We start from the raw sequence: 71,566 nt of genomic DNA on the forward strand, positions 1-71,566 counted from the left end.
TTGGAAGGGGTTTGTTGCCTTTATTTTATTTAGATTGACTGAGCACCAGGTTTTTTTGTTTCTATTTCTCAGTCTGTTGCAGGAGGCTGTTAGGATTCAGCTCACAGAGGCTTCTAACAGGAAAGCTGTCAGCTGTGCTTGATCTCAGAAGGAAAGGATCAAAAAAGTCAGGGCAATACTGAGGGAGAGGGTCTGCTGAGAGAAGGAAAGTGATATATGAATTATAACTGGATTTCAGGACTATAAAAATGGGTGAGACATGGCCCTGTCCTTCCTCACAGCTCCAGCAAGTTCACCTGAGGCCATCAGATAAAGGTCCTGAGGCTACCAGACCCTGTACCCCAAGGGCTCAGATCATATTTTCAAGGCAGAAGAAAAATAATTACTTGTCAATCTGATACACAATTACTGGACTGACTAGAGTGGTGAAGGAGACCTTTATTGGTCTCAGGGAAAGGAAACAAATGTAGTGTATTAGCAGATCTGTCATGCCAAAGCATCAGCTGAAGGCAAGCAACTGGCTGACAGGATTAGCACCCTTCCTTGGTGAGGAGAGAAGTCCTTACACAATGTGGAATGAGGCAAATGAAGTTTTCAGTGCAGGAGAAGAATGGGAAACACTGCTGACAGCCAGCTCAACAGACTGATGAAACAGCAGCCCCAGGGAGACTGTTCAAAGGCTCTTTTGGTTATTTAATGAAGTGTGGTTGAGTTTTGACCCCTCAGATTCAGCGCTGGAGGTTTTCTGTGAGTCTTCAAGGTCTTGCTCCTATCCCTGGGCTCATTGGCTACTCACAGAATTTTTTAAGTCATATTCCCTGTAATGGTTTTCTTTCCTGCTGTGTGGAAGGCCTCTCAACTGACAGAACAAATTCCTCATATGGTGAAGCAGAGATAGGGAGCAAGCCCAGGAGCCCACTGCAACCTCAGGGAACAGGAGGGGACCTCAGCCAGCTTGGGCAAACCACATCTCCAGTCATCGCCTGGTGAACTTACAGCATTTACCAGTTCCTATGGAACTTTTCACAACAGCAGGTTAAAGAAATCAATTTTATTTAGAGAGAAAGGGCTTGTCTTGAAACTGTTGAGCAGGTTCTTTTAGACCACAGTGGATAACTGCAGTGGCAGGGGCTCCCATTACCCTCATTAGCAAAGTTTTAGCCTTTGCAAAATGCGGGCCTGCTCCCCTTTCCCAGGGGTTACTGCCAGCAGGATGGCTCTCCCTGCTCCCTCCCTCCCAGGCCCCAGCTGGGGCCCTGCCCTCCTGCTCCCGACCCCAGCAGCAGCCCTACTGCAAACACAGCCACGCCAGAGAAACGCATTTTCAGCTCCACTTTGTAATTTAAATTCAGGAGAAACAGCCGGGCAGGAAGGCCCCAGCCACTGCTCTGTGCATGGCTGCAGGTCCCTGGCCCAGGTCACCAGCAGTGGCACTGCTGCAGTCCTCCATGCAGGCATGGCACTGACACTCAGTGGCACCCTGCCAGCCTGTGCCACGGTAACAATATCCTGAGGCCGCAGTGAGTTCCTTTCAGTGGGCCAGCACCAGCAGTGCTTCGGCCTGTGGGTTAGAGCACGTAGAAGTCGTTGTTGTTTGACAGGTCACTGTAATGGCAGAGGGCGAGAGCGGGGCCCTGTGCCGGCGGGGGCTCGGCTCGGCCCCTGCCCTGAGGGCCCTGTGCCGGGGCCCTGCCCGAGCCCGGGTTGCAGAGCTGACTGTCCCACCTGGGCTCAGCCACGGCCTGCTGCTTGTGTCTGCTGCTGCCATTGCAGGAGGTCCCGCAGCAGCGGCACGTCAGGAAGTGCTTGGCTCGCTGCTTGGCCTTGGACTCGGAGGCCGAGGCCGTCCCTCCGCGGGTCAGAGTCACAGGAGTGGCACCCCGGGGCTCGGGCTGCCCTTTCAACCGGCTCCGTCTCCTCTGCACGGGGTCCAGGCTGATGTCGGACTGGGAGGAGCAGCTCTCGTTCCAGCCGGCGCTGGCGCTCAGGCTGCGCAGCGGCAGGGCCAGCCGCAGCGCCTTCCAGAACTGCGAGCCCGAGCGCTTGGACTTCTCCCCCTTCCAGGTGACGAAGGAGACGGATTCCTTCAGCTGGAGGATGCTGGGGTGGGTGCACTGCAGCGGCCTGTACTCCACCACGATGAGCTTGGTGGCTATGGCGTTCTGGCACATGATGCCCAGCTTGAACTCCAGAAGACTGATGCTCTTCTCTGTCAGGTAGTCAGGGCTCAGGACCACGATCATCCTGCGGCTCCTCTGGATGAAGTCGAACACGGCTTCAGTGGTATCTAAGAGTACAAGGGCAGAGGAATTGGGGTGCACAAAAAGGAGAAGGGAGTGGGGAGAGAAAAGCTGAGGAAGCTGTTTGGTGGCATACCTGCACAGATCCCTCTTCCCACAGAGGGAAACCTGGCACAAGCTCTGTGACTTTCAACTTGCCCACCCTCCTGCTGGCAGCCTTTTTGCTGTGCAGTGGTTTTTTGAGAAGGCTGAGGCAGTAAATGAGAAGCCAGGATATGCCATGATTGTACTCTGACTTGTGCACAGCATCAGTCACGCCCAGAGAAGTGCAGGCATTTGATAAAGGGTGGGTCTTGTTTGGGAACCACCTGCCCACAGCTTGAGCAATTCTTTGCAATCGGGGTTTAAAGCAATCATGTCATCCTGCCCCAGCTCAAACTGCAGGGGCTGACCCACCTCGCCACTGTCATGCTCTTTAACCTTTAAGAAGAAACCTCCAAATTTAGAAAGCAAAAATGTCAGCCTTAAACCCCTCCACCAGTTCCCCTAAGCATGATGGGGGGTGGAAATACTGTCCTTCAAAGCATTTCTTGGGATTAATTGCAAGTTGTAAAGCTCTGGAAGAAGCTTAGCTGAAATGGTGCCAGGCAAGAGCAACATCTCTTTTATTACCAATTTTGAAAAGCAGCAAACCTGAAGGATGTCCTTGGACTTCTACCTGTGGCTTGGGACACAGAAAGTATATTGAAAGTGTAGTGGCTAAAGGGTGAGCAGTGGAAAGGATGGGAACTATATGGCTGTGGCGCTCAGCAATTTAACAAAAACTGAGTAATAAAACAGAAAAAAAATTTTAAAACCCATACACTTACTAAGTGCTGGTGCCTGAGATGAGAGGGGACCCAAGGACAAATTGGTGTTCAAGCAAGATAAGGATCATTAGAGTAAGAGCTCTTGCACATTCATAGAGAAAAATCTGCCTCTAGGAATGTCTTTCAAAGAGCTGTTCTGGGAAGAAGAGCTACCTCCTGCTTCCCTTCCATTTCACACTGCTAAAGCCTTCATTCCTCAGGCTGGAGACTCTCCGCTCTCCCTGACAGTGGAACACTGCTCCTTTATATGAATAAAAGTACTGTTCCTTCCCTGCAATGGCAATGCCTCTTGATTCTCCCAGCACTTGGCTGTCTCTTATCTCACAGCAGAAGGTGCACTGTGTTGCATCTGAATGCACCTTATTTTAATATGGTACAGAGCAGTACTTTTCAAAGAAGTATGATTAGCTGTAAAACTCCTTGTCACTAGATTATTTGGAGACCCAGATAGGAAAAATGATCATACAGTAAAATGCTAATGGAGAAAGTAGGGCATTGTTTGGTTAATAAAATACTAGAATTAAAATCAAATTATTTTGAGGGGGATTTTTTTCTTGTATAAAAAGGTTGGTGGGATTTTTACCCCCAACACACACAGGACAACACTGATTCATTGAAACCAAAAGTAGATTACAGTCAGTCCTGTCAGAATTGTCACTTACCACCATGACACATTTTTACCACCCTATTCAAAGGCATAAAGAATTGCCAGCAATCTCCTAAGTCCAGACCTCATTCAAACTTTTCTACAAGTGATTGAAATCTATTTTGAAAACTGCCAGGCTTCAACAGTTTGTGAAAGAGAAAGCTCTTTCGCTATTTGAAAGGTCTTTCTTTTTGAAACTGGAATCACAGAACCACAGCAAAATGTAAGCAGGAGCAGCCCCTAGAAGGTCTACCTGCTTGCTCAAAAAGCCCAGGTTCAATTAACATGAATGACTCTGATGCTGCTGAAAATAAATGTTTTGATTGAGGTGACAGTGCTGGTTTTCTTTTATCAATTTTGAATTTGCAATGCTTTTTGAGACTTTTGAGACTCATGTTTTTCAACAGACTTTTTTTTTCTGAGACTTTTTTTTTTTTGTAAGGAAGGTGTTCAAATTTCCAAAGATATTATTTGATTTTGAGAAAGGGATGCATTTAGACTTGGCTGACCAGGATACCATGGGATGTTCAGTTTGCAATGTTTACCCAGCTCAGGAAAAATCCTGAGCAGACACTTCACAGTGTGCAGGTAGGATCTTCCCCCTCAGTGAAACAGTACTGGATGGGACATGCAGCAATAACACTGCAGGGGATTGGGGACTCAATACTCTTGGTTATCTGCTCTTTACTAAAAAACCTTCCATCTTTACTAAATGTTTGCAAAAGGCACTGCGTAATTTCATTCATTTACTTGTGTCTCCCCAGTGCACCCCAGAGATGTAACAGATTATAAGGATTATGGTCACAGATCCCATATCCATAAACCTCAAATCCATAGGTGGTCACAGGTACTCATTTTGCTAGTGGTCTGCACATGCTGGGCTGTCTCTCAACTTACCTGCAGGCAGGCAAACATGGAAAATGGGCAAGAAAGTGACTTGGATGAGAAAATATGAATCTCACTGAACCTAGAAACTGATGGGCAAAGTAGCCTGAGAGTGAGTTTGATTTCTGTGGTTTTGGCAAACTTCTAAAATTCTGATTTGATATTTAAAGCACAGATTATGTTGCCTTCCCATCTTTCTGTCTTGTGATTGCCAAGTGAGCACTCTTCAGATCAGAGACTTTCTGTGTCCACTACCGTGGACTTCAGATCAGAGTGTATGTGTCCACTACTGTGAGACATCTGAATGCTGTGTGTCACTGTGTTTCTGCTTGGATGGACCTGGGAGCTCAGGTACCTCTGCAGGCACAGCATGAAACAGCCAGGAAAATGTCCCATTCCAAGGCGGAGCCCCAAATGATCTTGATGCTTGGACTACACACAATCATCTTTCTTTAACAGCATTTTGCAGACGTAATGGGAAGATGGTACTTATGAGAAATGCACAAGGACTGAAATGCAAAAATGAAAATGTTTTATTGAAAAGCAAAATAAAATAATACTGACACTTCACAAACCAAATCACACAAAGGCAAAAACATACAGAAAAGGGAAAACTCTGGAACAGCTGTACAACATCAAACAGTAAGGGAACAGAAGATATTTTTTCCAATTTGTGCCACGCTGTTTCCCAATGAAAAAACAATGAGGAACTTTGCATGAGCTGCATATTGATAAATGTTAGGTTAGAGCACAGAAACTCAAATGAATCAACTGATTCAGATGGATGCTGTGACAGAATCCCACAATGGAAGCCGCACGTGGCATAGAATGAAATGACAGGCGTATCTGAGGCACTTGCACATCTACTTTACAGTTGGGACTGGGCTTTACCCTTGGCCTGAAATACCCCAGCAAAGCCAGTGGTAAAGCTCCAGGTGAGTTGAACCTTCTTCTGGACTGTTCCTTCCACACTGCTCCTCTGACCTCTCAGGCCCCTTCCAAACCATCGCACCTTTCGCCTTGTGGCTGCTCTGCTGATGTCTCTCAGTAACCCTGTTCTGGGGTTGCAATGACACCAAAGGCCACTGCAGTGTATGCCTGAGAAAGTCCAGGCCTATTAGTTATTTGGACAACTCTTCCAATAAAATCAGCAAAATACATGAGGTGGATTTTACTTCCTAAAATAATCAGACTTACTAAAACATCAGCGTAAAACCTCTTGGTAACTTCGGTAAAAGTGAGATGTGATGTAGTGAGGTCTGGGATGTCAATTCAATTCAATTTACAAGTATTTGGGAGTCAATCTTTTAAAAATCATATGGGAACCTAACACAGCTCTGCTTTGGCTTCAGGGCCTTCCCTCTGCCTGCAGATTTGGCAGCTGATTACAGAGATGCTTAAAACACAAACAAAAAGGTGAAGCTGGGCACAGTGACAGGGTTGCAATGGGTTCACAAAGCTGAGCACAGGTTTGGGTGCTATCTCTTATAAATGAAGTTTTCTGGAGTGTAGGAAGCAGCTCTGTCCCTCCACAGACAGCTACAGTAGAAAAGCTCATAACAAAACTTTTAAGCACCTCTGAGCAGATGAGGAGCTCCACTGCCTCCAGTGAAGCTGACTGCAATTTTACCTGCTTAAATCAAAGCTTACTTGTGGTGGGAAAGATGAAGAGGACAGTAAGAAAGAAGCCCTATTTGTTACACATCTGTACAGTGTCCTGGTTCCGGCCAGGACAGGGTTAGTTTTTGCAGTAGTCAGGAGGGGGCATGTCCAGGACACTGAAGTTATTCTACACCACCTTGCATTTGCAATGGGTGGAGGGAAAGGGGTCTCTTGGAGAGCAAGGGTCCCAGCACAGCGCAGCTGGGCCAGTGAAGGCAGCAGAAGGAATGGTTGGATATGGTAAATTATCAGGGGGTTTGTCCATGGGAATTATTCATTTCTTGTACCCTCTATCACCAATATTGTTGTTGTTAATGTTCATTCTCTTATCTCATTATTGTTTCCAGTAAATTTTTCTTATCTCACAGCAGGATCTTTACCTTTTGTGCCTCCAATTCTTCTCTCCCTCCCTCTGCAGAAGAAGGGAGAGGGGGAAAATGAGGGGCACATGGTTTCAGGGGGAGCCCTGAATTGTGGGGTACCATTCCTAAACATGACATACAGTACCTGACTAAGGGCATGGGGGGCTGTAGCTCCCTGCAGCCCTGGAATAACATTATTACTCATAAAATGCTAAGGGCAAAAGGCTTTCCTGACACCATTCAGTCCCACACCCTTAAGGCTGGGCTTTTTACTGGGATGCCCTCAAAGCTCCCAGCTCAGCTGGGTGAATAGTGCATAGACTCCTAATTGTAGTGCTTTTATAGTGCCATTATAAATGCTTATGCCTCACCCACTGGACATCAAGAGAATAAATGCATGAGTCAAAGGTGACTCAGGAGCAACCATCACCAATAAAAATAAGTATACACTTGGTGTGTGTAATACTGAACTCCACAATTAAGTGGGCAGGTCCTTGCACTAAGAGCTGCAGGAGTATGGAGACACCCCCAGAGCCTGAAGTTTTATTTGAAAACATTGTGAACCATAGCACCAGTCAATGCCAGGGCCCCACTGTGCTTTGGTTTGTCCTACAAGAGAGATTAAACTCCCCTCCTCAGCATGAACTGCATGATGGGGTTTAACTCACCAAGGACACCTACACAGCGGGTTTTTGTGCTTGTTTTGTGCAAATGTTGCAGAAGCTGAGATACACTCTCTGTTCTGCAGCTTTGGGCTGGAATCAAGATGGGGAGAGACTTGCTTTGTAAAGCCAAAGCTAGTTTAAACCTAAACCCTGAATTAGAAGTGGTGATGTTGTTCAAAACCAGGCATTGAAGAGAGTCTTTATAAAATCAAAGAATAATTTGGGTTGGGAAGAACCTTCAAAGGCCACCCTCCCTGCAATAAGCAGGGACATATTCAACTGGATCAGATTGCTCTCAACCTAGTCCAACCTGGCCTTGAATGGTTCCAGGGATGGGGTATCCACCTCCCTTGGCAACTTGTGCCAGTGTTCTACCACCCTCATTGTAAAAGATATCCTCCTTAAATGTAGTCTGAATCTACTCTCTTTTAGTTTAAAACCATTACCTCTTGTCCATAAAGGGGTAATTGCAAAAGGCCCTACTAAAAAGTCTGTCCCCACTTTTCTTATAAGCTCCTTTAAGCACTGACCACAAAAAGGTCTCCCAGGAGCCTTCTCCAGGGAGAACATCCCCAACTTTCTCATCCTGTCCTCACAGTCTTATCTACACAGACAGAACTAGTAGTTTTTAGGAAGTTCAAGTAAGTTTCTGGGGTGTCCTTCTGAGTTGGACTTATATCCATGTTATTCCAAAGACCTTGGAAGCACCTTGCATGATGCTTTCCCCCAGCTAGTGGCACAGAGAGTAGGCAGGTTCAGTAGTACATTGGGGTTCCTTGTAGTGCTTGTGAAGTCCCTGAGTTTAATCTACAAATAAACATCTCTCACATGCTCCACAGCCTGTACTCATGAGAGATTTCCCTGGATTACAAGCAGCTCTGAAGGATCTGGGGCACTTGTGAGACTGCAGAGTCCCAGAGATTGGGACACTTGTTCCTAGATGTGCTACAACACAAATAGCACCCAGTAGAGTTGTGGGGGTTTTTTTAATGCTTCTGTAACAGCTATTTCTCATTGCCAAACTACCTGGGTGCATCTGCTTCAAAGGAAATTTGGGGAACAGAGATGAGGAGCTTCAAAATTCCACGCTCCCCACAGTGCAGCAGGAGTATGTGATCCCATAAGTGATTGGGACTACAGACCTGGCACATGCAGGAAAGGCTCTGCACTGGAGCCACGTTGCAAATTGTTCCTCAGCCTCTGCAACAGGGACTGAGGACCAGAAAGGAGTGAAGTTACTTAGGACTGGAAAGAAGCTCTGTCCTAGATGCTAATGAAGGTCCCATAGCAACTGGATCTAGGAGTACTGGCCCTGCTATCACGAGGTGCTGGATGCATCCACCTAGATAGCAAATTTAAACCTTAAGCCCAGGGCTTGTGTGCTTGATAACAAGGACATACATTTGCAGAAAGCAGGTGTTTGCATCTTCATCTCTAATGACAGAGCAATATCAAAGCTGCAGGGAAAACATAACTATCCTCTGAAATGCTTGGGACATGGTCCTTCATGGAAAAAACCCTGAGCTCCTCCCCACTCCCTGGCCTAACTTGGGGATTTTTGAGATGTGTTTTTGTTTGTTTTCTGATTGTGCCAAACATTTTTCAGGGATATGCATCAACCCATCAAGGCTTAAACTCCTGCTAATTTTTTTCACTGGCATTTCCACCTGCAGCTGCTTCCAGAACCTGCCCTTTGGGAACTTGGATTTCTCTCCTTTCCATTTAATGACATTCAAGGCTGCCTTGGCCTGCTTCAGCTCCTTCACTTTGCTCTTCTTGATGGCTTTGTACTGCACTAGAATGACTTTGATGTTGCCCTTGGAGGCCATATTCTCTAGGCCAGCCTTGAGCTCCAGCAGGGCCTGTGTCCCCTGCAAGACGTAGTTGGGGCTCAGGACAACAAGCAGACGTCGACTTTTCTGGATGAAGCTCAGGGTTTCATCTGTGACAACTGGGAGAAAGAAACATTGAGGTGGTTAGTGATGCCCAAGAACATGCTGCTGAGCTGCTGCTGTGACAGCAGGTGACTCTTGAAGGGGACAATAAATCCCTTGGAGGCTCTCTCTTGACTACACTGGTGCTTCCCAACCCTGTTAGTGACTCCAGGTGGGACCTCCTACACCAGGGCTGGTTCCCAGTACCCCATACAGTGGCGTATTCTCCATCACTCCAGACTACCTATGGATGCCTGTCCTCCTCCCCATGCTACACAGAGATAACCAAGAGAGCTACACCTACAAGTCACTGCACTACACATCAGTGACACCACCCAGTGCTGTGAGGATGCCTTGTGGTCAAGAGAGCTGCTGATCTCAGGCTGAGATTTAGCTTCCTTCTAATGAGAGGGGGAAAAGAGGCTCTCTGGAGCAAAGCAGGAAAACTGCCAGTTGCATAACACATGAACTCAAGGGAAAGACTCACCCTGAAGAGGCTTCAGGAAGTCTGAATGTCTATGCTTACATCCTCATCTGGCAGATGTCCAGAATGACTCTGGATACTCCCCTCACTCCTCTTGCCTTAGTTTCCCCACACAAAGTAGGTATTCACACCGTCCCCAAGTGTCCTCATGGGATAATTTGCTTTGGTAGTGCTACCATCCTAACTCCCGTTACTCATCCATCTGTTCCTGCTGCCGTCATCTATGAAAGCAGATTAGAGCATTTTTAGAACTGACTCTGAGGACTTTCAGTGAAGTGTCCCAAAAATGACATCCTTTGAGCTAGAGAAATGTCATGGTAACTGTGGATCCTCTTTAATTTTCTAACATCTGCAGGTAGACTGTCCTTGGCCATCGTCTATAATTAATGTGAAAATCCCTTGTAAGTGTGAATCCGGGTGCTTGTACTCTCTGCTGCAGGATCTCCCACACTTCCTTGATAAGGGAACACTCTTGACTGGTCAGAAATTACAATGGAGAGTAAAATAATGCTGACAGACAGCTTCATTTAGCTGTCAAGCACATTTGATTAGTTCCTGTCAGCTAACTCACAGGATAATCCATCTCCCACTGTTTCTTCATCAAGGACAACATAACTCTCTACCCATGACACAGATGCACGCTCTGGAGGCGTGACACCAGCTGCCAAAAGCTATTTCCTGGCCCCTGTGCTTTCCTGAGAAGGAGATTAGTCAAATCCTGGCTAAGAAGCTCCGGGGAAGCCCCAGCAGCATTGCGGACGGCAGTGTGGTGACAAACCACTCCGGCAGCACTCTGCAGGGCTGGCACTGCCTTGGGGCTGGCAGGGACTGAGGGGGGCACAGATGGGAACCTTCGGGGGTAACGTGAGGGACACAGAGCCCAGGAGAGCAGTGCTGGGAGGAAAATGACACCCTCTAAAGTGAACAGGACAAGAGAAGCAGCAGAGGGAACAGGAGGGAGATGGACATCTGGTGAAAATGGCTCAGAGCAAACCTGTTCTGAGCCTGACACTGGCATCAAGGAAATTGAGCCTGGAGGGTGCCCTGCCTCATCATTCAGGCTGTCTTCAAGGAGGAACAGCACCAGGATTGCAGCTGTCTCACTGAGACACATATTTATTTACTCTCAAACTTTAAGGTACTCCTAGATCCTGGTAGCAATCTAGAAAGGAAAGATAACAGAACCCAGACTGATTCTGCTCCCTTTGTCAGGTAGGTGGGCTGAGAATCCAGCAGTCCCCCCATTCCTACTCAAAAGGGACACCCCAATGGACTTTCCCAGCACAGCTTTTGTCAGAAAAAAAAAAGGACTTTGGGGTCCTAAGCCAAAGCCCATGAATTCAAAGCAGGGTGGCTACACTGGCAGAAATTCAGACTTTGAACTTTTAATAGGCATCAGGATCATACAACCAACTCAGCCTCCAAAAAACTAAAAATGAAGAGTGTTGTCTAGATTTATGCCCTTGCTGTGGAACTTGAGTGAAAGTATGTGTATCTGGATAGCTTCACAAACTTCCATTCTTGGTGATTCCCTGCCTCCCTGAAGCAGACATTATGTCCAGAACCTTGCGTGGTTTATCTCAAAACAGTAAAAAAGGACTACATCTTACTGAAGAGATGACTCTCACTACCAGCAATGAAGTCCTTTTGATAATAGCAGCTAAATTGTATGCCATTTTAGACACAAACTCCCTAATTAACGAGGATGAATGGGATGCACATTATCTTCTCACTGGAAGCTTTGACACCTTCCACTCCTTCCTGAAGTAGACACTCCTGGTTTTTACAAGGACTCTCCATTATCCTCTGTGAGCTGATCCAGTATAACACTTTCCCTGCCTCTTCTAGCTTTGACTTTATCCAATTTTTTAAGGCAGCTCAGAAGGCTTGCATGAAGATCAGTTTTCTGGTTCCCCATGCTGACATTCCTGCACATCACTCCTGGAAAGAGCAACTGAAACAACCAACCACCATCCCCACAGCAGCCATTTTGGTGGCCTGGAGCATCTGCAACACTGTCATGTGAAGCAAAAGCATGAGAAGACACTAAAAAGAGTTCATTAGCAGTGACAGGGAAAAAACCAAAACATAATCTGGATAGGCTCATTGCAATCCACGATCAATACCTCAAAGAGCAATACGGAGGACGTGCATGGAGCACAGCCCCCTGTGAGATACTCACTTCCCCCAGGGAGGCTGTCTCTGTCGAAGATACACAGCTTGTACCCGAACTCGTTCTCCAGGACTCCACGCAGCGTCAGCAGCACGAACTCCTCCTCCTCAGCGTTGCGCGCGTAGGACACGTACACGTCGTACTCCTTCCCATCTGGGCGTGCGAGCACAGGGGGACACAGAGAGCACAAGGGACACCTGTGATACTGCCCATGCTGGACCTTGGACTTGCAACAGAAGCAGGCAGGAAGGCTCACTGGGAGCCCAGGCACTGCAGGTTAAGGCACGTAGTGTCACAGACATATTTTATGAAAAATCCTTTTGTTAGGATCTTTTCTCCTGACAAGCTTCAGCTTCTCCATGTTTTGCTGCTTTGGAATGTGATTTGGAGAACTGTTTACCCAGCCAGCATGTGAAATTATTTTTACTTGATGGCCAATGACAGCCACCTGTGTCGAGGCTGTGAGCAGTCACAAGATTTTATTATCATCCCATTCCTTTCTATTCCTTTCAAGCCTTCTGATGAAATCCTTTCTTCTATTATTTTAGTATAGTTTTAATGTATCATTTTCTTTTAATATAATATATATCATAAAATAATAAATCAGCCTTCTGAAACACGGAGTCAGGATTCTCATCTCTTCCCTTGTCCTGGGACCCCTGCGAACACCACCACAACATAGATTCCCACAGACCAACCCGTTCTGTCCAGGCTCCTTTTGCCTTTTGACACCTCTGACTCTGCTCCCCCTCGCTGCTGTCTATCCACACGAGCAGTCCCACCAGACAGAGACTTGCACCCTGCCTACACCCTCTGAGAGCTGCCGTGCCCTGTGGCAGCTTCACACCACAAGCTGCAAGGGCTCAAACACCCTCCTCCTCCTCCAGAGGAGGAAATCTCACCTCAGAGTCCCTAGCAATGAACTCCCAGTAACACAGGGAAGAACTGAGGACAGAACGGTGTATTTCCACATCCATCCTTTTGGATGCCTTCCCACATTTGAAAGCAGATCACTCTGGATCAGATCATGAATCCTTTACAGAGAGTCACCAGGGAAACAAGGAACTTATTGAAACCTGATGATGTATCTTGACAATCTACAGATTGGATGATGCAGCTGGATCAGCAGGGCAGGGCCCTGGGGAGCCTGGCATGTCCATGCTCCACCTCTGCAGAGAATACAGAGGACTTCTTTCTCCTTTTCCCTGAGCCAAAAGACTGACTCCTCTTGCTCTAATGAGCAATGACCCACACAACTGCATGCAGATAGAGAAATGGAAGGTCAAAACATTATTATGCTGTGAAGAGGTTTAAAAATAGCTTATAGGAAAACTCCTCTATGAAAATAAAGGGCCTGCAGCAGGATAAATAAAAGAAAGCATTTTAACTCCTTACCTAGAATAGTTTCATCCGTTCCAAAATGAGCCCGATAGAAGAGGACCATTTCAAGCCAATACACGTGATAGATGACTATGAGCACCACAACGAGCAGGATGGTGGCCCCCAGGCCACAGGCCAGCTCCACAGTGTACTTGGGTGCTACAACTGAGTACAAAAATAGACAGAGGGTCAGGGTCAAAGAACAGGTTGGACCTTCAGCTGGGCAGGAACAAGCTTGTGTCATGTGCAGCCAAACACCACAGAGGAACAGCCAGGAGCCAAGCTGCCCCTTCACAGTAAGGAAGGTGGCCAAGCCAAGGCTCTTCTGACAGAACACGTGATGGCTGGCCACCCTGGAGCCCCATTCTGGGTTACTAGGTCTGGTTATGCTGGCAGAGCAAGTCCATAGCACAGGCTGGAATTCTGTCTCTGAGTGAGGCCCTGGTGATAGAATCACCTGTTGGTGGAAGAAACCTGCACAGGCCAAAGCCAGAACATGAACATGACCTTCTCAGCACTATCAGCAAACTCTTGGGGGAACACAACTGCTCTAAGACTTCTAAGAGATCCAGATAAAGCATCTGCAGCAAAATAAAGGCAATGGTTACCATTCTCCCTCCCTATCAAACAGACACAGGTCTTGTGGCTTGTCCCAGACCGACACCCAGGATATAACTAGCCATGGCCTGACTCTTTTCTACCATGAAAGAAGAATCAGAGTTCCTTACAGAAAAGCTGAAATGCTTACAAACAAACAGGGTAACCTGTGGGCATCAAGCCAGAACATCACAGGCTCCCTCCAACTCATGCACTGTCACACCACTGCTGCCTCTTTGTACTAAGGACAGAAAATTTCTAACTGTATCCCTGGGCAACTCTGTTGGTGGCAGTTGATGTGCAAATTGGCAAACTGCACAATAACAGAACAACAGGGAGTGGAAACACCACCATATTCCAATATTTAATAAGCTGCTAATAAAACTGAATTACAAAATTGAAAATGGAAGGAATTTATCGACCCTCATTAGGTGATGAGCAGCAGAAGTACATGAGAAGGAGAGGGAAATCATCCAGAAAAAGCAAGAAATGCTTTTTCTTGAAATGCTTTTTCTTCTTACATTATATGACCTAATGTAATGGAAGAGTTGGAGCCAACATATAGAAAAAGCCAGGTGCTGAGGGGTTGGTTTAGCCTTGCTAAAAGCCAGGTGCTGAGGGGTTGGTTCTGGCATGCCTGATGCTCCTATGGGATGTGCAGTGGGATGGGCTGCACTGAGCTTAGCATAAGGCTGCTCTGCCAGCAGCAGCTAGAGATGGCTCTTGGACTTTGGTGTGGAATAGAGCAGGAAGAAGGAGTGGTGGGTAACCATGTCTGCTCAGAGCAAACCCAGTCAACTAACCAAGAACAGATGTGGGGAGGAAAAGGGAGGATAGTACAGGTCAGTCCACTAGAAAATAGTATATAGGCACTGATATTTAGAGAAAGAATCTGAATATTTCAGATTCACTTCTGCTACATGTACAAATATTATCACCCCAGAAGAATTATATATGGAGTATGAACTCACTGACAGATGGTTTCAGCCTTTCTCAGTTTTGTGTGTGGTCTATTGTTCCTCCCCAACAATCCAGAAAAGGTTTGTCTCAAAGGAATGAGACTAAAATAGAAGGAGGACAAGTATCAGGAAGAAAAGATCTTCCAGTAAAGACCTCCAAGAGCGTTTCCATGCTTATAATGCAGAGTGGAGGGAGGAAGGTGTCTGGTGTAAACTACACAAGCCATGGCAGCATTCCCTGTGGGAGAGGGGAGGTCTGGCTTAGAGTAAAAGCAAATGTTGAAGCTCTAGATGAGGCTGATAAGAAGGCAGAAAAATCCTCCTTAATCAGGAAGCCTCACATAGCTTTTATTACTGAGAGGTGGGTCTGGGAAACAAGAACAAAATCTTTGATGAAAAAAAGATGTTGGAAAAACCCACACAGAACAGAGCTGAATCAGTCTATATCATCCATGCTGAGGTGGCTGTGTCTAGACTGCAGCATCATGACAGCAAGGAGTAAAACCAGAGAGCTCTGTGGTGTGACTGTCTCTGAGCAATGCCAGCGAGTGCAGACTGTCTTCTGGAGGATGCCAGCTGCTAGCTGTTGTGTCATGCAAAACCCTCACACAACCAAATAACCTGAAATCATTTCAAGCAGCCTGTGCCCGCAGCTTCAGTTGTGGTATAGTGTCACTGTCGTATCTTCTGAAAAATCCCTTTGCCAGAATTTCTTCTCCTGGGGAGATGAGAAGCCTCAGAGAAAAAAACAATATTATCTCATTTGCTTCTCCCTGTTTTGCTGCTTGGGAATGTGGCTGGAGATCATTTACCAACAGGTGCATGTTGGATTGGTTTCATGTGAATGGTTTTTATTTAATGACCTGTCACCATCAGCTGTGTCAGACTCTGAGGAGTCAGTCACAAGTTTTTATTATTCATTCTTGTTAAACTTTCTGTCTGTATCCTTTCTTTAGTATTGTTTTAGTATAGCATTCTTTAATACATTATCATAAAATATTAAATCAGCCTTCTGAGAACATGGAGTCAGATTCTCATCTCTCACCTTGTCCTGGAGACCTCACAAACTCAACAGTGCAGGGATGGGATAAGGACAAGAGATCTGTCCTTTCTCTACCCACGAACTTGCCCATGGGGGAGTCCTTTGTTCCCTGCCTCTGAGAAGTGGCGCAGGATGCCAGCAGTGCCTACAGAACAGACTGTGTTAGGCAGAAAGGGCGGATGGAGCTCTTTGCTCCCTTACTGTTTTGCAGGGTGTCCTAGGGTGACGTTATGATGCTTGTATCCCCATTTGTGTGTGCTGTTTATGCTGGATATTATGTTCTGTGCCTTCAAGACTGGCTCTGAAGAGTGAATGTTTTGTTTTGGTTTCTTATCAGCTGCTCCCCCACGGCTGGCAGGACACACAGACAGGGCAGTACATGGGGCTGCTTTTGCTTTTTTGCTTTTGCTTTTCACTTTGCTCTTGCTTCTGCTTTGCTTCTGCTTGCTCTTGCTTCTGCTCATTAGCTAGTTTAGCTAAACAGTCCAAATTTCTTCCTGGACTGTTTCTCCTTTCCTTTTTTTGGACCTACTTGAACCTGCTCTGGACTGGGACCTGGGAACACCGAAAGTTTGCACCTTGTGGCTGCAGCAGCTGCCCCAGCACCGGAGGGACTGATAACAGTGCAACCACCCACAAGAGAGACTTTCTGAATTTGTCTTCTTTTTTCAGAGTGGTGAAAGAGTGGTGTCATCCAGTATTGTTCATTTTGTGTGCTGGGGGGTGCTGTGCCTGGTAAATAAACAGGTTCTTTCCACTTCTCTCCGAGGAATTCTTCCCAAACCAGTTGAGGGGAGGGGCCGAGTGGGTTTGCTTTCTGGATTCTCACCCAAATTTGCCCTAAACCAGGACACAGGGCAAGGCTGAAGGCAGCAGCAGAGCCCCCCAGCACCCCAGCCCTGCAGGCTCTGTACCTTTCACGCGCACCACGGCCTGGCTGCGCTCCTCGCCCTTGGCGTTCCTGGCGTGGCAAGTGTAATTCCGCTTCAGCTCCTCCGCCGTGGCTTTTGCCACTGTTAGAGTCCTCACCAGAGTTTTGTCTTCAAAATCTCTGATAATTTCACTGTAAGAGAAAAACTAGAGCATTACACACGTGAAAGTGCAGCAAGTTTTTAGTGACATATTCCTTTCCCTGATATAACTTCTTTCTTTAAAAAGGCCAAAACACATAACTTGGTATTTATAAATCAATATATTCTTCAGATTGCAATACAGCTGCAGCTATTCCTTTATCTGATTTTCCTTAATATTTATTTTACCGCTCATAATTTTCTCATTGCAGCTGTGCCACATTGCCTTTTAGAGGAAATGAAGTTCTCGCCTATAAACAAGAAGATCTCATGAACTCAAGATTCACAGCTCACGTCACATTCCCTATGCAGTCCTGGATGAGTCACTTTGTCTCTCTCTGCCTGAATTGACCGTCTGCAAAATGAGGATACAGTATTTCCTTTTGCCTTTCTTTTTTCTACATTGGTTTCTGCAAATCAGCTGGGGCAGTGACCACCTTCCACTTGTAACTCAGCATCCAGCAAATGGGACTTTGATCCTCATTAGGGTTCTTCATGTGATTGAATCTCTATTCTTCCTAATCAATACTATGTATAATATTACATTTTTGTTTTCAGCCTCTGTTTTTCTGAAACCCTTTCATACCCTATGCTATTTGGGAACACTCCTCTAAATAGAATTGTCAGCCCCTGTTTCATAAGTCCCACAACAACAGCAGCTGTTTGCATCACTACCAAGACCTGAACAAATGATGAGGTTAACAAAGCTCCCTCAAATCCATCTGTAAGATGTGACACTGTCCAGGTCTGGAGGCCTTCTCCTTGGACATCCTGATGCTCATCACAGCAGGGGCTTCTGATTAGCAAGGAGACTACACACTCCATTGGGACTGTCACATGCCTGTACCCACACAGGCCCCAGGGGATTAGAAATGAAGGTTCACATTAGATGTTACCTTTGTGTGACTTTTATCTTGGGGTCCGTGATGTCATCTGTGTTTCTCCCGTCTATGGTCCACCACACCTCGGTCCGGGAGTCCTTCAGGAATGTGAAGAAAACCTCACAGGGCAGGATAAGGTCATCACCTGCAAAGAAAGGAACATGATCTCCTAGGAGAAAAGGTACTGCAGTGCAGGAACAGCACCCCCCTCACTTTGGTGCTTTCCAAAATCCTACCAGACTAAGCTCTGTGTCAATTCAGGAAAGAATGTGGCCACCATCCACTTTCTGACATAAACTGTACTAACAGCTCAACATCCCTGGACATGAGGATTTGTGACAGACAGATAAATAGAAAAAGATGTCCTGCCTTCTCAAATGTGTTACAAATTCCTTGACTGCATGAAGTAACCCACCCAAAGGGACATGCTCCATGCCAACCACTTCACTGGAAACCCAGGCAGTGCTAATCAATCCCACTGCACAGGGGACAGATGCCACAAAGTGAAGGCTCAAGCTCCACAAAAGCATTTTGGCTTGGAAATACTTCTTCAGGAATTTGACTTCTGCTCAAGATAGGACTTGGGAGTCTGAATATCTTGGTGATCAGTAAGTGATTTTATCTTAGAGGCCTGTGGATGAAATCTGACCTTCTGAGCCAAAAGAGCTGTTCTTTAAAGTGAAGACTCTGGTGCTAATCATCATGGTTGCCACCACATTTATTACAGCAATGTAATGGGTATCCATTTGATATAGGGAATTGCTCCAAAAAGCTATTAGGCAAAACTGATGGTGTGGGGGAAGGGGTGAGGGAAAGGGCGGGGTGCCCCATTACCCAGGGATGAGAGATCAGCAGAGGAGAGCTGTCATTTATTAGGAAGTCATAAGCCAAAAAAGGGGAGATGAGCAAGAATTGGCTAAAAGACTAAAGCCACTCTAGGGGTGAATCAGGGAGGATGGGAGCAAACCACAGCCAGGGCCAGGGCTGAAACAAGGTCCTACAGGAATTCTCCTAAGTGGCTGAGTGTCCCTGTTTCATCTGCTTCTGCAGCTGCCGTTCTGTATCATCATGCCTGAGTATCTTGCAAAAAATCAGCTTTTAAAGCTGTGCTCTCTATCAAAAACTAGCATCCCATACTGTCTACCAGGCAACCCATGGCAGCTCCAGTGCTCTGTGAGGGAAAGCACCAGGGATGCAGTGGAAGGGGAGAGCTTTGTGCCTGGCTGGGTCTCCCTGTCCCACTGGCACACTGTGAGTGTTGGACTTTACCTGCTTCCAGTTCGTACACAACTTTCTCATTTGGAGAGCTGAACTGTGGTGGCAAGGCCTTGTTTGGAGATCCTGCAGGAGACAACAGAGAGCCCCCATGGGGCCCCAGACTTCATAAAAACCTGGAATCCTTGCAGCCTCACTCCCGATGCTCTCGCACTGCACATTCCCCAGTCTAACCCGTGATGCATTCCTGCTCTGGAGTTCTGTGCGCACACAAATCTAATCCTAATCCACAAACTCGGGGTCAGGTCCAGATTTTAAGGTTCCCCCAAAGTTTAGGTAAGCTAGTTTGGGCCTCTCACATGAGAAGAGCTCCATAACCTTCTCATTTCCCACAAGGCATAACCTGCACCCGTTTCTTTTTACTGCTGCTTCTAAAAAACAAAATACAAACCTCATTTTGTGTCACAAATATCTATTTCAACCCTTAAAACAGCTGTTTCCATGGAACTCAGAATGTATCCTACAGCTCACTAGGTTTTTAAACTCTGCAATTCCCTGGCAGGTAGGCTGAGCCTCTGTGCCTGGGACGGATGTGTCCAAGCAGTGGGCACCTGGAGCTCTGCCTGGCTGATTAGCAGTCTCAACCCCAGGACAAATGGCTTTGAGATTCCAAGAAGATCAAGACAAGTTGGCTATGAAGTGACTGTCCACAAATAGTGATGAACAAAGGGCACAGGAGACCATGAGCAGGAGTGCCAAGGTTATGCATTCACATGCCAGCAGAGGGTACCCCTGGCCATCTCATGGGCTGAACCTCACTGGCCTCGGGCTGGCCACTCTCTGTGTTTGGGGCATTTGACAAGGTGGTAGGAGAGACATCTACTGCAGTATGTTCTGGACAGTCACACAAGTCTGACCCCAGCAAGAAAAAAACCATCAGGTCAGTTGGGTAACACAGATTGACTACAACCAAAAATTGTTCGTGCAACAAACCCTTCCAGCTCTTTTTACCACTTCTGCAATTACCCACATGCATTGTACACATTTTAAAGTCATTCTTACCCACCACCTTCATCTTTACGGTTCTGGTGAGATTATAAGTTCTTCCATGGTCCTTGAATGTCACAATGCAAGTGTAATTCCCTTTATAGGCACTGCGGACAATGCCAATGACAAGCCTGGGCCCCTGGGGATATCGCTCATAGAAGCCATCCACCGAGTTGCAGTTCTGGAGTCAGGCAGAAAAATACTTGAGTTTGGGACTCAAAAGTGCAAATATTGGTTTAAATGCTTCTACAAAGATCTGATTTAAACTATTAATGTGACACTTGGGATCATGATGTAGGTCAGACCTAAATACCATGAACTTTGAGCATGTTGGAGTAGAGACTGCTATGTTCACCTTGAAAATGAAATGATGAAGCAGATCACCCTAATAACTTTATCCCACTTTAAACACAGACAATTTTATAAAGGAGAGATCTCTGATCCAGAAGTACCTTGGCAATCAAAGTGAGCACCTCAGCAGAGTGAAGAACAAAGTAAAAAGTGATAAGAAGAAAATGATGACATATTCACAAATGGATACCAAGACTAAAGGACATGTACCCCATTGATGTCCATCTTTCAGGACTAATCAAGCTCTCCTGGCTGCCTTCAGCTGAGGATGAGGCCCCAGAATTTGCAAATAGCAAACGAGAATCTATAGTACATAAACCTTAATAACTCCTCTCTTTCTGTCAGGCAAGGAAGGAAAAGTGCCAAAATACCAAGCTGGAGATCCCTTTGCAGAAAGGGGTTATGCAGATAACATCTTGGTTGTCATAAAATCCAAAGATGTGCACATTTTCTAAGAGATTATTTTTGAACGGTACATTTCCAAATCTGATACATCCTAATGGGGTAGTTTAGGACAGGGGTCATATACCATTTTTAATGATTTTTATTAGGCATGGGATGACTTGCTGCCTGAAAAATTACTTCCAAGGGGCTTTTTGTTTCATTCTGCTAATTGATTGCTGAGATGTGAATTTCAATGAATGATACAAGTAAAGCATTTAAACTACTAGAGTGAAATGGCTCCTCTTGATACAAGAGGAAGTTTTTCCTGAAGGGTTTTAGAGGTGGGGTTTTCCTTTTGGGTCTTTTTAATTTCTTTTTTAAATCAGCACATACATTTGTTGACAATTTCCCTTATTATTAAATTCATTTATACAAAATCTTCTATCTAGAAATACAAAAGCACTTTATAGAATGTTATTGAAGAATGTATTCCCATAACTCTCATACTTTACATCCCCTGAGACTTCTTAGTCTCTACTGACTAAAGGCATCCACCTAGGGAAAAAGAGTGAAATCAAATTTAAGCATATTGAGCAGTAATTCTGTAGGCAAGAGCCTGAGGATGGCTGGAGACAGTCTAATAATCAGAAAAGTATGGAGGGTGGGGTAGAGATGTATCAGTCTTCAGCACAGAGGTTTGCTGAATTGTGTCAAACAGGACACCCATTGTCTTGCACAGCCTGATGTACAGCTCCACCCCCTGACCTCAGAGGATTTTGGAAAGGATGCAATTTTATTTAACAGGTGAGGTTTTTTAAAAAAGAGGGAATATGAATGACAGTTTCCTTTACAGGAAAGTGAGAGGCTCACACACAGCAGGTCAGGCACACTGCCCATAACTGAACTGAGCCACCTAAATCCCTCTTAGGAGTATTTTTCACTTGTGCACACTGGTCAAAAAAGCTTCAGTGTTAGCTCTCAATTTCTTTCCAAGAGCAGTTTTACCCTTGAACCAAATGGAAGCAGAGCTCTTAAAATTAGTAAAGCTTCATTAACAGTATCATCACTGGGGAGATCTGAAATGCAGTTCCATGACTGCCATGCCAACCACTGCCTTTTCACACACACCACTGCATCCCCCTGCTGCCCAAGTAAGTTCTTCTTACCAGGTACCACTTGACAGTTGGTGTCACACTGGCAGGGTAAAACCCATCAATATCTGGACATGTGATCTTCTGATTGGCATGCTCCAAGTAGAACATCTCCTCAGTGGGTTTTATGGACTGGCTCACACAAGAGTGCTGGTCTTTTGGAACAACCTCCAAGGGAAAAGCAACTTTGCTGCAGTAGGTTGTGTTCCTAAGGGTAGGCAAGAATAGGACTGATTAGTTGAAACTTGTTTACTCCTACAGCAGTGGAATGGAATGAAATAAAAATTACATCTGCAATAACAAGCATCATAGGGCTGATCAGGTACGTACAGCCTTAGCTGACTCATTTGTAAATGGGAAAGAAAACCCTACCAGAGGTGGCCACACAAGCTCACAAAAGCCTATAAAGATGACTAACAAGCAACATCCACTCTCCTGCTGCTAAAGCAGATCATAAGGTCAAAGACACAGACAAAACACAACGTGAGGAAGACCAAAAAGAGCTCTTATGCATAGCAGATGCTACGTTCATTCTGCACCACAGTTAGAGACACTTTTAATTTCCTAGAAGTCTGAATCTCATGAATCTTTGCCAAATTAGCGTGCAGTCAAAACATTACCCCTGCATCTGAAGCTATTTTTACTCTAGACATGCAGATCACTTCTTAATGGTGAGTGCCTGTGGATTTTGCCATGGGCTCAGCAATAACATTTTCACGGACACTTGCAGCAAGGAGAGGCACACTCATTAGTGTCTGCAAGGCTCCAAGCATTATTGCCATGTAAATTGGCTCAGCACTGAGCAGTCCTATAATTGCAACATTCTTTTCCCATTAATGCTTTTGTAAATGGTAGTCTCCCCACAGGAAGTTCTGGTGCTAACAGCATCATTTCCCCACCTCCACAAAAGTCCTTTGATTGCACTGAAGATGTACAGAAACTGCACCACACGACCTACCTGAGCATGCAGGTGTAATTCCCAGTGTCATTGAGAAGAGCAGGCCAGAACCAAAGGGTGTCTTTATCCTTACTGATGTGATTGTCAGGGAGACGATAATTAATGGGCTCCTCCAGATCCCGGTCCTGCGCGATCCGGTACCAGATCAGGGTTAGGCCAGCAGAATGGGCTGTGCTGTAGTTGTACTTCAAGAAGGTCTCAAAAAGTGGGCATTTGATCTTGGCAGGTTCCCCATCATAGATCTGGATCTGCTTCATGGTGTCCACACCCCAGTCATCGCAGCGCTCTGCAGCCAGAGAGAACAAGGTGCCTTAGGCTTGCAGGGGGAAAACAGTTCTGCCCGTGCTCCCCACAGCCCTTGGTTCTGTCCCCATTAAAATCAGAGACAAAACCTTAGTGTTCTCAATGAAAGCAAACTGAGCTTTTATAAAACAGAGCAAGAACATTGTGTTCATTTCTAGAGAACCTGGAAACTTCTGTTTTCATTTGTACACCTCCTACGTTTATGCCAAGCTATTTATCTCTCATCAGGACAATAGAATAGGATATTCCTGCATAAAACTAGGCTTCCTACAGAGCTCCAAGAAAATTTACCACAAAAGTCTTATGTAGGAAGATAAAATTTGGATGACAACAATGCCAGAGGTGCGTGTGCATCCATACACAATGATAGGGAAGATGGAAATAGATGTGCTGAAATAGGAGGGGAAAAAAAAAAAAGAAATCAAACATCAACACTCCCTTAGAACTGTGGGTCACTTTCCCTGCCAGAAGAAGCTGGACTGTGGGTTCCAGAAGTGAGGACTGTCTTTCCTGTGATGGATTCATGTGACAGCTGTGCACACCAGGGTAACACAATGAGTACAAGCAGTACTAAGTGACACAGAAAGGCTGTTGATAGGGAAGTTTAGAACTGGAGCCTAGGGGGCAGAAGAACAGTCAGGAGCAGGCAGCAGCAGGTTATCTTGTATTCCCAGGCAGTGCCCAGGTGTAAACCCCAAGCACAGCTCAACAGGCAGTGGCTCAGTGTGGCTCACAGCAGACTTGGACTGACACAGAAAACAGCCAGCATGAGACAAAGCTGTATAGAGCTTTTTTCTTTAATTACTTTATTTTAAAAAATATTCTTGTCATTAGCAAACAGTTTCACCACAAAAAGCACAGTCCAAACCCATTTCTCTTCCAGGGACTCCCCTCCATTCCTCCCACCCATCAGGATGCCCAGGCAGGCAGGGACTCAGTGCAAGCAAAGCACAGTCCCAGGGTGTCAGCAAACCTGGGAGCAACCTGTGCTGTCAGAGCCAACTGAGACACACGGGGAGGCTGCTGTCACTGCACCTCCTGCTCCCCACGCTGACAAGGCAGAGCACAGCGTGGCACACTTCCCAGTGCCTCTCTTGGAGCTGCTGGGAGGCATTTGCTAGGGCAGCCTGACGTCTGAGAGCCCAAAATGAGTCAAACAGGAGAGGGGTGTGCTGCCTGCAGCAGTCCTTGGGAGCAGTGTCTCAGCACATCACACACAGGCTCACCAGAGATGACACTGCAAAGCCTCTCCCATTTGTAGATATTAGAAGAACTCAGACTGAGAGGAGAAACAGAATACAATATGCTCTCTGAGCCCAATTCTTCTGAATTCTTCTGAACTGACTTCACAGGCCCAAAGCAGGATTTCTGGCATTTATTCTTCCCTAAATAGACAGTGGGATGTAGCTTGCCCCCAAATTCATACTTAATTAAAAAAAGCAGAGATAAACCTTTGAGAAGACAGGCCTGCAGCACTTGAAGGCAGTGATGCTAACTCCTGTGGCTCAGCAATGGTTAGTCATGGGCAGGAGGAATCTGGGCCAGTAAGAATAGAAATGTTTTCTGGCGGGTTTACACATAAATGTAAATGCAAGCTGCACTGCTCCTCCTGCAGTATGCCAAACACTCATATGACACAGTGCTACTTCTGGAGGAAGAGAATGAATTGGGCTAGAAAAAGGTGGTGAAGCTACCCAGAACACAAGCATTTGTTCAAAGGAACCCCAACCCCAAATATCTGGAGAGTGCTCGTCATCTAAAAACATACAGATCTTTCAAAAGTATCACACACTATGGCTGCTACCACAGACTGTGCTGAGGCTCCTTTTCAAAGACCAAACCACTGTTGGAAGCCTCACACCCTGGGAAGGAGCATAGTGACCCATCACCACCCTGATCAGGGCAAACTGGAACCAGCAGACTGCTTTATGCTGGGGGGGCCATGAACTAGGCATGGTCAAGTGTCCTTAGAGTGGCAATGAGACAAATGAGCCTGCAGAGCCTGCCTGCTAACTGCATGATAAAGCAGGGGCTGTTACTCATGGAGACAGGGCATTTTTTTCTGTAAAGAAAGGCTTCCCCTCTGAAAGGAGCAGACCTGGCTCTGTAAATCAGGATGCCCAGGTTCTCTTCCCAGCATCTGACTTGCATCTCCTCTTGGGCTGCATAAAGGCAAATCATCCTTATTACTTCAAATGCCAGGACTGGGGAGAGAAGAAACTATATAAAACATTACTGTACTGAAATTCTTGGAGTCAAGATCAATGAAATTTGCAATCATGAGCAGCTCTTGCATTTTGCAACAGCCCATAAATCAGCACTGTAAAACTACTTACCCGTTCAACCTGAATGAGTTATTGAAAATAAATACAACTATTTTCTTTTTTTTTTCTTCCTACATTTCTCTAAAACAATGCCCAGGCCTTGCTTTCTTGGCTTGGGAAGAAGGCACTGTTATTGTTTTACTCTAAGAGCTGTACCTGGAGATTTTGTCTCAGAGCTGGCCTGGCTTCAGGGACACTGTCACAGCAAACAGGTGGTGCTAAGGCTCCCCACGTGCCCTGCCCTGGGGTGCTGCAAGCTCTGAGCTGAACCCCAGACACAGCTGGGAGTGAACAGCTACACCCAGAGCACAGGAACAGCTGTCAAGGGGAGATCCCACGCTGTGCCTCCCTCCCAAGGCAAGGACTCCTCCTGGCTGCCAGGGCAAAGCCACCCAGCACGAGCCCGAGGGTCAGCAAGTACTGCCATGACCCACCACTGAGAGCAGAGATGGCAGGAGCACCACAGGCTGCAGCAGAATGTCCTTAGCACATAAAACACCGAGCACAGAAACTGCAGTGCTTTGCACAGCCTCCCTCCCCGCTGTGCCATGCTGACAGTCACACTGCCATTTCTACATTTTGGGGTGTTTTGCTCCCAAGATAGCCAGGCTCTGCCTGATATAATGTGTGAGAACGGCAGGGCACCCCTCACACACACCTTTGTGAGCCTCCTCCTCCTCCTCAGCTGTGACAGTGCTCTCCTCCCTGTGACAACAGCAACCTTTGCTGTGGTGGCACTCCTGCAGCAGACCCAGCAGATGGGGCAGCATGTCCACACACATCCATTAAGTAGAGGGGATACTCACATTATTATTGCTATAATTTTATTTGCATCCAACAGCTCCCCAGAACATTTTGTGCTCTTTCCACTATTTTAAGGTCTACAGGTTATTCAGAGCCTACTTGCTGCTAACATCAGCATGCAACTACTTGTGTGTCAGTCTAAATTGGAGATAGCCTGAATAAATGGCATAACTGACCCTTCATTGGCATAAAGCAGTCCCACTAGGAAAAAAAATATATATGCACACATTGATATATGCTGATTCCAGCAACAATGTGATTTGAGGGAGCACTGCAGAAAAAGGATGCAAGGATCCAGTTCTAATTGTGAGAAATAGCACAAACTTCTATGGTGCTGTGCCCATTTGTAGCAACTCACACTTGTTTTCACTGGCTAAGCCTCAGAAATTACTTTCTTCTCTCTTGAAATGTTTCCTGCACAAAACATCTGCTGGAGTTAAGAGCAGCTCCTGATTAAATCATCTGGGATCAGCATTCATGCTGTGACTCCAGAGGTTCCCTAACAAATGGAAACTAGTGAGAAGATGGAGCTATATCCAACTCCACCTCTCTTCTAGGCTGCAGCAAATGGAGCACTACACATACACCTGAGGGACATAGTAAAATTCTCAAAAAATACACCATCCCACAAATGCACCTTCCTAGGAATGCCTCTGCAAAATGATTTTGAAAGAAGCCACCTTGTCCTCAGTATCAATCAAGAGCACTGCAGCTCCCTTGACCCCTCTTACTGCTGAATGCTCTGCAATTGCACAGCGAGCCCATGACCCACAACACCTACCTGGGACAGACAACGTGGGAAAAAGGCAAGAAATGGTCCTGTTTGCAGAGCCCTGATTAGGAAAAGTGGTGAGGATCATACAGGCTGCATGGTGGAAGGAAACACCTACAGTAAAAGCAGGGCAACCCCTGATGAATGGGAGAAATTATGCTTCTGACTCCATGGATATCAGAAGGCTAATTAATGACTTTATTATGCTATATTATTCTATACTATATTACACTACATCTAAACTGAATCTGCACAAGCACTCAACTGCACAGAATCTTGTGACTGCCAGCTGACAGTCCCGACACACACTCTGGATTCAGTGGGTCAATGAATCAAAACACTCACACCAGAATCCAATTACTAATTCCCTTCAGGTAAATAATCTTCTACAATGCATTCCATTTGTGAACAGGAGGAGCAGCAATTGAGATAAGAATTGTTTTTTCTTTCTCTGAGGTTCCTCGCTGCGATTTCCAGAAATATCCTTGAGAAGTTGTGCCTTGCTTTTCTCTGTGAAGAGAAATGAAGCCACAAACATCCATCTCCAGAACTGGAAAACAAAGTGCAGGCAGGGCAGAAGGGTGATGATAAGGATTCCCACCTTGATTTCATGTGCCTTGAGGGGGCCTTCCTTGCATGCAGACAGGGACCCTGCAGTGGCAGCAGGACACAAAGCCATCAGTGCTGCCAGATTAATGATCCCTGCTCCTCACACCACTTCAGCTGCAGCATCAGATGGGGCTGTACTATCATAGGATGATTTGGTTGGAAGGAACCTTAAAAATCACCCAGTTCCAACACCCTTGCTGTAGGTGCAGGGACATTTCCCTCTAGACCACATTTCTTAGTGACCCATTTAACCTGGCCTTGAACACCTCCAGAGATAGCTCATCCACAGCTTTTCTGGGTATCCTCTTCCAGTGCCTCACCACCCCCACAGCAAAGAATTTCCTCCTAATATCAAGGAAGAAGAAAGCTTCTCCTTAAGCTTCTCCCTAAGTTTAAGGTCATCCTCCCCTGTCCATCACTACACACCCTTGTGAGAAGTCCTTGTGCAGCTTTCTGTACTGGAAGGGCTCTAAGGTCTCCTCAGAGCCATTTCTTTTCCAGGCTGAGCAGCCCCAACTCCCTCAGCCTGTATTCATAGGAGAGGTGCTCAGCTCTCAGATCAACTTCATGCCCTCCTCTGAACTCATTCCAAGTGATTCATGTCCTTTGTATGCTGGGGATCCCAGAGCTGAACACAGCACTGCAGATGGGGTCTTGCCAGAACAGAATAGAGGGGCAGAATCACCTCCCTTGACCTCCTGGCCACACTTCTTTTGTTGTGACCCATGACACAGTTGGTTTTTTGGGGCTGCCAAGTCATATCCCAACAGCTTCCTACTTTCTTCATCTGTCCCTGCTGCATTACCTTAAAGCAAAGCTGGTATGAGTCAGCCTGTACCCAGGGGGCACAGCAAGGCCAGCCTGTTATGATGCACGGATCAGCATCAATAAGGCAGAAAAAGCTGATCACACAAAGCAATTAAGCAAGAATTAATCATTACTACCTTTAAAAAAAATTTCCTCACCACCATCTTTCAAGCTCAGTTGGTGAGAAGGAAGGAGAGGAAGCCAGGCTGAATGGAGAAGCCGTGCTGTGAGCACAGGAGGCACCAGCTGTGGCCAGCACCATGTGTGGGTGAATCTCCTATTTATGCCAGTGCCAGGAGCACCCACTCTCCCCACTGTGTCTGCATTCTTCCTTTTACACCCTGCACGAGACCACCCCTGGCTGTTCCCTGGCTGTGTTCTCTGCTCAGCAGTGTCCCATCTGACCACACAACAGGGTAGAAGAATAGAAGCATAGAACAAAACAAATGAGAAGCTCTGCCCTTAACTGGGAGAAGAGGCACAAACCAAACACGCTGAGATGGGTGGGAATGACGCAGAAGTTGGGTTAGGCCCAGCCAAGATCAGTTGGCTCTCACCATTTGCTTTCACTACTTCTGCAGCAGTGACGGTGGCCACAGAACACCTAAAAACTGGTTGTAGCTGAATGCTGCCTTGGAGGCTCAGCCTAGAGGCTGTGCCAACTCTGCAGAAATTTGTAATCTCACTTCCAGTGGAAATGCATCCAAAGAGGCCTCTCATAACCCCACTGCCTTCCTCCCACAGCCTCTCCAGTAGAGCAAGGAGGTGGAAGTGGTCCTGGCACAAACCTCCTACACAGCCCAACCCCATCCATGTAGCTCTGCTGTGATGGCATTGGTGACATGGTTTTACACTTCTCCCAAGTTCCATCATATTCATGCTGTGTTGCCACCGAGCTGTGATGCCCCCACAGAAGCCTCACATCTGGATGCTACACACTAGGATGGAGTCTCTCTCTCCCCCCCCCAAGTGTTTTTATCATTTGAATAGGTAGGACAGTTCAGAAAAGAAGAAGGAAAAGGACCTTCTGCTCAGTTTTGAAAAGCACCTGTACATGGCAGTTGATTAACTTTAGACCCTGAATGTCTAATTTAAACAGGTGTGAAAACCTGCCTCTGCCAAAGTCATGGAAAACAAGCTGACTGCATAAACCGTGGACTTCAGGGGAAGCAGCCAAAGCAAGACATCCAAAAAAACTGATTCTGTAATGGAGCCCAGAGCTTCTGACTCTGGATCTCCTTATCTCATCAAGCACAGCCTGTAACACTGGGTAGTCCTTATTTGTGTCTCTTAGAACTCCTCCACAGTGAGCACTGTGACTTCACTCTCTATCTGTGCACAAAGCTGTTTACTGCATGTGGCAGAGTATTTTGGTTACCCCCAGCAACTGGGCCAAAAAAAAAACAAAAAAAAAATTATATTCAGATTTCTCTAGCAAGCTTGACATATTTTTCTGGAGGCTTTCTTTAAATTTGAGATCAAAACGATAAAGGTAGGGGCATGAACTGCTTCCCTGAAGGATAAGAAGAGCAAACAGCTACTTTCCATGCCATTTCATTGAGAAAATTTATGTGTGAAGCAAAGCAGAGCAGCATAGGAAGAGGAGAGGTACAGGAAATGGAACACCCCATTGCAAAGTAGGAGAGGCAGCATGAAAAGGGGGTTTATCTGATCAGTTTATCACTGCTGAGCTGTCCTTAAGCTGGCAGAGGCTCTTGTGTGCCTGGGACACCACACTGGGACGTGACAAGGTCCAGGCTAAACTCCTGGCTCTGCCAACAGGCTTGCTTAGCTAAGCCCAAGCAGCCCAGTCACTGCACTTAGCCAGGTGCTCTGTTGCCTGCTTTAAAGTACACTCAGCAATTCTCCCCTGCCCATCCCACAGGGATGTCTGCATTACAAAGATGCTGCAGCAGCTGTCCTTGGACAAGGATGGGAACCAAACAAACACAGCAGGCAGCAAAATGCACTACGAGGGTCTAAGAGTCCAGCAGAGTCACCTGGGTGCCACAAAACCTCTGACAGTGAGAGCACAGCCCTGTGACTGTGACAGGGGGACAGGACAGCTCCCTGATGCCCTATTTGATACACACACAGGAGCAAAGGTGACTGTTCAATGCTGTATCAGCAACACAGCCAGAAAGGGCTGCTTTCCTCCACACACTGCTGCACTTCAATGCAGATAGGTCACCCCATGATGCCTGCACAGAGCTCACCCCTCACAACCCGTTTCCTCAGCTGACAAGAAGCAGACCTGAGGTTTTATCTCCTCAGTGGGCACAGCTCTGGCTGGTGTGGAGGGAGGCTGGCAGCTGTGGGGACACATCTGCACCCAGGTCAGCTCTGCTCCACGGGTTTTATCTCCATCCACTCCAGGGCTGTGCAGCTTTCAACACCCTCAGTGTCAACGACTTCATGCCCCCAAGTGCCATAAACTTCTACAACCACAGTAGCTCACAGATGGGTATGGATGGTTATAAAATCATGTCCTAAATTAGGACAGCAAGAAGCTGAGATTGGAAGAGTAGGAGGAAGTCAGGAAATCCCAGGAGATGATGGTGGGGGAGGGATTTAGTCTCTTTAGAAAACAATAATGCAGTTTAATCTGTTTTTCTTTTGACTTTACACACTAAAATAAGCTTCTCAGCTTCTGGGGCTGTCACAAATCATAAGGAAAATAAGGCGACTGGAACCCCATCAGTAGAGTAAGAGCCATGTAGTAATAATCCTGAGGAGCTGCACAGGGCTTTCCATCTTCAAAGTGTTTTACAGACAGTAATTTATTAATCTGCAAATTTCCCCTGGCCAAAAGCAACTGTTCTCTCTCTCTGCTAAGCATGAGATCCACAGTGCAGTTCAGCACTCGGGAGAGACAGTGCAGGCAGTGGCTCTGACCTCTGGAGCTAGACCTCTGTTTCTTTCTCACTGCAACAAGAACTCCTGGCTGCTCCAACCACCACCTGAACCCAAAAGCATTGATGACATCAATAACCATCAAAAACCAAAGTAGCTGAAAGCCTCTGATATGGGGGAGTGTAAACAGACATGTTCACAATCCAGCAAATAACAGCAAAGCCTGAAATAAAGCTCCCAGGAGAGAAACTCCTGGCTGCCTTCCAGCCACTGCCTGCCATGCTGGGGTATCATTCTGGCCCAGTCCTGGGCTCATCCTACCACACAGCCTGTCTGATAGCCCCCAAGGGAGCTACAGAGGCATTTCCTATGCACACATGATGATTCCCCCCACCAAAGGGCTATTTATGCACAGCAGGTACCTGCTCAAACTACGTGGGTCCATTAGATAATCAGCATGAGGCTGCTCCTCCTCTCCTGGCAGCAATATTCTGCTTTTGCAATCCCCTAAGATAGTACTCCCAGCCATGGTCATCTCCCCAGCCCTCATGCTACAAAAGCTCTTGGAGGGTGAGAGAGCAGCCTGGTTAGCAGAGAGGGAAAAGTTGAACAAGAAGCACAATTACAGCCACATCTCATTTATAAGTTGGTATCTAACACTAGCCAGCTTTGTTCAGAAACAAGGAGACAACTTTATTCTGCATTCATAGTGGCTGTTATGTTCTTTGTCTGAGAAGTTTTTCATCTCTTGTAAGCCAGTGTATATTTATATGACTTCAGCAGTGCCAAAGAAACTATTGTACAACCAGACCCAGGTCCATGGGTTTTTGTTATCCTTCCCTGGCTATCAGAACATTTGGGTTCACTAAGCATCCTACAACATGAGTCCCATCTTAAGGATGGCTTAGTTAGGCCGGGAAAGCAGAAAACCTTGACTACCACTAAACACTGACCCAAAGGTGATGAGTGATGCACTCGTGCACTCCACGCACTGCTGGTCAGGATATTGTCAAGAGCAGGAGAAGATTTGCCCACATGTTCAGTGTGAGCAAACAGAAGACTCAGGCACCAGTTCAGTCTCAGGCTCTGCATCTTTTACTCTACACTACTCAGATCACATTTATTCCCCTGTACAGCTTGCACCTCCCTTTCAGCAACTGATTTTGTTTCAGCACCAGCCTCCATACGCAGCAGAAACAGCAGAGCCCAGAGAACAGATGTTTAGAGCCACAGTGCTGTAGGCAAAATCTGGAGGGGAAATAAAGTTTGTGGGTTTGTCTCTCCAGTAGGAAGCAGGGGGAAGAGTAATGCTAAAGCTTTCTGACACACTGCCAGAGAGACTGACAGCCATGGTGGCTTAACTGGATGGAAAGGCCACTTGCAGCCAGAGCAATGCTGGTATTTTAGAGCTGAAATTTAGCAAGTGATGGTTCCTCACCTCCTCTGTAAGCTCACAAAACTTGGGACTCAGCAGAGCTGGTACCCCTGGCTTGGGCAGTCCCTGGTCAGTATTGCTGACCAGATTGCCCCACTGGGAAGGATGGCAGAGGCAGGAAAAGGGGCAGCAAACCACAAGACAACTCCTGTCCCTGCCTCCAGCCTTCCTCAGTCCAGCTTGGGCTGCAGAGAGAGCTGGTCCCAACAATACAGCATTACATGACTTAATGCTCAAAGCACAGAAAAGCACTCAGCTGAAATGAGAAATCCCTACCAAGCCACACATGTTAAATATCCCAGGAACCAGGGTACCCACTGAGACCTACCTATCTCCATGGCCCTGCTTGATGTTTGGTGACCACCAGGGCAGCTGTAGACTCTGCACAGCCCTTCTGCATTCACTCCAGATAAGCTCAGCTCTGCTCCCCCCACCTACACACCCTGCTCCAAGAAGGAAAAGCAAGCCCAAATGCTGAAACATTTCCAGAACAAGGCCACCCTACCATACTGCTATGTATTTATGACTTTGCAAGGGTGAAACGAGCTCCAGTCTCCTTTTGGTGCCAGTCCCAGGAAACCCTGCAGTGAAACAGAGGGCTGCACAGACGGCTGCCCCTCCATCCAAGTACAAACAGCCATCCAAGCCCATCATGAATAACAAAGGACATTCTGACAGCCCAAACCAGTTTATGAAGTCCGTGGCACAAAAAGGAAGCTTTGAACTGAAGAGTGGATCTGACACCCACAGACCTGCAGGAAATTAAATGCATACACTGCAGTGGAATTGCAGGAGAAGTGTTATTTTAACTGATCACGTGTCTCACGTATTGAGGCTTGACTTACATTCTTGCAGCACTCTACAAGGGTTCTGGCCACCCTTTACAACAAATCTCTGCTAAAGGAGGTATGTTTAAAAAGTACTAAATGCCCTGCAGAAATGCATGGAAGGTTCTGGTTCTGCCAGATCAACTGGCACAAGCCTGTGTGATCCAAATGCCAGGGTGCTCATTTCTGAAATCAGCTTCTTCCCAGCCAACTGTGTTAGCTTCTAGAGCTGCTCTAACATTTCCTGGGCAATCCTGATTCAATTGCACCTACCTCTCATTTCTGCAAAATCCCAAGATGACTGCACGTGGGGTGTTGTAATGCTGCCTCAGCAGGAGGAGGATGTTGCGTTGGTGGAGAGCAGAACAGCTCGTCCAGAAGCACAAGCAAAGCAGGGATTTTCCCAGCCAGCAGCTGAGATCCATGTCCCTGGGCCCCTCCTTCCCCACACACTCCTACTGCCTAGGGCTCACTGGAGAAGACCTAGGCCATGTATTCTTTCTCCTTTGCTGTTTCCCCTGTTAGTCAGGATGGGACATCCCCCACTAAAGATCACAGCCTACTGTGAGTGCCTGCAGCCCTTGGGCAGCCCAAGGGAAAAAAACCTCCCAGGCTTCAGCCTCTGCAATGAACACTGCACTGAGATGAACCTTGCTGAAGTGCACGTTGAGAGTCTGGCCCACAATAATTCAGTGTGGTCCAAGAGAGAATGACAGAAGAGCTGTTCATCTGCTCGGGGTAAATTGTAACTGCTTGTCTGCCAGCATCGCAGAGGGACAAGAGTTCATGGGGGGACTCGTCAAACCCCTGTACAGCCCTTATTTCTGAGCATCTCCCCCCATAAAACCAGCTCCTGTTCTTTCCTCCCTCCCCCTTTCCACTTGCCTCCTGCAAATCATGCTGTCTCCTTCCACCCCCAAATAGGAAGTCCGGAGCCGAGACATGCACAATCTGCCTCTTCACAAGAGCTGGGCTGAACGAGTGCCAGAGGAGCTGCGAGCATGACAACATATTTCCTGTCAGGAAAGTGACTCAGTGAGACTGGTATCAGAGCTCCTCTTACTCTAGAAGTTCCCCTCTCCCCTTGCATTGCTAAGGCATGAGTCAGAATTGGAGAGCTGAATCTCAGTCCTCTCCGGATCCAGCCAGGGATAGCAGAGTTCAGGTTCAAGCCTGGGTCCTTCCTGCAGCTCAGGGACAAGGCAGCTCCATGGGCCAAGCCCTGGATTCACCCCTCACAGAAGGGCAACAATGATACTGACAAAAGGGACAGCTGGAGTTTGAAAGCACTTTTAGTGGAGGTGCTGTTGCTATTTGGTCATGCACCTCTTCATACCACACTGGTCATCTCTACACAGAGCATTGTACAACAGCCCCCCAGAACCAACATTGTGTCCATGCATTTTACTAAAGTATTTTATACACAACCATTTAATCCAGAAACACTGCAAATGCTCAAAACTCACTGCAGACAGTTTCCTTCTCTGCACGGGAAGTGGGAAGGTCCATCACATGCCATGTCCTTACCTGAGCCTCTGCTGAGGGCAACCATGGAGAGCCAGAGGGAAACCAGCAGGACACTGACCATCTTCATCCTGGGAGACAAAGCACACAGACCTGGTTATCTGACACTGTTTTACCTCTGCAGGCCATTTTTAAACTCTGTGTGTTTATTCTTCCATTCACCCTGTGATCCTTTAATTCTGACACATCCCTGTTTTATTTCATTAAGATTCCTCAAGGACAGCACCCTCATGGCAGCCTCACTCTGCCTGCAGGCAGCTTGCCAAGCCTGGGAGGTGATGGCTCTGAAGAGGACAGCCCAGCTCATTGACCTAAGTCACCAGAATGGGCTATATCAGGAGCACAAGGAGTCAAATGGATGTTTGCAGGCTACCAATCCCAAGCTCTGACTCCCAAAAGAAGGTCCTTTGCAAAGACCTCCTTCTGGTCATCTCTAAGAACAAGTGCAGAGAGCGCTCGCAGTGGCTGTGGCACACCTGCACTGAATGTGTGTCTGACACTGACAGGACAGGCACACCAGAGCAGTCCCAACTGGCAAGGTGTGCTGCCAGTGGCCTGCAAAGGGGCCAGCTGCCAGAGCCTGCTTCAGCCTGCTCCTCCAGGCAGTGGAGGCAAGACAGGGCCTCACCAGCCCTTCCCAGCCAAACCCTCCTTGGAACTCGCAGGAGTAAACAAACGCCAGGTTTGTACACTTTTCAGAAAGGATCTAAACAAAGGCTTGTACTTTCTAAGCAGCAGTGATAAGCAAAAAACAATCCCAAACTTTTCCATTCCCACTACAGAACACAATTTTCTGTAATTTGAGATAAATGTACACTGCCAGAGTTTCACTGGCTGCCCACTCCAGTATCTGGCATTCAGCTCTCAGAGCTGCTCACTCACTGGAATTAAATATCCCTCTGTTTCTAGGTTTTTCAGGATGCAATTTATAAGCTGGTAGTCATGAAAACTGACATCTACTAGATGCTCTCATTAAAGGGGTTAAGGTCACATTTGATATTCCTGTGTGCTGTCAGATCACAAAGGGAGAAGAGATGGTTAAAAGGCTGAACTTCATCAAAGCATCTCAGCTCTGCCAGGCAGATGCAGTAATGAGCATGGTGATACTGTCAGGAATGTGCTCATGAGATGACAGAGAAACCTGCTCCATCAGGGTGTGTTAAAAGTGTGGGGGGAGAAGCCACAGAGCTCCCTTAAACATCTCCCTCAAAAACCTGTCCAGAATATATGCAGTACACAGAAGGGCTTTGAGCATAGGCAGAGAACACCTAAGACTGCACAGATTGCAGAGATTAACAAGAATGGGACACGTGAACTGCACTACTCAAAGCCCAGCAGCGGATATTGAATCCTTCCTTTTCAGGGCTTACATCTGAAAAGCCTTTGTGCGATGCCTTCCCTCTGCTGGGCTCATCTCAAAGAGACAAAGGAAATCTGAAGCATGCCTGTTCTTCCCTGCACAGTCCATGGAAAGGGCTGCACACTGCCTCTGAAGCCATCAGGCTTTCAAAAATGGTCAAGAAGCAAGGAAGGAAGTGAGGGTTTTTTTCCCTGGGGTCCAGCTGAGAGGGCTGATCATCCCCTACCACTTCTTCCAAATTGAAATGCCAGCTCCTTATCAAACCTCTCTCTATTGCCACCTACAACCAGCTCCCAATGTTACTTAAGACTCCATAGGGAAGAAACAATATTAAGTACTCCCACCCCTTGGAAATGCTGAAGAAAGATAAAACATTCTTATGCCATCGGATTGGACAGAGAGATCCAACATGCTGCACTCCTGGTAGGAATTAAGGAACTTTTGGTAATTGAGATGTTTGAAGAGAGGGGGTGTAAAGAGTGGCAGGGAATCATTCCCATAATCAAGATCCCTCATGGTTCCTTCCCTCTCCATTTGTCATTAGCTAAATGCACAGTGTGTCCTAACTCACCCTTATTTTCCAGCGACTCTCTCCTGCCTTTTGCACAAATCAGACTGAATTCAGCCCTGAAGCAAGCAGGAACCAGTATGGACTTTGGATGAGTTTCCCTTGTATTGAGCAAGGCCATTTGCGTGGCCTGAGGCCAAAATAAACTACTACATTTCACTGGGTGATACATGAACTCTGCAGTGAGCTAATATTTACATCCATTAGCTGTGCTCACAGGAACGTGCTCCTTTCAACTGTCTCACAGGTTCCCATGAGCAAGGTATCCAAGATTTCCATGCTCTGCCTACTAGTAGGAAAATCCTTTTTTTCTTGCTCTACCCAGCTATAAAATCAGGAGCCTTACACACAGAGTGATTTACTTCTGGTTCATTCCAGGCTTTCCAGAGATCTTATCAGTGGAGACAGACAGACACAGAGCCTGTCAGATTACAGCAATTTCTCCATTACAGAGAAGGGACACAGCTGACCACAGCCCTGGCTGCTCCACTCTACACAAATGCAAAGGACCATGGAAGGGACAGGCACAGAGTCAAGGGCTGGTCAAGGGGAGGCATCACACCCCTCCTGGATGCCCTGACCATGCCAGAATTTGCCAGCCCAGCTCTGCTCCTGTGGCACGTATTACTCAAAAATACTCCAAAACCCAAATAGCCCCAAACCTGTGATATCCCCCCAAATAAAAAAGTCTTCCCACAGCAGTCCTGTGGTGACACAGGACACGAGTATTGCATCCTGCTGCAGAGAGGGGTGGGTTTTGCAATGCCCTTAAGAACCTGACACCACAGCACTACAACCCACCCTGGTCCTGCCAGAAACAGAAGAGTTTTCTCAACCTTTCCCAGCAACCTGCCTCTGTGTTTTGTGACAGGACAGAGCATGTTGCCATTTTTCCTGCCTGTGATGCAATTCCAGCGGTGTCTGACGAACTTCTTGTGCAATTCTGTAGAACTGCCCCAAACACCAGCTTCTGTGGCTGCAACCGAAGGAGCCAGAGGCCAGGGAGTGCAAACCCAGGCTGCAGCAGAAGGCGTCTCCCAGCTGCATCCACCCAGTGCAAATAAAAGGAAAAGGAGAATAAAATCAGTGAGCAGGAGAGCTTACCAGCTCAGAAATCACACTGCAGCTAGAGAGCAGGCAATCAGAGCAGCCAGGAGGCAGCTGGAGAGCTCTGATACATCCTCAGCACTCCAGGAACTTCTCACGAGACCAACAGACTCTGAGGTGCTCTTAATGTCTCCATAAATTAACATTTTAATAATAATTCATAGAGCGGTTAGGGAAAATGATCCGTCACAGCCCTTGCTAGAATTTCTTTTAAGGAACTTAACTTGAAATGTTCACTTTGTTTCAAATCAGAAATTGTTCCCTTTTCCTTCCAGAGCACTTTTTACTACCAACTTTCACCTTCTGTCTACTGAGGAGGAAAGAAAAGTAGGGTCGGGGGAAGCACGATCATGGAAGTGTCTCATGCTCTTAACATCAAAAGGGGTGGAAAGTCTGATTTTTTTTCATTTTATACTGGTCACAAGTGGCTTTTCTGTCAGAAAAAAACATGAATATTTTTATTTAAAACACCTTTTAATAAAACACCCTTGCCAAAGAGACCTCAGCAAGGCATCATTCCCTCCTGCCTTTAGCAGCACGGACTCTGCAAAGCCCACGCACTCTACCAGCAATTATAAAACCAAAGACAGATGTCAAGTAATTAACAAAGAGAACTGCACTCAAAGTAACTACTGCACACCTATTCTCAAAGACACTGTACCAATTCTACAGAACAATGCTGCATTTTTGAGGAAAAATGCCTTTGTCCCTCCTAACCAGAAGCCTCTAGGCAGAGCTGATAGGTTTTTTGCTTTTCATGGAGAAGTCACACTACAGCCTGCAGAACAAAAGCGCCCTTCAGAACCTTGCCACTAAGTGCTCTGACTGAAAGGGAGTATAAAATAAAGCAGTTTCTGAAAGAGGAAATAAATAATTTCAGCCAAAGCACGCTTTGCATAGTATTTTCTCTCTGTAATTCTGTCCCGACTCAAAAGCATTTGAGAGCCCCCAAAAATGGGACACAGACATGGGAAGGTTGGCAAAATCCAGAGTGGGCTAGCTTGGGAAATGCTTTGGTTCTATGCCACAAGGACTTGGAGATAGAGGTCAATTGATGGGCTCAGAGCAGGGCTGGGGCTCAGGAAAGGGGCTCAGCTCTCTGCTCCCAGTCACAGGGTGCCCACGAGCCCTGGGTCCCTGCATCAGCCCACTGCAGCATTGCAGAAGGCTGCTCAATGAGTCTGCTGGGCTCCCTTATGGGGAAAAATAGATGCACAGTTCAAGTAAATTCAAAGAATCCAAAAGGCAGACAAAGGGCAGCCTGAAAAAGCAGCTGCAGAAAAGTAACAGCAAAAACACTAATGGAAAATGGGAAAAGGCCCTTCAGCCCCCCAGGAAACACTTTTGCTTTTCAGTATGTTCAGGGGTAAGTCAGACAAAAGGAGGAATTACTGTAGCATAAATCATCTTGGTGCCACTTAGCCTGCACAGCGTCTCCCTGACCCTGCATCTCCTCCAGAGGCCACGGGGGCACTGCCTGGCACTGCCCTTTGCTGTGGTGCCCATGGTCCCACTGTGTCCTGCACAGAGCTGGCCAGTGCCAGGGACAGCGTCCAGAGGAACAGAATGTGACCCCTGGGCAGAAAGACAGGCCATGGCTTTTGGGAGTCCAGCCTTTACTGCCCAGGAGGAATAACCACATTGATGACCATTGTAATCCCCAGACAGCTGCCAGGAAGGGAGCAGGGAGGAATCCAGAGCAGTTTGATGATGAGCACCCAGAGCAGCTGGCAGCACTCTCCCTGCTCTCGTGCACGCCACGCCACGCTCAGCACTTCAAACACAGCACAGTGACCAGAGGGCCCCAGCGCTGTCCTTGGATAAAACATTCACATCCCTCCTGAGGGCAGGGAGCCCAAGCTGTCTCAGCAGCAGCTCCCAAACAGCCAGGCACATCTCAGCAGGGATCAAGCAGAGCTGAAACCTGCCCTGCAATCAGGGACATCACAGGAGCCATAAGTGTGACCCAGTCACTGCATCTACTGGTGGCACACCTCAGGGACCTGCAAAATCAGTGCTGGAGTCCCACCTGTGCCAGGGCAGCTGCTCTCACCAGGCCATCGCCTGCCTGACATCACAGCAGGCTGAGAGGAATTTGTTCTGAAATATTTCTATTACAAAACTAATTCATGTCATCAGAACCACAGGAAATGCTGAAATTTGGGCAGCCTGAAAGCTTTTCACCAGCTAGAATCACAGCAGATATTACAGACCTGCTTTTGCAGAGGGGAGCAAGAATTAAACTAGTGGGGGTCAGATGGAAAGTTGCCCTGGTGAGAGGTGTCTCCTGTCACCAGCACAAAGGATTTTCTGCCTTGCTAGGCCAGCCCTGGCCACTGGCACACAGCTTTACAGCCACAGCTACTGAGCACCCTGGAGGACAAAAATACCAAACCAAAACCAAACACACAACAAGAAAATCTGGGAATAGTCTTCTTCACCAGTGGCTCAGCCAGCTCAGGACATGACACCAGGCATCCAAGGTGGGGCTCCCTTTGCCTGTCACCCAGCACGGCCCCTCCCTGGCTTCCTGCCTGCACATCCAGGCCAAGGGCTGCAGCCTGATAGCTTTTTAATAAAGACATTTTACAAGATCCCCAACATGGGGATGAACAAGCTCAGCACTGATGCTCCAGAGTCACCGTGGGAGGTGATCCCAAGCTATTTCTCCTTCAACAGAGCAGCACAAATTGCAGAAGCAAGGCTGCCCTTCCAGGAGCACCAAGGGCTCCCCAGGGCAGAGCTGGCAGCAGCCTCCCCCCTCAAGCTCAGAGGCTTGGGAAAAAGTGTGGAGACTTTCATTCACAGTGAGTCATTCCTGGGAGCTTCCTTGGTAGTGCAAGATTTGCCAGTGCCAATGTTTGGGACATGGAGGTGAGATTTCCAGGCAGGGAATTTGTGATTTGCTATTGGCACTTACATACCATCTCCTGGCATCCTTTTGGCTCAGCAGATTTAATGCTAACAATGAGAATTCAGAGGAAGAAGGGTTTTTTTCACCCTGACAAAAGAAAGAAATGCAATCTAGGCATGTGGAGAGAAGTGGAGTGGGGGCTTGGAAATGTACCTGAATAAATTTGTAATCCCCTGCTTCCCTTTGCAGTTCTCCTGGGGTCCTCTCAGGACCTGGAGAAGCAGAAATGCTACAGATTTTGCACACTGCTCTGCTGGAGTCCAGGGTGCCACTGAGTATGCTCTGCCACCAATTTAGCAGGCAGAGCACACTACACTTCATGCAGCCAAAATAAACGAGCTCCCTGTCACCTCTACAAAATATGCACACCTGGACAAGTCAAATAAGCAGCTGGGACTATTGCCTGGAGATCTGTGGAGTGGGCTGGAGAGGGGCAAGCAGAGCCACAGCTATAAAATCAAACAGCATGGATTACAAATGGATCCACGCTGGCCACTGAGCAGTTCAAACACTGAGCTACAAGAGCACTTCTGTGCTCAAGCAAAAGGTATCCAGCTAAGATAGTCTACTTTTCATGTGTGAATAGCCAGGGAATGAAAAGTTTCCAACCGTGCTTCAAAGAGAGCTGAGATCTTCCATGAAGGCAGACACAATGCTTCTATTTTGGACAGTTGTGTTATATTGAAGGGAGAGTTCTGAGAAACACACACAATATTGTGCTGCCACAAATAAACTGAGAAAAACCAATCTTTGCACAGAAAAAAAAGGAAATCTGCAATCAGTGTGGCCCAAAGACCTGAGAAGACCCAAGGAATCCAAAGTGAGATCCCCCCTCAGTGGAAAAATTCCAATTAACTATCATGGAACACTTGGAGACATCTGACAAGAAGCATTTAATTTATACATTCTGCCTCCTGACCTTTTTAATGGTTTTACAATGTGAGCAGCTCCACTTCCCTCCCTGGGAGGTTGTTCCAGTGCCCCAGTGGACACAGCAGCACATCCACACTCTGCATCAGATTGCACAGCAGCAGCCCCAAGCCAGCTCAGCACAAATCTCCAAATCCAGAGAACACAATGCAGATTTGAGCAGGTTTCCAGATGGGCTTAATGCCTTTTTCAGGACAGGCCCAGGACTCTCAAACCCCAGAGCAGCTTTCCCAGGAGGAGTCTCCTTGCAAGCCCAGCCGGGTCCAGCCAGAGCCCTGCAGCCCCAGTGCCACCTCCCCTGCCACACCAGGGGCTGCACCAGCCCTGCTCAGCACCACCTGCAACAGGCCTGCAGTTCAAAATCACTCCAAGCGTTTTTTCTTAAGTTCAAGCCCTTGCTGGCAGCTACCTACCTGCTCCTTCACTTCATCTCCTTCCCACTAAGTGCTTGAGCACCAGATTCCCAGGATGGCTGCTCCATATCCAGACAACATCCTTCCCTTCTTGTTCCTCCAGAGAGGGACACAACAGACCAAAATCCTCCAAGCACCACCATGCTCCAGAGCACAACACTGTCTCTCCCTTCCCTTCCCTTCCCTTCCCAGGAATCTGCTTTCCTGTGGTGCCACAAACCCCTCAGGCAGCCGCAATGTCTCCAGCACTGCCAGGTTTGCCTGTGCTGCTGCCAGTGGGGAAGCCCAGCTCTCCCTGAGGAATGATTTCCTCAAGTGACTCTGGGTATCCTGGGATGAGCAAAATATTCAAGGGTAAAAGCCAGCCAGAGGAGTTTTTCTTTTTCAAGTTTGGGCCACACAGCATTTCCACACCTGGTACTTATATTAATCATGTTGATTTAATCCCATTTAAACTTACAAGTCAAAGCAAACAAGAATAAGACATCAAGATGCTTCAATCCCTGTCCTGCAGCTCAGAGAGGCTGCTCCAAGTGTGCTTTACACATCAATCAATTTAAAGCAATATAAAAATAGAAAGCCCAGGAGCTACCAGCCGCCCCCAAGACAGCACCTCACTTAAAAGCAGTTCTCTGGAGGTCCTTCCAGCCCTCCACATTCCCAACCCACCCACCTGGTCCTCCTGGGGACTATCAGAGCAGCTTTCTTTTACATACCTGTCCCCTTCTGGCCAGCATAGTATAGTTCTGCAAAGGGGACTAGAAAAAGCTGTGTACACACAGAAAAAAGGAGGAGAAGAGAAACAAGAGTGAGACAATCCTTCCCCCCCTGTGATGTGTATTCCTTTTGCTCCCCATGTCTCTAACATTTCCCTCTGCAAATATTTGATTGCACCATCACAGGGAACTTGCTCAGGCTCTGCCTGCACTGGCCCCATCAGTGCATCTTGAAATTCAACCTTCAAAGAACAGCACCCTGAAATTTGAAGTCCAGGAGCCTCCTGTCAGAAAATCTGCTCTGTGACCCACAGCACCCACACAGTGGGAAAGCTGAGATGGAGCTGCAGGCAGCAGTATACTGTGACTGTCATCAATATTAATTATTTGGGGAGAATATGATTGATCTCACAAGGGCAATGAATTCATTTCTCCAGCTGAATGACAAACAAAAGGCAATACACGCACTGCTGACATTTCCAAAGGCTACGAGTGCAGAGACACAAGGAAATGCTGCTCTGCACTAAAGTCCTGCTGCAAAGAGCCAAAAAATCTGAAAAGCCTCTGAAATGTTCATTTCTGAGCACCTTCAATGCCAGAAAGTAGATGCCTTCACATTCTCAAATCTGTGCTGACCCCAGCCCTGGGCTGGCTCCCATCTTTGCACTGAGAGGAAGCAATCCCTGAGTATCTTGGGGAAGTTGGTGTCGTGGTTTGACTCTGGCCCAGTGCCAGGCACCCACAAAAGCTGCTCACTCACCCTCCTCTCCCGAGCCACAGCTGGGCAGAGGAGAGGAGAAATTAATGAAGGGTTCATGAGTTTAGATAAGGACCAGGAAAAAACACTCCAAGGGCAAAACAGGCTCAGCTTAGAGGTACAAAATGAATTTATTACTAGCAGAGCCAGAAGAGGATAATGAGAAGTAAAAGAAAGCCCTTAAAACAATTTTTTTCCCCCCAACCCCTCCCCTCCTTCCCACCAACAGCACAGGGAGACAGGGCCATGCAAAAACCAACACAGCTGGGTTGAGTTTCCCTTCTGCTCTTTGACACTTCATGCCAGCAGCTACAGAGTCATTGCATCTGACAGATAAGGGGGCAAAAAAAATGCTAAGGGAGCAACATTACCCTCCTGGATTATTCAACAGGGCTGAAAGGCAAGGCACAGCTCCCCTGTGCAATGGGAGGAAGGGAAGGCACAGCCAGCCCGGAGAAAAGCGTTTCTGCCTCTCCATGGGGTCAGGACTCTGTGTGTGTGTGTGAAACCTCCCAAGGATCCAGAGCTAACCAGCTCCCAAAATTCCACACAGCAACATGGGGGAGGACAAGGAAGGAGGAGAAAGGTAAATGCATTGGGGCTATTTTTCCAAGAGAATGGATATGGGGGAAATCCCATCCCAGTCCATTGGGATGTTATTCCAGTGGAGTCTGAGTTCTGTCCTTCAGTCGCTCCAACACATCAGCTCAAATCAAATGCAACCAGCACAATTTGCTGGAGTAACACATTTTACAGCAGCACATCTGTGGGATCCAGCAGCACATCTGTGCTCATTCAGAGAGGCTGGGTGCCCTCAAGACCTCCACAGCTTGCCAGCTGGGCAGCAACAGCCTCCTCCCACTACCCACATCCCTTCTTAAAAACAAGGGCTGGAGGTATCTGTGCTTGAAGGAAGAGGGGCTATTTCTCAACAGAACAAATCCAATTATTTGTATTAGAGTGAATTTGCATGCCTCTTACTGACAAATTAAGTATTTTTTTACACATCTCAGAGCTTTGACTCAACAGATTGCTAATAAATTCATGTAGGTGGGGCTCTGGATGTTACTATGGTGGGAGGGAGGTGAGGTTTTACTTTTTGCAACAGGACTAACCTGAGAAAAAATCACTTGGAATTTGGACTCCTTACACTGCCACTTACTAGGCTCCTGTAAGTCCCGAAGGTTGAAGATTTTAAAACACTCTCTAGTTTAGGGTAGAAATATGAGTTTCTGGCTAATAAACATGAAATCTGTATATAGGCATCAATCACCAAATGCAGTGCATGAAAAACTGTGGTGCCTCCCTGATGATCAGGCATTAGACAACTTATAAATGGCTGGCCCCTGAACTGAGTGCATTAGTAGAGGCTTCTGAAATCTGTGCCTCTGTTTCCCCAGCCACATTTAGAACAGCCTCTCCCCATCTCACACCACAGCAGTGCATCTTAATATCTCTAAAGTGCTTAGAGATGCTGAGATGAAAGATAACATATGAGTGCAAAGTATAGATTAATTCCCTGAGCTCAACAGTCAGTGGAGCTGATGGAGCTAAAAGTAACACATACCCACCACAAAAAACCAGGGTTCTGAGCCTATCTTAAATAGTAGCTACTTAAGGAACAGGGCCCTTGGAACAAGTCATTTTGGGGATGGTTAGCTGGGCACATGGAGCCCCAGCAAGCAGGAAACAGAGAAATGCAATGCACTACTATGAAAAAGGGATGCTTTTGCAGAAGGTCTTCAACCTGTTCCTATAGAATTTGGCACATTTCAGTTAGAGCTGCTCACATTTTAGCAAACCACCACATAAAGAACATGACCAAACATAATTTGAAAAGCTATTTCCCTTTCTGTTTGTTTTTATAAATTATTAAAAATCCAGTTTAAATATTGCAAAGAAAACTTTAAATTGAGCAAGATAAGTTTTGGAATCCTTCCAAGTAGAAGGCAAACCCCAAAATGTTACTGCAAATCCAACAGATGGGTGTTATTTTTCATGCTTTAAAATTTCATTCCTTTGCACTGAGATTAACTGTAATTAGCTCTTTATTTACATCTAAAACAAAAAGTAAAATGATAAAGAAAGGCAGCTATAACCACAACTCATGGCAGAAAAAGTCCAAAAAAAGAAAACCAACAAAAATTCCCTCTGAGAAGAAAACATGTCTTTCTTGCCAAGCAGCATAATTGTTACAAATATACAGTTAAACAACTCCACAACATCCTGTCAGCACTAAGGATAAACATTTAAGTCCCAGTCTTGCCAGCCTTTGCACAGAAATTGATCAAATACCTAAGAATCTTCCTCAGAACGCTGGAAAAATCTCACATCCCTCTAAACAAACAGCATCAGGCCTAAGAGAGGCAAGATACTCCACCACACTTTTATTTCAATAACGCAAGGGATTAAAGAAAACTGTGAGGAAAACAAACAAACAAAAGCAAACCCAGCAGCTTTCCCAGATAAAGAGAGAGGTATTAAAACCTACTCTTTTTTCTTTACTAATTTTTTTTTAAGCCCTCTTCTAATTCTGATAACACCTTGGCTGAGTAGAGCTGAAGAGGCTCCTTCAGTATTTGTGTGAGTGAATGATTCACGCTGTAGCTTTGTGTTTCAGCTCAGCACAGCAAAGCTGTCCAGGGGAGCCCAACTCCACGCTCTGACCCGGCACTGCCAGGCTGCACCAGGAGCTCCCACCCGCACCCCGAGAGCCGCTGGGCCAGCGCTGCAAGGGTTAAACAGCACAGCCTGGCCTGACCGAGCTCTCGGCAATGAAAAGGAGCGAGTGGGCCTGCAGGCAGCCTCAAACGCTTCGGAAGCAGGTGGAAAGCGAGCCACGGCCGCTGAGGGCTGTGGGCGATGGACGCGGGTGGGAGCGCCGGGCACGCAGGGCTCCTGCCAGGCTCAGCACTGGGGCTCCTTCTGTGGGCACCCTGGCAGGGCTGGGCAGCGCTGGGAGCTCCTCTGGCCCTGCTCTGAGTGGGATTTCCAAGCTAATGGCTCTCTGGCACCTTCCCAGTGCTCCCAGGAGAAGGAGCCACCTACCACTTCCCCGACTGAGCCCAGGATTCATGGAAATCTCTTATTCTCTGCTGCAAATGGAGCGTTTAAGTTAACAGTCTCATTTTGTTAACACATGTAAATGTAAAAAGATTCCGTAAGAATCAATGTAACTTTTTCATCTAAATATCAAGTCAACACATAAGAAGACAGAGTAGAGGGAGGGAGAGAAGAGGGAGGAAGAGGGAGGGAGATCCAAACACCAGGGACCTTGAATCCACTCACTGCAAAAGTTAAGGACTGAAATAATTCTCATTTACTCATATGAGAAAGTGAAGCTCTCACTTTCTCACTCTCTCCTTCTCTTTCCCTAACGCTCTCAGATACTTCTATCTTTAGCCAATTATCCTTGCTGTAATTTTCTTTAAATTGTAATTGGATAATCATCCAGACTCAGGGGAAGCCTTTGTCAGAGGAATTCCTGGGGATATATTCCCATTTGATGAAACTGAGAGTTGTTAGGTTAACAAAGGACTGACTAAAGACACTGATTCTTCACTTGTAGTGAAAATACTGTTTTACAGGCAACTATTTTTAGAGAACCCTATAACAAAATACACACACTTGTACACTTGTTTTCCTGTATTTTACTTTCTGTAAAATCAGACTCCAAAATTATGAATATCATGTTCTGTGCATGTGTCTTATTGGGGCCTCTGAGGCTGAACACAGTGAACACAGTGACCAAGACTGAAATTCCCCAAAGGGCAGGCACCACTGAAGCAATTTCCCCAAATCAGTTCCCTCCCTGCCCTCTCTCTGAGCTCATCTGGCTCAGTCACGAGCAAAAGCCTCACAGAGAGCAGCACTGTGGCTGAGAAACATCAGATTAGCCCTCTGCCTGGCAAAAGCACTGCTGGGGGGGCAGAAATCCTAAAATACCTCCCAAAAGAAGAAGCTGCTTTGTTCCTGTCTAGCAGGGAATCTCAGCTGCACGTTTTGCTGGTGCTGGAGCAGAACAAAGCAGCCACAAACCGTGTCTGGCAGGGCCCCACCTGCACACAGCCCCCAGCCTCCTGCAGGGTGTGGAGAAGGGCATGGCACACCTGAGCCTGCTCTGCCTCTGCCTCTGTCCCACTGTGCCCAGCCAGAGATGCTCCAGCTCCCCTCCAGGTACAGAGCTGGCACCAGGCAGGCTGCAGCAGCCTGGCAGCACAGAGGACACGGGCTCTGCTCATGGGGACACTGAAATCCATGAGCTGTGTCAAGAGAGAGAGGAGGAAGGAGGAGAGCAGAGCTGCACTGGAGAACGTGTTTGAGTTCCCAGATAATGTGGCGCTGTTCACAGATTTCAGCTTATATAGGCTTTTCCCTATTTCTATTTTTATTCCCAAAGCACTCCCCATTACTGGATGATAAGGGGAAAAAAAGACATGAATGCATTCACATGCTGATATAATCTTCCAAAGTGTCCACCTGGCTAATGCAACCTGCACTCTGAGAGCCAGGCTGGGCTCTCCCACACCACCAGCCACAAGGGCTTTATGGCAAGTTTGTGCAAGTCAGAGTCTTGCTGAAATGGGAGCACACTTGACAAGAGAGGGGACCCAGGACACACAGGGAAAGAAATATGAATCATGTGCCTGCCAAAATAGCCAACAGAGAAATCCAAGCAGAAGTGAGAAGAAGGAATAAAAACTCAAATTTTGGACTCTTATTCTGAATAAAGAATATAATTCTTCCTCCCTAGAACTGGCATCTGGTTCATGCAGGTCTTGAAGGAATAAGGCTAGGACAAAATCTTTCTGCCTTATTCTTCCTGAATGCTTATTTTAGAGCTTAAAATTACAGCTCTGAGGCCAGCAGGGAGGCATTTCCCACACCTCCAAGTATTCAGGCTGCTACACCACTCCTGCCACCCTCTTGGGTCTCTCTTATCTGTGTGTGCTTTGCGGTACCAGGTGTTTTAGGGTAGTGCTACCTGGCCCTGGGGATGAGGCTGCTGGAGCCCAGAGCAGGGCAGTGTTCATCCCCACTGCATGTGCTTGTGCTCAAATGCAGAATACCTGCACAGACCAACAGAGTCTGGAGGGGAGAGCCCAGAAGTGTTCACACACAAGCTTTCCTTCCACACCCTGGAGGGATCAGAGGACCTTCTGCACTCTGGGGAGGCATGGACAGACATCAGCAAGCATCATATCAAATGCAGACACTTTGAACTCAAGCTAGAATCAGAGACATGGAGAACAATCCCAGGGCTGTGCGGATGCAGCTCTGCCTTGCACAGAGGCATGGAGTCAGAAACACAACCTCTCACCCCACAGCCCCTTCCTCCAGCTCATGCAGCAGCTCCCACCTTCCCAGCTCAACATTTCCAGTCATTGCAGTGCCCTGCAGGCTTCCACCACCCCAAGTCCTCTCAGGCTTACTCTCCATGTCCCTCATTATCCTACATCCTTAGGATGCTGCTCCTCCAAACAAGGTGATCCCAGCAGCAGCACCATGCCTACTTCCAGGGAAGAATATCTGGGTTTTAGAGTTTAATCCTCTCTGCCTGCCCTCTCCTGCTCACACAGGCAGGCAGTGGAGACAGAAAGCAGGAGCCTTTCCAGCACCAAGCCTGCCCACCCGAGAGCCTGTGGGCTGGAGTGATGCTCTCCATGAAAACAAGGGATGCCTTTCCTGCAAGGAATACAAGACAGCAAGTAAATCTTCCAGAGCTGTCAAAAGCAACCTGTTATAAATGACCCTCTAAGTTATGAGATATGGACTCTCCACAGTACAGTTAATAAATAACACCTCACAGTCCTGGAAGAGTATGCTGGGTGACACTTCTGCTTGCCCGAGAGGGGCACAGTTAAAAATGGAGTGTCAGGAAAAGAATACTTTTTAATTATGAAGGAGATAAGTGTTTTTATAATACAAGGAGCTTGCTGCAATCTGACAAATCCAGAAGTGAAAAGCCTTTCCTAGGACAAAAAACGGAATGCATGGAACAAAATCCATCATTTTATAAGAAAAGAAAGATCTGTAAAGCCAACCAGAATTTTATCCAAGCACTATAACCAGCTATTCACAAAGCAGAGGTCAGGATGAAAAGACAGAGTGTGCATGTGAGAGGGCATTTATAATCCAGTTTACTGTGACATCCCAAGGCCCCAAGATCAGGATTCTGTTGTGCCAAGCACTGTACAGGCACACTGCAAGAAACCAGCCCAGAGTGAGGAACAAGCACTGCCACTGTAACAGGGGAGAGCAGCATTGGCACAGAAAAGGGACACCCGAAATAGTGAAGCACTGATGGCTTCCTTTTTCCCTTTCTTTTATAGGAAACCATCCAGTTTCCCTCCAGATACACACACCCCCTCCCTCCCTCCCCCCCCCCCCAAAAAAAAAAAAAAAAAAAACAAAAAAAAACAAAAACAAAAACAAAAAAAACCTGCTTCACATAAGAGGGCAGCTGCCCCCAACAAACACAGCAAAGGCCATCTTGCTGCCAGCATCTAATCGCTTCCAGTCGGTTTTCCTGCACGTCTCTTTCACTTTATTTCCCAGCTACGGCTTAAGCCTGACCCCTTCCTCTCCCCACTTCCATTTCAGAGACCCATCTGACAGCAGAGAGCAGCTATCAGAGGCTCAAGAATTTGCGATCCGGATGAAAATTAAAGTTGCATTTCCCAGCGCGTGTAGCGCTCCAGCCAGCAATGCCCAGATCTCCACGGCACACGGGAGCGAACTGAAGCGAATCCCTCCGCATGTCGGGGACCGGGGCATCGCCGGCCCGGCCGCAGGAGCGGCGGGCACGAACCCGCGGTCCCGCGGCTCGGCTCGGTCCCCGCACACCGCGGGATCGCCCAGGGTCCCCCAAGGTCCGCGGGGTCCCCGGCCCCATCGCACCCGCTCCGCTCCGCTCCCCCATCCGCGGCCCCGCTCGCTCGCTCCCACCGTGCCCACCTGTCCTCCCTCGCTCGAAGCCCGCCGGGCGCTGCTCCTCGGGCTCTCCTGAGCGCTTCTTCTTCTTTCCTTCCTCTTCCCCCCGTGCCAGCCGAGGAGCGGGGGCCGCTGCCGGCTGCGCGCCGCCGCCGCCCGGCTCCCCCCGCGCCGGGGCTGGAATCCGCCTCCTCCGACACAAACTTTCCCTTCGCGTGCGGGAAGTTCACGGCCGGGGCGGGGCGGGACAGGCTCCCTTGTCCCCACTCCCGCCCACGCCCACGCCTACGGGAACACGGGCGTCCCCCGCGCACCCCCGGCAGCGCGGCTCACCTGAGGACGCGGGGAGCGCACAGCTGTGCCCGGCGCGCCGCGCTCTCCTCCTCTTCTTCCTCCTCTTCTTCCTCCTCGCCGTCGTGCCTGATCCGCGCCCCCGGCTCCGCTCCGCCCCGCCCGCCCCTCTCCCCGCGGCCGCGCTCCGGGGGCGCTCGGGGCGGTCCCGCCGCGGTCACTGCGGGGCAGCGGGGCCGGGGCAGGGCAGGCTCAGGCTCAGGCACAGGCACAGCTCCGTCCCTCCGCTGCTGCCGGCTCGGCCCCGGCCGGGGGAGGCGGGGTGCGAGGCGGGGTGCGCGGGGCCACGGCTCCCTCTCCTGGCCGGAGCCGTCCTGCCGGCGGCAGCTGCCGGGGGCGGGAGGCGCCCGGAGCCCCTGGAGCCGGCCCGGAGCCCTTGGACACGTCCTGGACGCTTTCTGGCTGGAGAGGGCTGGCGGACACAGCCCTGCCGCAGCCCCTGAGCGCTCTGCGGGCCGCCTGCCCCCTGGGAAAGTGAAGTTTCCCCATTCTCCTCTCTGGTGTGCTGGCGTTCCTTCCTGGTGATTTCCTCCCAGGGCTCCCTGGACATTCTGATGCCACCTCGTCCAGAGAAGTGGCACCGTTTTTGCTCGATCGCTGGCACAGATACAGCCTTGATGAGGCTGAAATTGTTGATGGATGAGGAGTGGGCACCTGAAACAGATTGCAAGGGCAGTGTCAGGGAGTCTCAGGAGTGAAATAAAATTCTGCAGAGATTTGGGCCAGCACCTGCTCTAGGAGAATGTGGCCAGTGATTTTAAGTGCAGCCCCCAGTGTAGGATTGCCCTTGCCCAGGAAAGCTCATTGTCCTCTCAGGTTGGCCTGGAGTCTCTTCCATCCTGGCAGTGAGCAACCTGCCCTTATTGGTACTTTTATCACATCTTGGCAGGCTGACAGCAGAGACAAATGGCTGGACACAAAGCCTGTAGTGCTAAGGAAACTCCTGTCTGCTCAAAGTGCTGCAGCACTTCTTAGCACTGTTGGCTACAACACTTGGACTGAGTTCAACCCCTCAGTTGTTATCCTCAGAAGGTGATTCCAGGATATCTAGGAGACCAAATTTCACCCCATCCCGTGAAGCTCCTCTGCAACAAAGCTGTCCTGGGGTGCAGGGTCTGGCCAAGACATCAGAGCCATTGATAGCCCCCATCTCCCCATCCCTCTGCAGGGCTGCATGAGGCACTGCTGCAACGTGGCTGCTGTGAGAGGGGGTCCCTGCCCTCAGCAGCCCCACCACCTCTCCAAGGTGGGCACACCTAAACCTCTCCCCCACCCTGGGGAACAGGAGCTGTTCCTACACACACCCAAAGCTTCCCTCCACCCTGAGGAACAGGAGCTGTTCCTACACACACACCCAAAGCTTCCCCCCACCCTGGGGAACAGGAGCTGTTCCTACACACACACCCAAAGCTTCCCCCCACCCTGGGGAACAGGAGCTGTTCCTACACACACCTAAAGCTTTTCCCCACCCTGGGGAACAGGAGCTGTTCCTACACACACACCTAAAGCTTTTCCCCACCCTGGGGAACAGGAGCTGTTCCTACACACACACCTAAAGCTCCCCCCCACCCTGGGGAACAGCCTGGCTGTGCCAGGGGCTGGGAAGGAGCTGTGGTGGGAAGCCAGTGCTGTTCCTGCAGCTCCTGCAGGAAATCTCTTCCTCCTGTACCTCTCTCTCCTTCCCTTCCCAGGGTTCTGGCACAGCAAAATTAGGCAGAAAGTTTCTTATCTCAGCAGCTTCTGTGTCCTGGTGGTGAATGCCCTTGAAAATCTGCCTACTTGGCTTGTGCTTAGAATCAGCTCTACTCAAGCCATCTCTAACCCAATTCCATCCAAATATTAAAGCAACTTGTTAAGGCAGAGCTCTGTGAAGACTAATTTACCCCACTCTAAGGGCAGATTGGTGCATATTTTGCTCTATGCGACCTGCACAGCTCCAGGACCCCCTCTTGTCTGGAGCTGCTTTAGGTATCTGTATAACTTGGCTGCAATACTGAATATAGGCAAAACTGGAATAGCAAGGCACATTTTATGAGCTGTATTTTCCAACATACTTACTGAGAAATATGTGCTTAAAATTGTCTGTTGAAATATGACAGTCCACTTTTCTCATAGAAGATGAAATAACAAAAGGGTTGCATATTTTAGTCATGATACCTAATGCAGCTGTGGGAGTGAGTAGCTCAGCTATCTGGTGATTGTTACAAGAATTAAATAATAATAATAGTAATAATAATAATAATTCCTTGTTCTACGTAATATCTGCCATCCATAGATACAGATCTGGGATAGGACATGTCATGATTCTTGTTTGGGAGGATCCAGCACTGTTGCAATACTGGTAATTCAGGTTAACAGTCACCAACACACACACCCTGGGAAATTCATACTGTTCCAAACTCCAAGCCTGCCAGTGCAAATTGGGGTCTTTAGGCCAGGGTCATTAATTTTCTCTAATCTTGATGAAAAGCCAGAATTCAACTTTAGACTTCATTGAAAGGCTCATAAAAAAGATTCAAGACCAAATTTTCAGAGACTGGTTAAAAGCTACAGCTGATAGCAAAGCCCCAAACCACACCTGCTTATTATGTTTTCATGGGAAAGGTTTCAAACCCTTTTGTTTATGGATTAAAAGAATCAAAAATTTCCTACTGTAAAATAAGGGTAATATTTCTCACTTGGGCTCAGTGTTGTCATAAGGATATTTTTGTACTGCTATTTTTTCTCCCATCCTCTCTCCACACTTGCACATGCTATTTCTGTGCAGGTTAAAATGCAACACAGTTACACTCTAGAGTGAATTATACTATGTTTTGAAGAGCAATTCAGTAAATAGAAAACATTTTTAAGCTCAAAAAGGCAGCATTGTTCCACAATTTTTGGACAGGGAGCAAAGAGTAGCATTACTAAGTGAAACCACGGGGGGGACTTAAATAGCAGAGGAATGTGTTGGTGTTGAGCCAGGACACTGGAGCTTCTGGCATTGCAACTGCTGTGAAAATATTCCACAGACCTCCAGTAACAAGTGGCCAAAGGCTTTGTTTTGCTGCTGTTCTATTCCTGTTAGGCAATTTGAAGTTACAAGCACAGGAGGATCCTGGATCATAGAGCCCAGTTCTCTGCTGTGCCAGGAATAATGTTGTTTATGGTCCTTTTCATGAAAGGACCATGCTCCCACTTTAAACAATGTTGTGGTTTTGCCTGTTACCCCTCTGTGAGGTTCTCCTGGGCTGTCCATGTCCCTGCTGGTCAGGAACCCTTCCCCACGTGTTCTGGCACCAGCACTGGCTCTCATTTCAGTAGCTGTTTTGCTCACTTCTCCTTACTCAGGTATTTTTATGGAGATGGTTCCTGTCTGCCTTTCTCACTGAGCTACAGAGGACTGGCTTTTCAATCTTCTTTCCTAAATGACTCTCAGTTCACCTCAGACCTCTTCCCTGCATCTGCTCTGGTGTCAATTAATCTCAAAGTTCATATGGGTTACCAAAAGTAGTTAGAGTATTAAATGGGAGGAGGTCTCACTGATGCTTCATACACTGAAATTAAAGTCCCCATTTTTCACTGAAATATCTCACCTGGTAATCCCAAGATTGCACTTATCTTTCTGCAAATAAGCTGTAGTGGTGACCTCATACTTCTCCTCCATTTTTGCTTGCAATACTAAGTTCCCAGCCTCGATCAGAGACTTGTTACTATTCCCATGTCAGTTCCCAATTCCCTTGTTTTTGTCCCAACTCTCAGCCTGCACAGAGTTTTCTGATTTGTTTGTTCTTAGCCAGCATTTCTGATACTGGGAGATCAAGGTAGTTTCATAACCTCTAAAAGACATGTTCTTGCTTGTTACTCACACCCACCTAACCCATTTTTCCTCCTTCCTAGTTCAGGAAATAAGCCCTAGACTACATATAATTATAGTCTGTGGAGTTATAAATGAACGTGCCTTCTGTGTTTGACACCTGCCTTTTAACTGGCATTGAGAGGAGCACGCCTGATAACCTAAGATACAGGACACAGGGAAGATGGGAGAATGACAGATATTTCTGACATAGCAGCACATGGACCTCCCATCTGCTTCTGTCAAGGGAGCTGATGTTACCCACACATGGAGCTGAACGTTTTCTGCTGAGACCATTTTGCAGCAAGGAACCTGTGCCTGGCAGAGCAGGCAGGCTTGGCTTTCAGACAGGTATGAGCTGCACATTCACCAAAATGCATGAGGAGTCACAACTGCACATGTCAGGTGAGCCTGACTGACAGGGATTGTGTATTCTCTGCTGTATTGGCTATGCCCAAACCACATCTTGGATCTCACTGCCCAGTGAGGCATTTTGTGTGAACCTCTGTAAGAGCCCTGCACGATGAGGAGGATTGGAAGCACAGCTTTGTTATGAGTTCATCTGTGTTTATTCCTGAGGATGTAGCAAATAGCTTTTGTCCATGTTAATATGCTAAATATCATTAGTGTCTCTTCCCCTGTGCTACTACAGTGGTAGGACTGCTAATGCAAATGGTTCTTAAATGGAAACTTGACCTTACATGACTTGCATCCAAGTCCATTTAAATCTCTGTCACACGTGTTTTGATACAGCCTAAGGCTGGAGATATTTCCAGTCCTATGAGTCTGTATTTCATACAAACTAAAGCTATTTCAAAGCAGTGGTGGAGAGGAATATCTTCTCATCCTCCTGAAGGCTTTGGCATTTGGCAGGTATCTGACCCACAGGTACACACACATTGGACACTGTTTGTGTTTAGGATGCCTGAACATCCTTTTGCACAGTGTATTCAAACACACCAAATCTGTGTAAATTGCCTGACTGTGGAGGTTGCAGGAACACTTAAACTGGGTTGGCATTTCTGTTGGGAAAAACCAGCATCTGTCTCAGTCAGTCTTTGAAGAAAGCCTCTAGCCTGGCCATTAATTAGGCTGCAGTTTACCTGGCTTGCTCAGTGATGCCAGCGAGAAGTGGCAGGCTGTCAGCAGATTAATAAAGCTAGATAGGCTGAACACAGCCTTGGCATCGAGGCAATTCCCTACTGATGGGTATTTCTACAGGGAGTGGTCTCTGGAGATGATTTCAAACTCCTGCCTTCTCTGGCTGATGGTTTGCTGACACCACTGCAGAAGGGAAAAGGCACTAAATTAACACATTGTCTTTCCCGGGTAAATGGAGCCAATTAAAAGATCTTAAAAACAAGAAAAGGCTTAATACAGTGTATTTTTATCCTACCTATTTGTAAGAGTTCCTCCTGTCTTGACATAGGTTTATACAGGTGTTTTGGTGCTTTAATAATTTTTTAACAGTCTTTTTTTCTGAACAAAACCCAACTTCTCTGGAGAACTGTAACTGTCTGATAATAAACTGCAATGGTTAAGGAAAAAAAGAGAGCATCGAGTGTGGTAAATGAAAAAAAATCCATTAGCATATTCCAAAATCTTATTATTGTAGTCGATAACAGTTTATTTTCCCCTGAAAATGCAAGATCATTCTGCAGAATGACTTTTTAAATCTTTGATTTCACTTCAGCAGCGATGAAGCAACATTAACCTTTAGACTCTGAGTTTATCTGTGCATATGTTAAGGATTTCTTAAGGAAAACAATTCTTTTGTGTAGCTCGTAAAAAGATTACACAAGCAACAGAAGATTTTAGGAGCAAACTCAAAAAATTGCAGAAAACCTTACACAATCACTGGAAAAGGCAGCTGCAGGTTAGCAAGACCTTGATGGAGGGAGATGCTGTTACTTGCCAAAATCGGGAATTCCTCTGTAACAGGCTGGCATGGTTTAACCAAAGGGCAGGACCTCTGCTCCTGTTAATCAGCACTGCTAATGGAGATGTAACAGTTCACACTGGTGGAGGTTTTTGGCAATGCTGATTGCTCTGGTTAGGCAGAATACCCATCTGCACAGAGAGTGATTTCTGGCACCCTTGCAGCTCTTTTCCCAGGTCAGTGTATTTCCAGGCGTTTGAAAGTTCCTTTCTCTTAATAGCTGCTATCCATCCTTATAAAAATGAGGATAACAGATGAAGCAGAATGGCCAGTTTTGCTCTACCTCTATTGACCTGACTGGATTTACATTACAGAGGATTTTGGAGTAATAAATTTGCATTTGCACAATTACTAGGAACTGTAATTCCTCCCACCCTGACTGCTATTGATTCCCGGGTGCCAGATCAGTGCAATGCAGCCCTGTGCCACTGCAAAGGTGCAACAAATATTGTTAGCCTCCCAGGATAAAACAAGCCTGGACAAAGGTTTTTGAAGGAATGGGTGAACCACAGGAATATTGAATTAGTTTTGTGGATGGCGTTCAGAGAACAGCTGTAAAAGCAAGCAGAGGAAGTATTCAATTTATATGGAGAATGATGAAAGGCTGCTGCCTGCATGTGTGGGTAAAACCTCCAGCTCTCACAGGAATGTGGGCATCTTGAGGAAAACACTTCATTTAAGACAGTAAATTATTGCTATGCAACTTGACAAAAAAAGACAGAATTAAGTCAATGGAAATTGGATGGATATACAGGCAGCCTTACTCCACAAAGCCATGCTTATGGAAACTTCTTTTTTTTTGGAAGCAGATCTCCCACCTGCCTCTTCCTTATGAAATGAGAGATCTTAAAGATCACTGAAGAGGAGGGAATCAAGAGCAACGCATTTGTTAGCAAGTCATAAATTTGCAGGGAGAAAGCGCGGGGAGCAGAAAAAGAATGAACTCGAATTTCACAAGGGCGAGAGGCGCCCTCGGAGCCCAGCAGTTGCTCGGCTCATGGCACGGAGCCATCAGCTGGGAGATGCGAAGGCGCAGAGCAGCATCTGACAATGAAGTTCACAAGTCGTTAACCAGCAATGTAAAGACCATCTCGGCAGGCTGCAAGTGAAACGACCTCCCAGGTTTAACACTTAGTCTTCATAATGTGCCGGAGACGTTTCTGAAGAGAGTAATTGGCCAAAAGGAAATGAACAAAAACCCTATGATGGAAGTCAATGCTCCTGAGAACTTCTAATTTTTTTCAGTTAACATTTTCTGTATTACTATTTCTCTGTATGTAGCATGGATGAAAGATCCTGGGTGAACTGGAGTCCTCTGCCCACCCTAAGGCTGAAGTTAGAGGACATTTCGAATCAAGGTTGTTCATCCTGGTAAACACAAAATCTTCATCTGATCCGAAACAAAAGGTGTCCTTTCATGTTTGAGCCACTCAACTTTTTTTTAAACCACTTAAAATACTTCAGATTTGCATTTTTTTCTTTAAGATTTTGACTTCTATTTCAAGCACATTAAAATTCTCCCCTCCACTCCTTTTTAGTCAAAACTCTTCACTGAATTCTTCTTCAGTTTATAAATAGTTTTGGTCCCTCTAAACCATCATTTTTATGACTTTCATATTTCTGGAAAAAAAGGAACTGCTATTATTAGCCATCTACAGTCATCAAGACATTACCCAAAGTATTGTCAAACAACTCCTGTTCCATTATTGCTGAGAGAACACCCTATTAAATGGATGGGGTTTTTTATTTGGCCAGTCACTTCAGACAGGTTTCTCAACCCACAGCTGTGAAATCAGCTAGCAAACTGAGGTTGAAAAATACCCTTGGAGGAAATTTCCAGTTTGTTCTCACATGGCTGTGTGCTCCCAGTAGCCTTTTGGCTGAGCCCATGCCACCATGTTGAGGTTCACCAAGAGCTACACCTGTCCATGTGGATGGGGAATGTGTGTGAGATCCCACCCTAATGGACAAATGCATTGGATTGGGCTGAATTAAGTCAGGAAAATATCATGTGCTGGTGCTACAGTATAACAGAGGAAATTTAGTGTTCTGGATATCAATAAAGGTTCATGGGGAGGTGCGGAGGGATAGAATGTAAGAAAATAAAGATAGTGCAGAAGGCAGTCTCACACCTGAGGAGTTGCAGCTGTACCAATCACCAAAGATTAGGAACAGGCCTGCCCTTAACAGGCCACAGCTGTGTCCAATAAGAAGATGAGTGCCACAAAAGAGTGGGTGAGCTGGGTGAGGAGAGTTGGAGTTTGTTGGTTGTGCTGTGAAGAGAGATGGAGTTTGTTGGCTGTATTGTGAAGAAGGAGTCAGTGCTGTGAGGAGATGCCCATGAGAAATCACCAAGAAGGCATGGGACTTTTGAAATAAGATGACAACAGGCAGGGAGCTGTTTATAAATAAGTGGTGAGTCCCCATTACTTTCCAGATATATCTGTGGGTAACGTCTGGTTGGTTCCTTCCTTTAGCTCCGCTTTTCTGCTCTTGCCACACCTGAGATATAATTACAACCTGTGTTACCTGCACATAAGTCAGGTTTAAAGTACAATTTTTAGCGCATCCAATGAAATGAATGTTCTCCTTTGCAAAGGGTAATAGGAGAAAAGGTAATAGAAAATAAATGTTACCTGGCAAGTCAGGTAAAATAACTTCAAATCTGGACTTCCTTGTGAGGAAAAATATGGGGCTGCAATTCTTCCATTGTCCATGAGCAGTCTGCTCTGCTGGTGAAAAGATATTTCCTTAAGCTTTTTATCTGGTGAAATCACCTAACCTATCCTTTTCAGACATGGGATTTTTCTGCTCACACATCAGTCAGTTGTTCTGTGAGGTTATTTCTCATGCAAACCAAAATAGTTCCTGATTTAAAATGTTCCTCAACCTGACTGTTCACATGATAAATGACATAATGGAGTCGCATTCGTTAGCACCAGAAGCAAACTCCAAAATAGAAGCAGACAATTACTAAACAAACATTCTGTAATTATCTTTTTTTTCCTGACCAGCTGAACGATGAAGAAAGCAGCAATGTGTAGAGCTCATGATTAGAGCTGGTCATTTAGGCAAGAAAAAATATGGGACTCTGGTGTATTTCATCAATCAGAACGTGGAGGGAGCTGGTTTCAGCCGATGGGACCAATATTGTGGTGGATGTTGATCATTTTCCCAATGTTGCCTCCCACTGACTTCCCTTTTTATATTTTTAATCTGTCTCTTAAATCACTTCATGCAGCTGTGTCTGGCTTATTTTCTTCTGTCTCGCATTAATAATTAATTCCATTGCTTTTGGTATGCCCTTGACCTTCAGCCACTTCCAACACTGATATAAATCTTTGGCTGTATTGCATTGTATATTCCATTATACGTGTTTGAATACTACATGGAGGTGTTCACACTCTGGCCTGTCCTCATAAGAACTGCCAAGAGTCCTTTACAGACCTTTTTTACTACTTCTTTGGTGCTCATTAGTCCATTATCTGGCAAAATAACAGCCTTATTCTGAGGCACACCACTATTTCAATTACAGAATGATCATAATTAGACTCTCTGCTCATTAGGACTTCATTGCTTCATCTACACATGGGAACCTGTATAAATCTTAATTAACAGAAGAAGAATTGCTTGTTGTTTAAACATGAGTTTAACGTTAAATAGGAATCTGCAAATTAAGGAAAAGTTTAAGTGCTCTTTTACATATAGGTAAGGCAATGCTTACTGAGGGCTTGCCCAAACACAATAAGTGTTCCAGATGTTCAAGGCAAAACAGCTGTGGGATTATTTGTTGGGGATTCAGGGAAGGCTCAGGGCACTTCCTGCCTGATGTACTGTTGGGTCCCTTCCACCTGCTGGTAAAGCCACCCCCTGCCTGGCAGTAGAGAGGCAGAGAGTTTGGTTTCTCTTAGATTAAATGTTAGGAAGAAATTCTTTACTGTGAGGGTGGTGAGAAGCTGGCACAGGTTGCCCAGAGAAGTTTTGGATGCCCTGTACCTGGAAGGGTTCAAGGCCAGGTTTGATGGAGCTCTGAGTAACCTGGTCTAGTGAAGGGTGTCCCTGCCCATGGCAGAGGTGTTGAAACTGGATGTTCTTCAAGTTCTTTTCCAACCCAAACCATCCTATGATTCTTAATATGCCATTCTGGCAAACATTTAATTTGTTGAATGAAGAAGCAGTTTCTTTCTATGTGAAGCAAAAATTGTCACTGGGGAATATCTGGAAGGGGAGAGTCTGAAGCGTAATAATTATTTGTTAAAAATATTCAGCATGTATTTACAAAGAATGAGGCACAACTGCAATGCAGTCTGATGTTTTGCCATTCCCAAAAGTATTTATGACAGATATTATCATTAGTTAACTCCTGATGAGCCCTAACATGGGAGTGTTTGGCACCGTCAAGTTTTGTTGCTCTGTGGAACTGAGTTTCTGAAAAACCACGGCACAAGTCCTCACTGGGGTTTGTTCTGTACAGTGAAAAACCAGGCTGAGGGGATTGCTGGAGACTTGCTTACAGCAGAGCATGGACACCCAGCAGCAGAGCTGGTGAATCCCAGAGGCCTCCTGCCTGCAGGAGAGGGAGCTGCTCCAGCCTCCAGGGAGCACTCTCCAGTTTTCCTCTCCCGCTGTAGCCAGGTCTGCTTGTGCCTCTGGAAGGAGCTAAGCAAGTCTTTTGCATTTCAGTTACATTTCCAAAGGGCTTGTGCTTTTGTTATTGCTGGCAGCATCTGTCAGCTCCTCCTGAAACAGCTCTCCAGGCGTGCAGTAGATGATAAAATGTGGTTGTACTATGGATCAAGCCAACTACTGCTGGTTTCTGTAACAAAATAAGGAACATCCCAGCCTTGTCTGCAACAAAGAAAGAAGGTTTAATTTGCAAAGCAATAATTCACAAAGCATCTGTTGTCCTCTTTCTATTAACCTTAAGATTAGCCAAGAGAAACATGGAAGATCAGTCCTTTTCCCCTCCAAGCAGTGTCCAGGGCTTGAACTGATACCACGTAAAAACAGCTCAATCTTATGGGGTTTTTTATAACAAGGAGTGGATTAAAGATCCAAGCAGAGCTACTTCATCACCGTGGCCTAATGACATTCAGTAAATACAAGTGAATCACTTAGATTCCAGAAGCAGGAGGAGCAATGATTGATTAAACCTTCAATGTTCACGATCAGAAATAAAGTCAGGGGGATGCTGCAAAAAAGCCAGGAAAAAGCAGGGAAAACTGATTGAAAGTCACATCAAGTGTTAAGGGAGCATCTCATCCTCCCAATGTCCAGGGAAAACATTTCTTTTTTTAATAGTTTTTTTTTTTTTTAATCAGTCAGTATCACCAAACTCGTTCTGGTGGTGGCCACTATTCTAATCTTCCCAATTTTTGTATGCTCAGCAGATTATGCGATATCAGATCCAATGCCATTGCTCAAGGATTTGTGCCTTGTGCTTTAAAGATGCAGCCTGAAGTGGAAGTGCTGGGACAGAAGTGGGCCTGGCTGTGCCCACCGTGGCTGGTGGGCAGAGCAGGGAGTGGCAGGGACAAGCAGAGCTGAAGCTCAGGGCTCACCTGCCCCCTTGCCAGGCACACGAGTTTCCCTGGGAGAACTGGGAACCTTTTGGCTTCAGTAATGAATCAAAAAAGTGGAAAGATTGTTCTAAACACTCTTAAAATCAAATATGGGGAGATCTACCTTTTTATCTGGTGAGTACTTGTCCCTGTTTCATGCTAGTGAAATAAACACTCAGATTTTTAGAAGTATCATACAAGGGTTGAGTTGCTCAGGTATTGAGAACAGTGTTATAAAATCAAAGCTTATGAAATTACAAATATAAAAAAATCAGTTTTATTTCCTTACTTTTTGAAAATATCTCTTCTGCTGTTTGTTTAGACAAAATTGAGTATGGCTCACAATAATTTGTTGGGGTTTTTCCAAAAAGTATTGTCTTTGTAAGAACAGAAAATTCTGTCTCTCTGTGCAGTCTATCTCTGCATACAAATGATTGTTTTTAGTTGTGATTTCCTAACTCCTGAGGGAATCAATCAGTAAAGAAGAGCTCTCCATAATGCATGCATGTATGTGTATGTCTCTATATACAGTGTATATTGCTTATTTATTATTTATGTCACAGGAGCTTATTCAAAACATTGCTCTTTTTTTCTCTGAAAATATTCATCTAGAAAACTTACTGACCTGTCTCTCTGCCCTGTCCCTCTCAGTGCCAGCTCAGGTCCCTTTTGTGATCCCACAGTGGCTCCAGTGCAATGACCCAGCCTGTGCCAGGCCTGGAGCTGAAGGGTTTGGTTCATTCTGAGGGTTCCAGGCTGGTTCATCTGAGACCTCCTGTGTGACCCCAGGTAAGTGCCCTGCAGGGGTGGCAGTGGGGAGAGGGGCTCTGGACAGTGTGGGGTGCAGTCCATGGCCCTGTGGAGCAGAGCATCCCCACAGCCTGAGGAAAGCCCCCACCACTCACCAGGGAGCTGGGACCAGAGACTGCAGCATCCTGCTGGCAATGTCAGTCTTCTGAGGCAGAAAGACACAGCAGGCTCTTTTCATTAAAAATAGGTCAAGAATTAATTGAAATGAAGGAACATTTTTGGTATTGCAGAAATTTGAACCAGAGTTGAACCTTCCTTTCCCCCCCCCCCCCCCATTTGATGCCCAGTATTTGAAAGATGTGCAAAATTTCTGGATTTCTGCAGTTGGTGGTGATCCAGGAATGTAATAAAGCTCTTCCCTCACTGCCCTCTCCCCCAAAATAATTCCTGAAGATTTATTCATCATTTCACACATCACTAAGTAAACATCCCCCTTCCCATCACTGGCCTGATGGAGACTTAGTACATTACTGTGTAAAGCAGAATGATCATGATCTGAAATGCAATACACAGGCAATCTCAGTATCCTTGAGGTATCTCTGCCAGGAGCATGGAAAGCAGTTCAATTTCAAGAGTAATGAGACTAATTTGCAAGTCTCTTCTACTGAGCCTTTTGTGATTTTGCTGTTCTCTCCTACAGTTACAAGTCTTGACTAATAAACAGTGTTATTATATATAATACAGAACATTTCCATGTCTCACTGTGCAGTGTGGCTGGAGAGGGTAGACCTCAGCTTGAGTTTTGTAATATTTTCCAATTAGATGACCAGACACTAGTGTTGAAAATTCCTGTTTGGTGGAGGTTGGCAATCATTGTTCCTTAGCAACTGAAGTAATGTTAAATTAAACTGATAAATGATGCTCTAAAAAAAATTAAGAACTTAATCAGAGTGATTATTTTGTGATGCCCTTTTGGGAAAGGTTTACAGGATGTGCTGTGCATTTTCTATCTGCCAAGTGCAGTTCTTCATCAACTGGGTACACAAGCTTTGAAGAACTGTTTTCTGATGAAGCAAAGAGTAGATCTACTTGCCCCTCCCAGCTGATGAGGAAAGATCTACCCCTTTTACAAGTCTTTTTTTCACCCTGCCTGCAGTCCTGGGAAGTGCTGGCCAGGCTGGGAGATGTCCAAGCTGTCACCTGAGGCACAGATCAGCCCTCAGGGCTGGGACATCAGGAGATGATGTCCCACCCCTGATGCTGTGGACAAACTCACTCCAGCACCTGTTTCCACCATGCTGGGCCACTTCTTCTCATGCACAAAATACTGAACTTACAAACAGAAGAAAAGCACAACCTCCACACCCCAAACTGTGTCTTACCATTCCTCCTCTGCCTTTTCCTCCTTGGTTTAATTAAAACCACAGTTTTAATCCAGCAGATGGAAGGCTTTGAGACTAAGCCTATTCATTTCTTGGTGATGAGACAGAGCCTGCTCTGTCCACTCAGAGGGACAGGCAGCATGTCCTGCCTCCTACAAGCTGCTCCTCCACGTAGGCTTTCATGGTGGGCAGTGTGAGACAGACTTCTGGGGGGTGGAGGCAGCAGGAGTGAGGCTTGGGGTGCATCTCGTGCACAGAGAGGTGATGCTGGGAGCCTGCCTTCAGAAACCTGGAGAAAAGGAACAACATGTAGGTCAAGGCAAGGCTGCAGGCAAGGCTTCTTCTTGACTGAGCTCCCCAACCATTTCCATCTTTCCTCTGGTGTATCCTGACATGTGCCACTGGCCTGCCATGACTTCCAGCTCCTTCACCATGAAATCACTAGTGAAAAGCTGCTTGTTTGATACCCTCCAGCTCCCTTTTCTCTTCCAGTGATTGCTGTTGATTGCTGGCAATCCTTCTGACATGTGCACTTAATCAGTTTGTGACAGGAAGATGGGTCAATGGGCGAGCTCTGAATAAACAGTAAGAGCTCCAAACTGGAAACAGGGATTGCTTTGCTGAGCACAGTTCTGGTGTCCTGGCTCCCACTACAACCAGAGGAAAGTAAGAGAGTAATTATGAGTTATGTTTCTTCTGCACCTCTGTTAGTGTGAATCTAGTTTATGCATCATAACAGAAAAGCTTTCCAAAAAATATTGTTCTGCAAATTTTCCATAGCGATGTCCAATTTTTCTTCTGAATTATGTTTGGCTCTTGTCCTAAATAATTTCCAGCAGCCTTGGATTTCACAGGGCATTTATACACTTGCTATAAAATCTTCTGATGAGTTTTAAAAGGTTGGATTAAAGGATTTGACACCCATGAGCTACCTGCCAGTTGGCTGACAGTGCCTTCCAGCTTCACTCCCTTCTGTTGTTGTTATCAAGCAAATTCTTGCCCAGAGATTATTTCCAATTTGCCTTGATCATGGCAGTGATTCTCAAAGTATCTTCTTTGATAAAGACTGAACAATCTCAGGCTGACTTCCATCAAATCAACAAGTTACTCTCATGGGACTGCACAGTCTTGAGGTGTGACCTGATCCTCTCCTCTGAAGCCATTAGAGATGGAAGCACAGCCCTCCAGGTTAGTTATTTCATCTCCAGGTGAACTAGTCCATCCTTGGGTTGCTCCATGTGCTTTCCCAGACAACATAAAGCTGAACTTCACCACGTGTTCTCCACTCCCCTTCTTAGCAGCTTTTCCAGCAGGACTTATCTCTGCTTCTTATTCTGCCAGCATCGCCTGCAGACCAACGAGCAGCTCGCTGCTCCTGGCAGTCCCCTCTTGCCTCTCGTGGCAGTCCTTCCTCTGTGATCTCTCCCTGCTATGCACCATCACATTTTCCAGTGTTTGTGCAGAATAATGGACATCCATGGAATCTGTGCAGCCCAAACCTTCCTTGTGCTGGGCAAACATGGCCTTTCTAGCATTACGTGCCCAGCAGTCTGCAAAACACCAGACTAGGGGCCCCCAGAGGAGTACAGGAGGTCCTGCTAAAACACTGACTTTAGTGGGGTGCATCTGTTTTAGTGCAATGCTCCTACTGTTCTGTTGTTTTTTCAGAAAATGACATAAACATATTCCTAGACAACTTGTGAGCACCAAGAAAACAGGTGTTTTGCCATGGACCACACAAGCGCTTATTGTTTCCTCTCACTTTTAATGTCACCACCCATGAATTCTGTTTATAACATTTTGGGTAGACCACTGTGTTTCCCTTGCTCCATGCTGTCCTCAAGCTCTTCAGGCAGACAGCAGCTCTGTCATAATTGGATGTGATTCTGGCACTTACCTTCCATCAAGGAAGATGATTTTCCATAGTGTAATTCCAGATTTATTGAATCAAGTCTTAAACCTCAAGAGGTAAAGTGGGCTGTATTTTATACAGAAAATGGTTTTCCCTGCCAGATGAAATCTTAGGGCAGAGTTCCTCATTTTATATAGCTGCTTGGACATTTCTTCTATCTTCGGATTAATGGTGATGGGGTAATTTAGATTCTGTAGCAACCTGAGATGGCCGGATTTACAAAGTTATCAGTCCAGCCACTTACAGGCATCTTTGCTTTAATTGAGTTTAGTGCTGTGAAAATGATGAACTTGATGAAGGAAAGCCTTTTCCACTTGCCTGGAGAATAAAGGCCCAGCTGAGGCAGGACCAGCACCCTGCCTTCCTTGGCAGTGCAGCACCCACAGGGGCGATGGCAGAGTGATGCTGTCTGGGGGTGCTCCCAGCCTGCAGAGCAGGAGGGAGCTTTGCTGCCTTGTGGTGCCTGTCCCAGAGTCTGAGCTGAAGCAGAGCAAGGGGTGCTTCTAGACCTGGCAACTCTGTACTTGAGGTGCTTTTGTTTGCATCACCTAATCTCCTAAAGGAAGAGAGTGGTTTGGACATATGACTGATGAACTGATGTCCATCTATCTGATTCCTCTGGCTCCATAAACTGTCAGCCAATTTTTAGCCTGATTTGAATCATCCCAAACCAACTCAAACCTAATCATAACTTCCTACAAGTTAAAAAAAAAAGTAGCTGACAGATAGAAAAGATAGAAAAGAGAGAACTGTTAATCCTCCCCTGAGGAGGAGGAGGAGGACACATCAAATGCGACAACATTGGGACAATATGAATCTGGAACTGTCAGACTGAGACCTCAAGTGGGAAAGGACCATCTCCCTAACCAGGACCAGCTTCTCAGCTTTACCCAGTGCATCAGAAATGCCAATCTCCTGCTGTCTCACTCAAAGCCTGGCCACCCTCTCATTTTTCTCACTGTGTTGGCAGGAGATTTGTGAGTACATCACCATGTGCCATTTCAAGCTTCATTTGAATAAGCGTCCCATATAATAGACTTTTATAGCTCTCTTCTGCGAATTCTAAATTAACACAACTAATTAAAATGTTCCAAAGTTTTATGTAAATAACTAATTAGCATTTGAGAAGGAATAGTAAATTCACAGATGGTCATGCTCCACTCAGGGCCCACGGTGCACGGTGTTGGGCCCTTGGTGCAATGTCCTGCCTGGCAGGACTGGACTGCCCAGGTTTCACCCCAAGGATGACCCAGCACCATCCACCCTGCCTGCAGGCTCTGGGAACTCTGCATCTCAGGGGAATAGGCCCATTCTCTCTGACCCTGACATCAGGGCTTGCAAGAGTAAGGAGAGCACAGGAGCATGGATGAGAACATCAAGGAAGAAGAGGTCTGTGCACAGGAGATGAGGGGGGTGTCTGAGCTGGGATTTTCAGTGTTTGTACTGAACAATGGATGTTCCCCTAGAAAACCTTCCTCTGGGATACCTTTTAGGAGAAGAAGCTGCTGTACTTCACACAACACAGCTGAACCTCAGCACTCCCACTGATACCCTGCAAGTCTGTCCTGTCACACAAGCCATGTGTCCATGGACCACAGCTGGGAATGAAGCTAAATACTTGCTTCCTCTCTCACAGGATTAGAGCTTGCTGATATCTGTAGCACAGTGGATGCAGGGGTAATACCTTGTAAGAATGGGGAGATTTAAAAAATAGATCTGCCTCTAATTCTGATTGCCATCCAGGTGGAAGTTGGAAAGTGTCCCTTCTCTGTCATCTGGACTCTCCTATGTACCAGGAACCCTACATTTATGCAGCCCATGGCACCCTGCACATCTAAGTGCTGTTGCTCACAAAAAGGACCCTCACAAATGCAAGGAAGGAGTTGGCCAGCTGGAGTTTGCTCTAGAAGACAGAGATTATCATTACAGCAAGCAAGGAGAGGGAATTCATTTTCCCTTCCTATTGATCAGGTCCTACAGGATTATCCTCACCTGTTCCAAGGGCAGCTCTGACTGTTTGCATCCTTTGCTCCCAGAGCTGCAAAGACCTGGGGGAGATGTAGAGGTTGTAAAAATCTGCTTTTGAGTAAGATAAGGGGTTTTGGTGTATTTGAGCAGGTCTCTAAGGAGGGAAAATGAGCTTGGGAAGATTCATGTTGCTAGGACAATTTTTTTGGCCAGAGGGAAATCGAGAGAGCAGAAGCAGGAGTCGGTGGGGAAATCAAAGGGTGAGTTAAAAGAAAGGAGTGTGAAGAGCCTGGCTGTTTGTGTTGAAATTATAAACAGGAGTGTGTTTTTCAGATATATTCTTGGGGAAGATGTAAAAGTGGGAGATGAAGTAAAACAGTAAAGCTGTTGAGGGGGAGAAAGGGCTAAGCTAAGCCTTCCTATTGCGTGGTCTTATTTGCAGTCCCTGTCTGCCCTGGAAGCATCCCCCATATCTCTCGCTGTTTATACATGCAGAAAACTCCTGCAGAGTGGGGAGGAAGATGCAAGCTCTCCATCTGGTCTTCCAGACGTTGTTTCTCATCCTGGCACCAGCCTGGAGAGGAGGTGAGCTCTGAATTGGGTGGCCAGAGGGCAGCCTGGCCATGGTACAGGGCTTTGGGGGCTCATGGGGAGGGGAAGCAAACCCAGAGGAGCCTCATTGTCCCATCCTTACCCTGGTCCCAGACACGGTGCTGCAACATCCTTGGGGAGCACGAGGTGGGTATGTACAGAGCATCTCACCCAGCATCAGCTCACTGTTCCTAGGCAGAGCATTTGGCATTTTATCTGTCACAAGAGGAAGCTGGAGAGCAGCCTGCTGGTCCCATGTTTCTTGAATCCATAAGTGCTGGTACCAGCCCTCACTAATTCTGGGCACACAGGAGCGTGGCTAGAGCCTGTTCTGAACTGACTCTGCCTGCAGGGAATGAGGGTCTGGAATCACTGCCCTCACTAATTCTGGGCACACAGGAGCGTGGCTAGAGCCTGTTCTGAACTGACTCTGCCTGCAGGGAATGAGGGTCTGGAATCACTGCCCTTCCCTGCACGGAGCCCAGGTGGGTGGGGGTGCCTGGCAGGGGACAGGCTGCACCTGAGGCCCCAGCAACTCAAAATAAACCCAGAAAGGGCACCTGGAAGGAATTCAAGGTGCATGGGAGGCTGATAAGCAATCAAGTGTAAAGGTATTTGGATCATCATCTTAGGCTGAAATGTCAGCAGGTGCCTACACTTAAGGACAAGCACAGGGTGCTCCTGTGGTGCCTGGAGCTGGGCTGTTGCAGGGGGCACAGGGGATGTGTCCCTGTGCCTGCATGACCCCTCCTGCAGAACAAGGCCCTGGACCACGGGGTTTCCTGCTGAAGAAGCACATGTGCCAGCTGATAATGACCAGCATTCATTTGTATTTCTGCATTCATTGCTAAACGGTTCTGCCTGGAAAATTGCCTTGAAAATGTGTTTCAGGATGTGCCAGATAGTCTCATGCTAATTTCTCAGCCAAAACCTCCCATGTGGTGTCCAATGTGATATCAGTAACTCAAAGGCAGGGGAAAATGAAGCCTCTATTTGCTTTCAAGCAATTTATTCTCTTGTTGTCTTTTTACATCCAGCAGCTAAGTAAATTACAGGGATGAAAATACTAAAGGCTTTTAATTTTTTCACTGTAATTTCTTAGCCCCTGGCAACTGAATAACAACCAAAAAAGAGAGATATTATGAAAAAGTACTAAAGCCTAACTATAATTTTTAATGATTAAATCCACATGCAATTTTAACTGATTAAAAGTAAGAGGACCTGTTGGAGTACAAAGAAACAGCAGCAGGTTTCAGAGTTCAAGTAGTTGTGATCAGCTTCAATTTCATATTAGAAAATTAACAGAGAAAAATTTCTGCTGATGATAACTTTGTATTTCTAGTATACTTCATCTTTCTCTTTTTTCAAGCTGCTTTTAATTCTATCAGCTTTAACCTTAATTCTGCTTTTGTGTTTCTTAACTATTGAGGATTATTCAGCCCTTTGAACTGATTTCTGACATGCTCTGTGTGAGGTACAGTGGTGTCTGGAGAGATTGAGATGAAAGATCTCTTAAACTCTTTTTCTAGCTGGGCTGTAACACACAGAATTTCATGGGTATCTGGGAAATCAGTGATAAAACTCAGAATTATCTCATGCCCTAATGTCCAAGCTGGAAATAAGAGAAGCCCCACTGTCATTCAGGTGCAGCAGATCTTAAAATGTTATTCTGAGCTCTGAATTCTCATACAACAAAACAACTGCTAGGCTTGTTAAATCCTGTTATTTTAGCACCTTTTATTTTTTTAGGATCCAGCTTGAGTTTTAAAGACAAAACTCAGCTTGGAAGAGGAAAGGAAACAGCCACTTCTCTAAACTCTTTTGGCTTCACCCTGCCCCACCACAATACAGTTCTCAGGAAATCACTGCACACTGATTTCTGTATTTAATGGGGAGAGCAGAAGCAGCACCAAAGTCATCAGCACACACACAATGTTTGCTGGAAATATACATTCTCAAAGTGCAAGAATTCCAGAGCAAGAAAGCTCCTGCCTCAGTCCTTTCAGATAAGCTTAATATTTCAGTTGTTACAGTATTTATTTCAGGTGTTCATTATAAGGTTGGAACAGCAGTTTTTGGACAAATCACAACAGTTTCTCACAAAACTTCAATGTAGGGACTTCAGATAGTTTTAAAGTTTTGACCTCCCTGAATAGATGAACACCTGTGTATTCAGTTCAGTTTTCTGCAGTTCTCAGCAGGGGATGTGCATGCACATATAGGAGAAATCTCATATGCATAACCTAGAGGAGATTCCTTTATCTTTATCTTCCTGCCAGGCAGGAGCCTTCACTGCCCCCATTCTCTGCTGGATTTTCCCTGCTGACACACCAGGGCAGACAAAAAGGCTCTCTGGACCATCCAAC

General features: G+C 46.6%; 1 protein-coding gene across 4 annotated transcripts; it reads right to left on the minus strand.

Moving 5' to 3' along the window:
* Nucleotides 1–418: 418 nt before the first annotated feature.
* On the minus strand, nucleotides 419–51,536 carry IL1RAP (interleukin 1 receptor accessory protein). 4 transcript variants are annotated; one of them, XM_071437777.1, is made up of 11 exons: nucleotides 51,245–51,536; nucleotides 35,217–35,284; nucleotides 22,956–23,241; nucleotides 22,013–22,205; nucleotides 20,127–20,292; nucleotides 19,119–19,190; nucleotides 17,865–17,994; nucleotides 16,813–16,961; nucleotides 13,316–13,465; nucleotides 11,930–12,073; nucleotides 419–2,287 (listed from the first exon to the last, which is right to left on the minus strand). In XM_071437777.1, the coding sequence occupies exons 2-11, from the start codon at nucleotides 35,281–35,283 to the stop codon at nucleotides 1,569–1,571; spliced, it is 2,076 nt and encodes a 691-aa protein (XP_071293878.1). In that variant the 5' UTR covers nucleotide 35,284; nucleotides 51,245–51,536; the 3' UTR covers nucleotides 419–1,568. The 4 variants fall into 4 exon arrangements, with proteins under 4 accessions (XP_071293878.1, XP_071293879.1, XP_071293880.1 ...); XM_071437778.1 differs by lacking the exon at nucleotides 51,245–51,536 and adding an exon at nucleotides 50,936–51,222; XM_071437780.1 differs by lacking the exon at nucleotides 419–2,287 and adding an exon at nucleotides 5,151–9,280.
* Between the last annotated feature and the right edge of the window lie 20,030 nt (nucleotides 51,537–71,566).

The sequence above is a fragment of the Agelaius tricolor genome, unplaced genomic scaffold (genome assembly GCF_023055355.1).
Source record: "Agelaius tricolor isolate 1412-34295 unplaced genomic scaffold, bAgeTri1.0.p SCAF_12, whole genome shotgun sequence".
NCBI lineage: Eukaryota > Metazoa > Chordata > Aves > Passeriformes > Icteridae > Agelaius > Agelaius tricolor.

Excerpts from the sequence above, each read along its gene's own strand:
- IL1RAP (XM_071437777.1), bottom strand. The coding sequence starts at position 35,283 with ATGAAGATGGTCAGTGTCCTGCTGGTTTCCCTCTGGCTCTCCATGGTT. Across the intron at positions 19,191-20,126 it reads CGTAAAGATGAAGGTGGTGG|GATCTCCAAACAAGGCCTTG; the intron begins GTAAGAATGACT and ends TGTCTCCTGCAG. Across the intron at positions 17,995-19,118 it reads TGTGTACGAACTGGAAGCAG|GTGATGACCTTATCCTGCCC; the intron begins GTAAAGTCCAAC and ends CTTTCTTTGCAG.